This window comes from Rhinopithecus roxellana, chromosome 7 (assembly GCF_007565055.1).
Source record: "Rhinopithecus roxellana isolate Shanxi Qingling chromosome 7, ASM756505v1, whole genome shotgun sequence".
Classification (NCBI taxonomy): Eukaryota; Metazoa; Chordata; class Mammalia; order Primates; family Cercopithecidae; genus Rhinopithecus; species Rhinopithecus roxellana.
In genome coordinates, this window is record NC_044555.1 from 101,416,220 (window position 1) to 101,471,011 (window position 54,792).

General features: G+C 43.6%; 2 protein-coding genes across 7 annotated transcripts; both read left to right on the forward strand.

Annotated features, from left to right (window-relative positions):
• Window positions 1-7,373: 7,373 nt before the first annotated feature.
• GPRASP2 (G protein-coupled receptor associated sorting protein 2) lies at window positions 7,374-12,750 on the forward strand. 2 transcript variants are annotated; one of them, XM_030933441.1, is made up of 5 exons: window positions 7,374-7,578; window positions 8,139-8,229; window positions 8,794-8,861; window positions 9,205-9,282; window positions 9,553-12,750. In XM_030933441.1, the coding sequence occupies exon 5, from the start codon at window positions 9,887-9,889 to the stop codon at window positions 12,401-12,403; it is 2,517 nt and encodes an 838-aa protein (XP_030789301.1). In that variant the 5' UTR covers window positions 7,374-7,578; window positions 8,139-8,229; window positions 8,794-8,861; window positions 9,205-9,282; window positions 9,553-9,886; the 3' UTR covers window positions 12,404-12,750. The 2 variants fall into 2 exon arrangements, with proteins under 2 accessions (XP_030789301.1, XP_030789302.1); XM_030933442.1 differs by having other exon boundaries at window positions 7,396-7,578; window positions 8,100-8,229.
• BHLHB9 (basic helix-loop-helix family member b9) lies at window positions 9,233-50,883 on the forward strand. Of its 5 annotated transcripts, XM_030933445.1 has the most exons (6): window positions 9,233-9,282; window positions 9,553-9,613; window positions 15,548-15,839; window positions 15,971-16,105; window positions 45,154-45,250; window positions 46,035-50,883. In XM_030933445.1, exon 6 carries the CDS (start codon window positions 46,332-46,334, stop codon window positions 47,973-47,975), a length of 1,644 nt encoding a protein of 547 aa, XP_030789305.1. In that variant the 5' UTR covers window positions 9,233-9,282; window positions 9,553-9,613; window positions 15,548-15,839; window positions 15,971-16,105; window positions 45,154-45,250; window positions 46,035-46,331; the 3' UTR covers window positions 47,976-50,883. The 5 variants fall into 5 exon arrangements, with proteins under 5 accessions (XP_030789305.1, XP_030789307.1, XP_030789306.1 ...); XM_030933447.1 differs by lacking the exon at window positions 45,154-45,250; XM_030933446.1 differs by lacking the exon at window positions 45,154-45,250 and having other exon boundaries at window positions 15,548-15,835.
• Window positions 50,884-54,792: the final 3,909 nt, after the last annotated feature.

The following is a 54,792-nucleotide window of genomic DNA, read 5'->3' on the forward strand; positions in this document are numbered from 1 at the left end:
CATTGTGGAGTGACTAAATCAAGCTAATACATCTATTGCATCTCATGAGTTTGTCATAAATTAACAAATCCTCTATACTCATATATTTAGGTTATATCTATTTTTTCCTATTATAAACAATTCTGTAAGGAATGTCTCTGTGGGAAATTTCTAGTACTAAATGATACATTTCACTTGTGTATTTTTTATTTGTGTCAGCCAAGTTATAGTTCTTGCCCTGTTTCACCCGGTAAGATTACCTGGGTGAATTCTAGGATATTGAGAAAAGATATTGAAAATCTGAAGATTATATAGGCGCTTGTGTTTGCTGATGCTTGGATCAATTCTGTTTTTCTGTTTTATCTACACTTTGAGTGCACTCTCTCCAAGGTGTTTTTCTTTTCTAAAGTTAGCCCATAGATGAAGGAATAGCACAGGATTAATATTCTTTTAGCTAAATTGATTTGCACATCCTTAAGGTATTTCCTTAGGGAAAAATTCTAGAAGTAGAATTCCTGGCTCAAAAAATCTCTGTTAAAGAACTCTTAGTTGTATTTAAAAAATTACAATCACCTTCTGTCACTTTCTCTGTAGTGGCACAGAAACGCTTATCCAGTGATCAATTCAAGTACCTGAACATCAAAGAGGAATAGAGTTTAAACGGCCTTGAGAGACTTGTGAAAAATAGCTGTCAAGACTTCTTTAAGTAGCATAGATAAAAAGTCAAAAATTTTAGTGTCAGCTGCAATATATAAAGAGCTTAGAAGTCATCACTCCCAAATTTAAATAAGAAAAACCTGAATAAACTGAAAACAAATGGCCGTTTTTTTGTTTTTTTTGTTTTTTTTTTTTTTTGTTTTGTTTTTTGGACCTATCAGAGAACTAAGATCATAAGCCGAACCAATACCATAAAATCTGGAGAAACAGTACATTCAGAGTCAAAGCTGAAATTGGCTTACATGGGATAGAATTTACCGGAGCCATAAACTGGTAGGGACACTTAAATGTTAAGTTGATGAACTGCTTGACACTGACTGTGGAGCAGCAGGAGAGTGAGAAATTCTGGGAGTCATAGTCTTATAGGGGGTTTTTATGGATTTAACCTTCAGGAAACTCACTCAGTTCTTATGGTGAAGAACCAAGAATTATCCCCTTGTGAATCTGGCAGAGGGAGAGGAAATACAACCATTTTTAAGTACACCCAGAGCATTCTCCATACAACTGACTACTCTTAAGAGAGACAAACTACTGGAGCCTTCTCCCACCTGGGCTCAGGCATTTCACCAATTCCAACTCCACAAGGCAAAAATTGTTAATATCAGAAATAAAGGAAGGCCTATCACTACTCTCCTGTTGACATTAAAAAGATAATAAAAGAATATTATGAACAACTTTATCCAAAACTTTGATAGCCTAGCTGGAATGGAACTATGCCTTGAAAAACAATCTACCAAAACAAACCCAGGGAGAAATAGATAATCTGCCTAAGCCTATAACCATTAAAGAAATGGTATCATAGCAAAGACATGGAATCAACCCAAAAACCCATCAGTGATAAACTAGATAAAGAAAATGTGGTACATATACACCATGGAATACTATGCAGCCATAAAAAGGAATGAGATCATGTCCTTTGCATGGACATGGATGGAGGTAGAAGCCATTATCGTCAGCAAACTAACACAGGAACAGAAAACCAGACACTGCATGTCCTCACTTATAAGTAGGAGCTGAACAGTGAGAACACATGGACACAGGAAGGAGAATAACACACACTGGGGCCTGTTGAAGAGGGTGGGGGGAGGGAGAGCATCAGGATAAATAGCTAATGCATGTGGGGTTTAATACGTAGGTGATGGGTTGATAGATGCGGCAAACGACCATGGCACAAGTTTACCTATGTAAAAAACCTGCACATCCTGCACATGTATCCTGGAACTTAAAATAAAATTTAATTTAAAAAAAAAGAAACTGAATCAATGCATAATACACTTCCAAATGAGAAAGCACCAGGCCCAGATGGGTTCACTGGTGAATTCTACCAAACACATAAGGAAGAAATTATAGCAATTCCATATAGTCTCTCATAGAAAATAGAACCCAAGGGAATACTTTCTTAAAAAATGCTATGAGGTCAGCATTACCTTAATACCAAGACCAGGTAAAAAAGTTACAAGAAAGTAAAACAGACCAATATCCCTTACACAGATAAATGTAAAAATTCTCAACAAATATTAGCCCATCAAATCCAACAATGTATAAAAAGAATTATATGCCACAACCTAGTAGAATTTATTTCCAGGTATGCAAGAATGTTTCAACATTCAAAAATCAATTAATATAATCCATCACATCAAAAGGCTAAAGAGGAAAAATGACATTATTACATCAATAGAGCAGCAAAAGTATTTGGCAAAATCTAACACCCATTAATGATTTTAAAAAGAGAAACTCTCAGAAAACTAGGGATAGTGGTGTTGTGGGCTAAATGTGTATGTCCCACACCAAATGTGTATATTGAAGTTCCAACAACCAATGTGATGGCATATGGAGGTGGGACCTTTTGCAGTTAATCAGGTTTAGATTATCTGATGAAGATGGAACTCTCAAAATGGGATCAGTGCTCTTATAAAGAGACACCAGAGAGCTTGATCTCTCTCTCTCTCCCCCCATCCCCCCACCACATGCACACACTGAGGAATAACCATGTGAGAACACAATGAGAAGGTGAATGAATGAATGAATGAATGAATAGGAAATCAATGGAAAAACTCAATGAAAACAAAAGCTAGGAAAACAAGCTAGGAAGTGAGACCTCACCAGCAACCAAATCTGCTGGCACCTTCATCTTAGACTTCCTAGCCTTCACGGCTGTGAGAAATGAATGTCTATTATTTAAGCCACTCAGTATATGGCATTTTGTTATAGCAACCTGAACTAAGAGAGAGAGATCTCTTTATACTTAATAAAGAACATCTACAAAAACTTTACAGCTAACATCATAAGGGTAAGAAACTAGATACTTCCCTGCAAAGATCAGGAACAAACCAAAGATGTCCCTTCTCACTAATCCTATTCAACATTGTACTGGAAGTCCTAGCTAATGCAGTAAAACAATAAACTCAAAAGATACACAGATGTGGAAGGAAGAAATAAACTTACCTTTGTTCACAAATGACATTATTATTATTACTTTGAGACAGAGTCTAGCTCTGTATTTTTAGTAGAGATGGCTGGTCTCGAACTTCTTGGCCTCAAGTGATCCTCCCACCTCCCAAAGTGCTGGGATTACCACCGCACCTGGCCCACAAATGACATTATTGTCTACATAGAAAATCCTTCAAAATTGCCCTTATATGCTCTCAACAAACTAGTATTTCACGCATGAGAAATGAAAAAAGTGCCCCCAAAGACCATTGAACCTCTCATTGTGAAACAGAAGCTCATGAGTTTTAAATAGATAAGTCAGGAGGGGCCTCTGAACAGTTTGTTCTCCAAGCAGCCGAGCACACCTTCACTAAGGAGAACTACATTCTAGGATTTAGCATTGTTCTTAAATTACCTATCTCAGATCCAAAAGTTCAACTTGCTGAAGCTTCGATGTGTTTATGCCTAAAACTTCACTGTACTCTATATTGTCAAACTACACTCGCACAGAAAGCCTTTTGCTTAGAAAATGGTGTGTGCATTTTTTATAACAAGACTTTGGCTAACTCCTTACCCTATTGGGGTAAGAGAGTAAGAGAAAAAAAGGACTTGATGACAACCAAAAAGGACTAGACCAAAATACTGTGTGTACAATAAAAGTGAGAAGTGTTACAGCATTCCAGAGAGGATTGACATGAAAGCTAGCACAATGAAACCATAAGCATTCTGCAACTAAATTGACAAGAGAAGAAAGAAAGTGTGGGAACATAATAAGAAAATGAGATCAAGAGGTATACTGAGGCTGGACAAAAACGCATATATCCTATAGATATTGATGACTCATTAAGGATTTTACATGTGAAGGAATAATATGAAATTATTTAGAAATAGATCACTGTAGAGATGTCCAATAGAACTTTCTATGATGATGAAAATATTCTATATTTGTGGTGTCCAGAATTGCCCCACTACCCACAATAGTCATCAAGTGACTATCAAATACTTGAATCCAAAAATATATAATAAAATATAAAAATATAGATTATAAACAATGGGATTTGTTGCACAATTATGGGTTGGCTTAACATTTGAAAATCAAGGTAATTACCAGAATGAAGAAGAAAACTGATATGATAATTTCAATAGATGCAAAAAATTTTGACAAATTTCAGCACCTATCCATTATGGAAAAAAAAGTCAGAAAACTAAGGAGGAAGAAAAATAAAACAAGGGAACTCCCTCAATAAATATTGAAAAGGAAGAACACTGTTGGAGGATGTATTTACCTGACTCCAATGCTTGCCAAGAAGCTACAAAAATTAAGAATGTTTGGCACTGGCATAAGGGTCAATAAATAGATCAATGGAATAGCCTAGGAACTGGCCAACACTTATAAAATTTTTAGATTTTTCTACAAAGGAACCAAGCAGTCCAAATGGGGAAAGTCTTTTTAACAAATGATGCTTGGACTACTGGATATGTATATGGAAGAAAAACCTTGACTCCTGCCTCACACAACACACAAAAAATAAATTTGAGACAGATCATAGATTTAACTATAGAAGTTAAGCCTGGCCGGGCGCGGTGGCTCAAGCCTGTAATCCCAGCACTTTGGGAGGCCGAGACGGGCGGATCACGAGGTCAGGAGATCGAGACCATCCTGGCTAATACGGTGAAACCCCGTCTCTACTAAAAAATACAAAAAACCAGCCGGGCGACAAGGCAGGCGCCTGTGGTCCCAGCTACTCGGGAGGCTGAGGCAGGAGAATGGCGTGAACCCGGGAGGCGGAGCTTGCAGTGAGCTGAGATCCGGCCACTGCACTCCAGCCTGGGCGGCAGAGCAAGACTCCGTCTCAAAAAAAAAAAAAAAAAAAAAAAAAAAAAAAAAAAAAAAAAAGAATTTCTTCATGTCTGGGACTGTAGGTAAAGGTTTCTAAGAGAGTGTACATAAAATAAACTAGAACTTGGGGGAAAATCAGCAAAGAAAGGCTGAAAAACTATTTCAAATTAAAGTAAACCAAAGAGACACACCACATTCAGTGTGTACACACATATTTGATTCTGGGCCAGGAAAGAAAATGACTATGAAGGAACTTTTGGAACCAACTGGCAGAGTGTGAAGAGTTTATAATTTAGATAATAGTGTAGTAATAAGTTGTATCAGGCCAGGCACAGTGGCTCACACCTGTAATCCCAGCACCTGGGCAACAAGAGTGATACTCCCTCTCAAAAACAACAAAGGAAGAAGAAGAAGAAGAAGGAGAAGAAGGGGAAGATGGGGAAGAAGAAGAAGAAGAAAGAAGAAGAAGAAGAAAGAAGAAGAAGAAGAAGAAGGAGAAGGAGGGGGGAGGGGAGGGGGAGGGGGAGGAGGAGAGGAAGGAAGAAGAGGAGGAGGAGGAGGAGAAGAATAATAGGGTTCCCTTTTCTATGCCTGGGAAGTATCAGTGGTTTCAGCAAAACGGAACTTTCTCCAAGATTACCTATAAGGGACATAAAAAAAATCATTCTCCTTTAGAAAGCAAAGAAGAGGGAATTGATGTTTGTAGTGGTGAGGCATGAGCTCCAAAGTAGATCTTCCCAGAGACTGATCCACAGGTAAAGAAAGTCAAGGGGAATAGACTTCGTCAGGATGGTGAGTGTATTAGGTTCATACTGCTGCTTTAACCAATTACCACACACAGAAAGGCTTAAAATAATACAAATTTATTATTATCTTACAGTCCTGGAGGCTGGAAATCTGCAAGGAGTTTCATTACACTAAAATCAAGATGTTGCCAGAGCAGCTATCCCTCTGGGATTTCTAGGGAAGAATCTGTTTGTCTTTTCCAGGTTCTGGAGACAGCCTGTATTTCTTGGATCTTGGCTTCCTTCCATCTTCAAAGCCAACAATGGCCAGTGTAGACTTTCTCATGGTGCTTCAATCTAATATTGAGTCCCTGCCTCCCTCTTCCACATCTAAAGTACCCTTGCAATTACATTGGCCAAGATAATCTTAAATTAAATTCAGCTGATTAGCAATCTTAATGCTCCTTTGCCAGGTAATATAAAATAGTACATGTTCTGGAGAACAGGACATGGACATCTTTAGGCGACCATTACCTGTCAAACACAATGAGGGTAGCATCTAAATGAGTTTTCAAATGGACAGCAGTAACGACATCAACTTCGTATTTAACCACATTGTCTGTCCCATGCAGGAAGCAGGGAAAGGAGGGGCTCAAGATTAAAGGACGGATGTGGGGGCGATTCAAAAGGAGCCAGGTTGCTTTGTCTCGGTGAGGGGGTTGCATGGTGGGATCCTCTCCTGAGAATGACTGCTGAAACAGCAGGTAGTTGTGGCAGGTGGCTGAGATCCAAGCTGGTGCGAATACCAGCCACATTTCCACACTGCCAAATGTCATGGCAAGAGAAGACTTGACAGGGAACTGAAGAGGAGCCAGGACCATCCCTACCTGGTGCCATCAAAGAGAGAGGACTGTTATGACCTCCTGCGGGTCCTGACAGGGAGAGGTCCTCTTTTGGGGGCAACTGTGGGGACGGTGCAATGCCAACGTGAGCCACCATTTGAAATGAGAAAGAGCGGTGTGGCAGAAAGAAATGAGTCTGGTGCAGACCAGTGGTTGGTTTCCTAGGGTTAGAGGTCTAGGTCTACCTTCTTTTAGAAGAGGGGCAGTGTTGAGGCCTTGATGGGAGCCCCCTGCCCCGGAGTTCACTTAAGAGCAGGTGTACCTTCCTCCCCTGCGTGGCTCCACGAAGCTGGGAAAGAAACGCACAGGACGACCACCCTAGAGCCCCAGGCCTGTATTGCCTGAAATCGCTTCTCCCCTCCCACACTACAGTGCTGACACTCCCTTTCCCATTAGCGTCCAGGAAGGAGGGTGACGGGACTGGGGAGAGACAGAGGGCACACACCCAGCAGTCCTTGTGAAGTGGGCTCTTGGGGCGGGGGTGCAGACATATCACTGGGCGGTTTGGTATCCATCCGCTGTTCCCTCCAGCGCGGCTCTTCCAGAACTCGCGATCCTGTCCTCTGCCCGGGCCCCTAGCCGCCCGCCGGTCCCATATATTATAGCAGCGCCAGAAATATGGTAGTGGTCGCCACATTAGGGTCCGCGGGGGCCTCCTGAGGCACCCTGGTGCCAATCCGCACACCCAGGCTGGGGCTCATCCTGGCCCCGCCCACCTCGGGGTCGGAACTACGGTGGGCCTGGGAGGGGGCGTCGAGCACTTTCGCGCCGTATCCCTCCGCCCCCCTTCCCGACACCCTCGCGGCGAGCGGTTCTTGCCGCATCCTGCGCAGCCCCTGCCTACTTTGGTGCAGAGGCGTGGGGGGCGGGACGCGTCTTTGCCATTCGGATCGCGGGGAAAGCGGTGGCTCCAAGTGAGGAGCCGCCAGAGGAGAGCTGAGGAGAGGAGGGGGAGGCCGACGACCTAGGCCCTGGGCCTCTGAAGGCAAGTGCGCGTGCTTGAGGTGGGGGTCCGGGTTGCGGGGGTGGTCCGGCAGGGTGGAACAGCAGGCAGCCTGCCCCGCGGACCCTGACAGCTTGGCAACGAGGAGACGATCCGGTGGGAGCCAGGCGCTTGAGAGAGGTGCGCAGTGCGCGAGACCCCTGGCGATGGGGAGGCGGTGACCAGAGCGGGCCGGGCCGGGCCAAGGGCTGAGGGGCTGGCTTTAGAGGCACTGTCAGATCCTTTGGAGGAGAACCGCGCTGACCGCTTCCCAGCCAGCTTTGCAGGCGCCCGCGCCCCGCCCTCGACCGTGTCTGTGCCCGGAGAGGGCTGTGGGGGAGGCTCCTGCGGGAGAAATGGCGGAGCAGGAGCCGTTGTGGGGGGCGCCCGGAGAAGCTGGCGGGGGTCGGCGTCCCGGCTCTGTACCCAGTCCGCGGGAGGTGGGCCGCGTTTGCTACTCCGGGCCCCGATTCCCAAAAGGGGCTTGTGAGGCTCCATGTCCTGGGTGCCTTCCCTTCCCACAGGCTCCAGGTTGATGTCAAAGTCTTCTGTCTGCGCGGTAGGTCTGGCGTATTCTGACAGGACACAGTGAGCATCTGTAGAGGAGAGGCTTGAGATAAAGGAAGAGCACGAATATTGCCTGGATTTCTGGAGGTGTGTGGGGATAGGGGTTGGGCGCTAAACACTGACTGGGGACCCAAATCGGGGTAGGGGACTGTGACCAGAGCAAGTCCGGCATCCAGGAGCACCTCATAATCTTCCCCTCTCTAATGGCTCTTCCCCCATCTTCCATCCCCACCTACCTCCCCCACTGTCCTAAACTGGGGGCATGAAAGGGTGGGCTTTGGAAGTGGGGGTGATGAGGGAGACATACTGACAAGTACCAATTCACAACCTGTTTTCTAGAATATGCGGCGCCCTTCCCCCATTTTATGCTGCGCAGAGCAAGGGGATGTGGCGCACCTAGTGGTGAATGCTCAGAATTGGAGAAGGGAGTAATGGGAAGAGTATGACGTCAGGAGAAGGAGTTGTTATCTCTGGAACCTTGAAGCACGGCCCAAATAAAACGAGAATATTCCACCAGCAAAACCCCGAATGTTGAAAGACAGATACCAATAATACGGGGATTCTTATCCTTGGCGTTGGTCTGTCTACCAAGTGCTCTTCTGCCACCCCTCATATCCTGACTGTCTTACTTTTTCATGTGTTTGTCCATAGGCCTACTTTAAGGCTAGCCAGTTCTGCAAGAAAGGCAAGGAGGAGGAGACTGGCTCACAACTCTGGAGGTTGGTGAGAAGGGGGAGGGGGCAATGTAGGGGACAGTTGGAGAGAGAGAGCATGGCAGGTGGCAGATCCACTTCCACCTGTAGTAGAAGTGGCAGACCCACTTCTGTTCTGCCGGGTTTGCACAGTGCCAGCATCCTTTTTGTTTCTTGCAGGAGACACGAGATAGGTGTAGGTTGGGTTGTGACTCAGAAAAAACCAGAGAGCAGGGACTAGGATACAGGAAACCATAGATACGTTGAACCCTTGAATGGGAAGAGAGATATTTGTCACAGGGGCCAGAGTGCCCGCCTACCTACCAAGCACTCACACTCCATTCTGTCATGTATGTTTACTTGTCTGTAGGACCCCCTTCTGTCAGCTGTGGGGCTTGACACCACTTGAACAAGAAAAGGAGGGGGAAACTGCACCACATCAGTGAAGGTTGGTATGAGAGCGGGTATACTTTTGGGTGGGGTGGTGGAGACCAGCATGGGTCCAGGAGTGATTAGGGTCCAATCTGGGGGCTTCTCGGCCCCTCCCATTGCCAACACACTTTCCCACCGTTGTTGGACCTGTTTTGTAGCAGGCAGCTGGTCCAGAGAGACTTTCTCAAAGCCCAGCTGTCCCACCTAGCATTCAACATCAGTCGCACTGCATATGTCTCATACAATTGGAAGAGACTCAAAGCCTCATTTCATTCTCTCTCCCTAGATCTACCTCCAGTGGCTGCTCTGCTGGTGGTGGAGTTGCTGCTGACGACCACCCTCAACAGGTCTGCACCCATCCAGGAAATACCTGTCTTCCTTTAGCTTGATTGTGCCTGTTCTACACTCAATCTGTATTATTGAATTATTGACTGAGACTGTGTTTGGGAAGGAGGCTAATTGACTACTGGACTGGATATTGACTCTAACTTTTGTTTCCAAGCTTATATCCTCAATCACCTAAAGATCAGAGTGTGAAGAAACAAACCTGTGACAGATCTGTAGTTAAGGTTTAGACTAGGGGAGGAGTGTATTACTGGACTTCCTTTGTAACTTGTACCATGACTGGGGCAGAGATTGAGCCTAGTGTCCAGGCCAAGCCTGAAAAGAAGGCTGGGGAAGAGGTTATCGCTGGGGCTGAGAGAGAGAATGATGTCCCTTTGGTGGTCAGACCCAAGGTTAGGACCCAGGCAACTACTGGGGCAAGGCCCAAAACTGAGACCAAGTCTGTGCCTGGGGCAAGGCCCAAAACTGATGCCCAAGCAATGTCTGGGGCAAGGCCCAAAACTGAGGCCCAAGTAATGGGTGGTGCAAGACCCAAAACGGAGGCTCAAGGAATGGCAGGAGCTAGACCCAAAACTGATGCCAGGGCAGTAGGTGGTGCTCGTCCTAAAACTGATGCCAAGGCAATCCCTGGAACAAGGCCCAAGGATGAAGCTCAGGCATGGTCCCAGAGTGAATTTGGGACTGAAGCAGTGTCACAGGCAGAAGGGGTGTCCCAGACTAATGCCGTTGCCTGGCCAATGGCCACTGCTGAGTCTGGATCAGTTAATAAATCTAAGGGCCTGTCTATGGATAGAGAACTAGTCGATGTGGATGCTGAAACCTTTCCTGGCACCCAGGGTCAGAAAGGAATCCAGCCCTGGTTTAGACCAGGGGAGGAGACTAATATGGGGTCTTGGTGCTATTCCAGGCCCAGGGCCAGAGAGGAGGCCTCTAATGAGTCTGGGTTCTGGTCAGCAGATGAGACCTCTACAGTGTCTTCTTTCTGGGCTGGAGAAGAGACAAGTATCAGATCATGGCCCAGAGAAGAGTCCAATACCAGGTCCAGGCACAGGGCTAAACATCAGACTAATCCCAGGTCCAGGCCCAGATCCAAGCAAGAAGCCTATGTTGATTCCTGGTCTGGATCTGAGGATGAGGCCGGCAACCTATTCTCCTTCTGGGCTGGAGAAAATACCAGTAACTTGTTCAGGCCCAGAGTCAGGGAGGAGGCAAATATCAGGTCCAAGCTCAGGACAAATAGAGAAGATTGTTTTGAATCTGAGTCTGAAGATGAGTTCTATAAGCAGTCCTGGGTGTTGCCTGGAGAAGAGGCCAATAGTAGATTCAGGTGCAGAGACAAAGAAGATCCTAATACCGCCTTGAAACCCAGGGCCCAGAAAGATGTTGACGGTGATAGGGTCAAACAAGAACCCAGGTTTGAGGAGGAAGTCATTGTTGGGTCCTGGTTCTGGGCAGAAAAAGAGGCCAGTTTGGAGGGTGGAGCTTCAGCAATCTGTGAATCTGAGCCAGGAACTGAGGAGGGGGCCATTGGCGGATCCACGTATTGGGCTGAGGAAAAGTCCGGTTTGGGGGCTGTGGCCAGAGAAGAGGCCAAGCCAGAGTCTGAAGAAGAGGCCATATTTGGGTCCTGGTTCTGGGACAGAGATGAGGCCTGCTTTGACCTAAATCCCTGTCCTGTGTACAAGGTCAGTGATAGGTTCAGAGACGCAGCTGAGGAACTTAATGCATCCTCCAGGCCCCAAACCTGGGAAGAGGTCACTGTTGAATTCAAACCTGGTCTTTTTCATAGGGTTGGCTTCCGATCCACAAGCCCCTTTAGAATTCCTGAAGAGGCTTCTGAAATGCTTGAGGCAAAGCCCAAGAACATGGAACTTAGCCCAGAAGGGGAAGAGCAGGAATCTTTGCTTCAGCCTAATCAGCCTAGTCCTGAGTTCACATTTCAGTATGATCCTTCCTACCGGTCAGTCCGGGAAATTCGAGAGCATCTTAGGGCCAGGGAGAGTGCAGAGTCTGAGGGTTGGTCCTGCAGCTGCATACAATGTGAGCTGAAAATTGGTTCTGAAGAGTTTGAAGAACTCCTTTTATTAATGGACAAAATTCGGGATCCTTTTATTCATGAAATATCTAAAATTGCAATGGGTATGAGAAGTGCTTCTCAGTTTACCCGAGATTTCATTCGAGATTCAGGTGTTGTCTCACTTATTGAAACCTTACTTAATTACCCATCCTCTAGAGTTAGGACAAGTTTTTTGGAAAATATGATTCACATGGCTCCACCTTATCCAAATCTAAACATGATTGAGACATTCATATGTCAAGTGTGTGAGGAAACCCTTGCACATAGTGTGGATTCCCTTGAGCAGCTAACTGGAATAAGGATGCTTAGACACCTCACTATGACTATTGACTATCACACACTGATTGCCAACTATATGTCCGGGTTTCTCTCCTTATTAACCACAGCCAATGCGAGAACAAAGTTTCACATTCTGAAAATGCTGTTGAATTTGTCTGAAAATCCTGCTGTGGCAAAAAAACTATTCAGTGCCAAAGCTCTTTCAATATTTGTGGGTCTCTTTAACATAGAAGAGACAAATGATAATATTCAAATTGTTATTAAAATGTTTCAGAATATCAGTAACATTATAAAAAGTGGAAAGATGTCCTTAATTGACGATGATTTCAGTCTTGAGCCGCTTATTTCTGCATTTCGTGAATTTGAGGAGTTAGCTAAGCAACTACAAGCCCAAATAGACAATCAAAATGATCCTGAGGTGGGACAACAAAGTTAATATGATTAACCACCTGCCGCTGATCAGCCTTATGTTCCCAAAGAGCCCTGAGTAGTGCTTTGGTGTTCACAGTCTGTTTTTTTGTTGTAACTTATATTTTTTAATGCTTATGTTAACTTTGTCAAACTCTTGTTTTGAGCTGGATCATTTTGTGGATGCCAAATGAATATCAAAACTGAAAACACATTTGTTGATATTTGTCTTGCTGTCCAGATTGCGATATTTTTCAGTATTAAGCTTTCAGTGAACTGTGTCACCTAAGTAAGCTACCCTGCTATTTGTTGTTTAAATATATGGTTCTCTATTTGAGTCTGTGTTTTCAATAAAGTTCTATGTTTAAATTGGCATAAGTGACCCTTCTTTAGTTTAAGAACCATGTATAGATACATCATGTGCACTTACAAACATAGGTAATTATTAGTATGAGAAACGTGCTCATTAGAAAATTCTGTTCTTGAGCTAAGAAGGGAGCGATTATTGTGGGCTCTGATACTTGAGGAATGCTTCCGAGAAGAGAGACCCATTTAAATTGGTCGGGATAGAACAAATTTGTCAGGATAGGAAAGCAAGACAAGTTGCTCACCTGCTTGCCCAATTATGAGCCTTCCCAACAAGCAACCTAAAATTAATACTTCTTATAGGACCCATTTAAATTACCATCTTAGCCCTGGGACTTGCCTAAGGGTAAGAAAACACAAATCATTAGATTGCTCTTGGAAGTGGGCAGTGGTGGTTTGAAGAAAAGTGTGTAATTGAATAATCTGTTTCGGTAGCATGGATGAACCCAGTCTGCCTGAAACAAGTAAAAGGAGTTTGATGAGAAATGCAGTTAGAAAGTTGAGAAGAGGCCAGTTTGGGGAACAGAATAAGCCAAATCTGCATATTTAACAATTCAAAGTAAGGTGTTACTTCAATGCCACCTAAACGCTGAAAGAGTAGGATAGCACAATTAAATGGAATGGGGAATATGATTTCCTTTATATGCCTAGACAAAGGAAAGTGTTAAGGAAATACCATACAGCCATTGAAATGATTATGTATGGATAGGTTTATTGACACAAAAGGACATTATTTTATATTTGCTAAAACAGAGAATGTGACATGTATGGAAAATTAGATTCCATTTTTAAAACATCTGTAAATGTACACAATTCCTATGCAATTTCAATATGAATTTCTAAACATTTCACAGTCTGGAATAAAATATATACCATGTTAAATGCTTAGAGACAGGCGTTGGGGAGATACAAACATTAATAAGACAAATTAAAATATTAATATGCTTACATTTTGTGTCTTGAGTTATAGATGAGCATGCTGGAAAGGACACAATTATATAAATGAATAAACTATAAGTGTTAAAATACGGTTAGAGATAATATCATTTAGCAAAGTTGTAAATGAATGAGCTATCAGAAAGACTAGCTTTTTATAAAATGTTTTAAAGACAAAAATTAAAATTGGCCGGGCACAGTGGCTCACACCTGTAATCCCAGCCCTTTGGGAGGCCGAAACGGGAGGACTGCTTGAGCTCAGGAGTCCAAGGCCAGCCTGGGCAACATATTGACACCTTGTGTCTACTAAAAATACAAAAAGTTAGCCCAGCATGGTGGCACGTGCTTGTAGTCCTAGCTACCCAGGAGGCTGAGGTGGGAGAATCACTTGAGCCTAACAAGTTGAGGCTGCAGTGAGTCATGATCACACCACTGCACTCCAGCATGGGTGATGTGAGTGAGACCTTGTCTCAAAAAAAAATAAAGTAAAATTACCAAGGGTGGGCCAGGCACGGTGGCTCATGCCTGTAATCCTAGCACTTTGGGAGGCTGAGGTGGGCAGATCACTTGAGGTCAGGAGTTCGAGACCAGCCTGGCCAACATAGCGAAATGCTGTCTCTACTAAAAATACAAAAACTTAGCTGGGCATGGTGGTGTGCACCTGTAATCCCAGCTACTGGGGAGGCTGAGGCAGGAGAGTCGCTTGAGCCTGGGGGGCAGAGGTTGCAGTGAGCTGAGGTCGCACCACTGCACTCCAGCCTGGGTGAGAGAGCAGAACTCCGTCTCAAAAAAAAAAAAAAAAAATTACCAAGGGTGTTAAGTTTAATATTAGTCTGTTCATGGTACAAAAATGGCACCTTTTTCACATAATTATTACCGTAAAAAACATAACATTTCCTTTTGAGGTGACAACAGAGTTCTGGAGCTAGACAGTGGTGATGGTTGTACAACATTGATAATGTACTGGGTTGTATACTTTAAAATGCTTAAAATGGCAAATCTTATGTGTATTTTGCCACGATAATTTAAAAAATGACAACACCATACCTTCAGTCAGAAGAATTGGAAAAGACAGGGATATATGTTGGTTTGGAGAGGAAATTCAGACTTAGGAGAAATATCAAATGTTTTATTTTTAGACATGACAAAATATTTTTTTTGGTCTCAGAATGCTCTAAATTTTCAAAGGTAAAATTACAACGCATGTAAATGTAAAAAGAATATGTGAAAGATTTTTCAACACAATTAATGAACAACTGCTAGGATTAAGAAAACAGTTGAAGGGTATATGTGTATATACAATATACACAACATGAAGATACAAACAAAACATTGAATTTTATAAACACATAGGAAATTAAATGTTAGAATAACACTGCCAGGTTAAATACAAAACTAGTTAATATCTTACAGGGCAATAAATTGTAATATTTAAGGTTATCTATTGTACTGGACATAAATCATGTACATATCTATTGAATAAAATATCTACATGTTAACCTCAGTGTCTACAGAGTTGAAAAATAGGTAAGTCAATAGACATCCCAGCACTGCCCTGAAATGACATCCAGTAACTAATGGTGACTTTACCTAAGTTTTGTAGAATTTTTCTGACAGTGCAACATGCTTTTTTTCCCCACCTGATCCTAGTTTGGTAAGGTACATGGAAGTGACAGTTTTGCCTCCCTTTGCAAACCGTAAGTTTTAACAGGGATCATCCTAGTGGTGCAAATTGGAGTTTGAATTTTGTTTTGCTTACCACCATGTTTCAAGACAGATCCTGTGTGTGTTTTAGTATGTCGCTTGAGTCGTATACAAAATATTAAAAATCACTTCATTTCCCAAATCCTCATCGAATGTTCCTCGCCAGCCAAGTGGTCCTCCCGAGCAAAGCCCAGCCTTCCTTCCAGCTGTCTGGCCAAGGAGCTTCAGTGTCTTCTAGCAAGCACCCCAGAGGCAGAAGACTGTCATCCGTGGTACGGGACTGCGGCGAACAAGCTGACTGCGTAGTCACGTGGGGCTGACGGTGGGTCATGTGACCAGGCTCCGGCTTTGGCTTGCCGAGAGGAGTGTTTTCTTACACCCAGAAAGGACCTGAAAGGCGGAAGACACCTGTGCTCCGCAGAGCAGAACGTGGGAGGAAGGGCGGCATATTAAGGTAGGTAGGTGTCTTTCCATGCTGCATCAGCCTGAAAACTAATTTCTCAGGCGACCGGAACTACAGCATTTGTTGGTAAAGGAAACAATCCCTCAGCCAACCGCGAGCGTCTTAGCTGGTCTGTCTTTTGTTCAGGAGCTCAGGAAGCAGAGAGTCTACCTGCCTGACGCATTCGTGGAAAGGAGCAGCGGTTGCTATTGGAGGAAGTGGGTGCAAGGACGGCAGATGCCATCCCTAGGAGGTGGTGACTGAGACTAGATGCGGGTGCAGGTAATGCCTCGGATCCGCCTGCTCCCTCCTGCCTTTTGAACACCCTTGTCCCCTAATCCCAAGGCTCCCAGCCCAGTGAGTGCCCTGTGTTTGTATGTGTGGGTGGGGGAGGTGGACATATGGATGGAGTTGGCTTCAGGGAAGCCCAGAGCGGGGAAATGGTGAAGTGACAATTCGTGAACACCTGTGGTGCTGGATCAGGAAAGGCAGGAGTGGGGATGGGAACCATGGGCTATGCATCCGCACTCATTCTACTCTCTGTCTTCTTACTGGCAGTATTCAGAAAGTGGGGATGGCTGATACCAGCTCAAAACTGGCAGAGGGTGGAGGAGGGCAGGAGAAGGGAACACATACATCTGCCTTTTCCTCCAAGGCTCCAGCTGACTGGGATGCAAGAGAGGAATGAACCTCAATCCTGGCAGTTCTAGGAAAAGGAGGAGAAGACATAGACTCGAGGAGAGGAAACCTAGATGCTGTGGGTCTTTCACCTAGGATTTCTCATTAGGATATTCCAAGCTTCTCGACCCCCAACGGGATTCCTGGATCTCAGCCCCATGCAGCAGAATCTCATTCCCATTGAGGGACACAAAGTGGGTTGCTGCTCCATGTGATACTCTCCCTGCTCTCTTGGGCCTCAGAGGAGGTCTTTCTGGGGAGCACCTACAGCAACTGCTTCATGGATAGTTTCCTAAGTTCCCCTCTGCATACCCTTTGCCCTCTTGTGTTGTGATCTCTGCTTATTCCTTAGGATGTGTTTCTTTGGTCCCATCCCAGGTAGCAACCCCATGGTAAGTCCTTGTCCTGTTTCACATTGAGTATCCTTCTTTCCCCCTGCCCCATGCATCCACTGGGTACCAAGTGAAAGAAAGTGGTTCCTCTACCCACAATACTTCTGGCACAGAATGTGTGGATTTTTCACACCAAGCAATTCTCCTATTCTTTGAGGACACCAGTTAGGTCTCCTACAATTTAATTCAATTCTGACACTACCCAGAGTTAGTGCAGACTTCTCTGGTTCAGGGCTCGTTCCCATAAGACTGCCCTCCCCTACTTCAGACAGCAATCACAAGTAATGGATCTCCACCTTACCCACACTTCTGTCTGACTTAGCTCCCAGTTGGGAGTTCCCGCAACCCCCTCCTCAGGTTCAGTAATTTGCTATTGGGGCCCACTGAACTCAGGGAAACACTACTTCCTATTACTGGTTCATAAAGAATATAAATTAAAAGTGAGATGAAGAGGTACATTATGGCAAGGTCCAGAAGGGTCCCAAATGCAGAAGCTGCCATTCATGTGGATTTGGGGTACACTACCTTCCCAGAATATGAGTGAGTTCACCAACTTGGAACCTCTCAGACATTTGGGGTTTTTATAGAGGTTTCATTACATAGGCGTGATTGATGAAATCATTGACCATTGGTGATTAGCTCAATCTTCAGCCCCTCTCTTCTCCTTGGAGGTCAAGGGGTGAGGCTAAAAGTTCCAACCCTCTAATCATGCCTTGATCTTTCTGGTGACCATCCATATCTTGAAGCTATCTAGTAGCCCTCACCCACCAGTCATCTCGGAGCATAAAAAAAGACACCTATCACTCCAGAGATTCCAAGGGTCTTATTGTCAAGAGCTTGAGACTAAAGCCACATGTAACAAAAGATGCTTCCGTTATCCCTATCAGGAAATAGCAAGGGTTCTAGGAGCTCTATGCCAGGAATATGGGACAAAGATTTATGGTTACCAAAGGCTGGAAAGGGTATTGGGGATGGGGTATAAAAAGGAGTTGGTTAATGGGTACAAAAACACAGTTAGAAGGAATATGATCTAGTATTCAGTAGCTCAATAGGGTGCCTATAGTTAACAATAATTATTATATATTTCAGTGTAATTAGAAGAATAGATTTGGAGTGTTCTCAGTGCAACAAAATGATAAATATTTGAGGTGATATATATCTCAATTACATTACACATTGTATGTTTATATCAAAATATAATTTATACTCCATAAATATGTACAAATATTACATATCCATATAAATTAAAAATTTTAAAAAATTTAAAAAATAACTCATTTCAAATTTCAATCAAAATAAAAAAGATCAAATGCTTATTTCTTCATATATCACAATACATACAAAGTCAGTGTAAGAAAGTGTTGCTAAGAAGAAATTACTTTTTCTAATCCCACTCCTATTCTTATGTTTATACCAAGTTTATACAGTTGAAACTATGTTGTTCTACTACTTTAGGCCCTCCTGTTTAGACTTAAAATCTAGGATAGATACAAGGCATGTGGGGCAAAATCATAGGTAGAGATTAGTCCCCTACATCCTCGTCTCTTACCCTCTCCTATTATTTTCTTCTCTTTACTCTCCAGAATTCTGATAATATAAATACTGGGGCCAGCATTCAGCTTATGGTTTACGACTCAAGCTGTCTTGTCTCTTGTCTCTGTGTGTTTTTTCGAGTATGTCAACAAAGACTTCAAGTATGGTGTAGTATAATAGAGAATATAGCTGATCTTTAGCCCTAGTTTCAGACACAGAGCTTCAGAAAACCTTGGGATTTCCTGTGTGACAGAAGTATCTTTGTTATGCTAATGAAGTGACTTATGGTGGGCCCCTAGATAGCTTCAGGATGGGGACTGGTCACCAGAAGGACCAACCATATGATTAAAGGGTTGGAACTTTGGGCCAGCTCAACCTTCAGGGAAGGTAGTGGGGCTAGGTATTAAGTTCAGTCACATAACCAATAGTTTAATCAATCTTGCCTATGTAATAAAACCTCAGTGAAAACTTTGAACTTCAGGGCTAAGTGGAGCTTCTTGGTTGGTGAACATATTGTTTTCTAGGTAGGGTGATATTTCCTGACTCCACAAGGAGAGAGTATGGAAGCTTTGTGTCCAGGATCCTTTCAGACCTTGTCCTGTGTGTATCCTTAAATGAAACTGTAATAATAAGAATAGCACTTTTCATGAGTTCTGTGAGTTGTTTCAGTTAGTTATGAAACCTCATAATGTCATGGGAACTCCTGAATTTATAAGTGGTCAGTCAGAAGTATGGGTGGCTTCCTGAGAATTGGGGCTGGTATCTGATCTAAAGCGGGGGCAGTATTGTTGGGGATTGTGCCCTTAAACCTGTAGAGTCCAATGCTAACTCCAAGTAGGTGGTTTCAAATATTTGATGTCAGAACAACAGTGTAATTTTCCCTAGTTTTAGCAGCCACACCTAGATTAACATATGTAAAGCTTACCTTTGCTGTATATTCTACATCAACAAGTTAAAATAAAGGAGACAGACCCAACAGTGTATTATGGGTGAAAACAGTCTGTTTTTGTGACATGTACCTGTAATTTAGATAATTTTTAAAATTATCTATGTATCTATTTATCGATATCTATCTATGTGTCTGTCTATCTAATCTATCTATCCATCTATCCTGTCATCTTTTTTTTTCTTATCACAGCTCCCTTAGCCTAGAATTCCTGTTGTGGGTATTGCATTTATATTTGGAAAACTTCAAATTGTGACCTGATTAAATACTTCTGTGCCCCAAATGTACTCCAAAGCAGATACTTAAACAGTTTATGCCTGTAGAATTTTTCAATCTCAGCCAAAGAGCAGGGCGACTGGGGTGTGTGTGTGTGTGTGTGTGTGTGTGTGTGTGTGTATCCAAGCAAGATGATGATTGCCTTTGTTCTGACTTGTAGAGGGTAGAATCCTTCCTCAATTCTTTTTCTGGGGTGTAATTGAAATAAAAAATTCATCATTCACTCAGGCCTCTTGTTCTTTCTCCCTTTTTTGATAAATATTATGGGCTACTTTATGTAATAGAGGCTACTTCAGATGTCACCTGGCCTAAAATGTTGTGTGGGGATAATATCAGAGTGAATTTTTCATCTGTCTAGTCTGGACTTTTAGCAGCCACTAATTATCAACTCTGCCCCCAATTTCAAAAGAGCAACCTTCAATGGAATGTAATCTATAAAATACCACCAGATTTTCTATCACGGCTTTCAAGACCTTGCACCCTTTAATACAAGTCTGCCTTTCTATCTCCATCTCTCATAACATTCTTCCAAGTCAAGGCCAGGACTTGAATGAAATAAAGAAAGAAGCTCTCACTCTCGAGTGCCTCACACTACTCCAGGCCTTGCCCCACTTTGCCTGCAGTCAAGCCCCACTGGAAAATCTGTTGTTTTCCAAACTGTACTATGTGCTTTACTACTTGTATGCCTTTCCACATGCTGTCCCTTCAATCTTCAATGTTCTTACCCTTTTTCTCTCTATGGCAAACATCCTTTTGGGCTCAGTTCAAATGCCAGGACCTTTTTGAAGTCTGATACCTCCTCACCCTTATTCCTTGCCCCTTGGTAGGAAGTAATTCCTCCATCATTTGTACTTACACAATATTTTATTTGCCACTTGTTTCTTTCTTTTTTTTTTTTTTTGGTTTTTTTTTTTTTTTTTGAGATGGAGTCTCACTTTGTCACCCAGGCTGGAGTGCGGTGGCACGATCTCGGCTCACTGCAACCACCATCTCCCAAGTTCAAGTGATCCTCCTGCCTCACCCCCCTGGTAGCTGGGATTACAGGCACACACCACCATGCCCAGCTAATTTTTGTATTTTTAGTGGACACAGGGTTTCGCCACGTTGGCCAGGCTGGTCTCGAACTCCTGACCTCAGGTGATCCACCCGCCTTAGCCACCCAAAGTGCTGGGATTACAGGCATGAGCCACTGCGCCCAGCCCACTTGTTTCTTTATACCATGCATCAGAGTCTTTTTTTTTTTTTTAATGAATAACATAGAACTAGTGTTGAGGAACAGGTAGCATAGAGAAAGAAGGTTGGACTCTGGAAGTGTAATTCAAACCCCAGTCTGTCTGACTGCAAAGCCTGAATGTTTACTACTTAATATTGTGTTAATATTAAGATTTGTTGGGTGATTTCTATGTGCCAGGGTACTCTACTAAGGGCTCTAAATATATTCACTTATTTAATCCTCAAAACAAACTTATGAGGTAGGTGCTGCTATTGTTTCCATTCTATATATGAGGAAGCTGAGGCACACATTGGTTAAGTAGCTTAGCCAACCTCACTGAGTCGGTTAGCAGAGGAGGTGACATTCCCACCTTTGTGGTTTGAATCTGGAGCTGATGTGCATTCCTTCTATGCTATGTCTATATTCCTCCAGTGCCAATTATCACTAAAAGCTTCCATAATCATTGTAACTGTTTTTACAATCAGATCTTTTGTTCCTGAAAGCTTGTAGCAAAGTATTTATCATAAAGAAATTAAACCTGAATATTTTTAGACCTCTTGTCCCTTATCCTTTTTTCCCTGTTTATCAGCCTATTCCACCCTTTCCTTCCCTCCCAACCCAATGTCCATCACACTACATTATTTTTACTACTCTCCTACCTCGTCCTCTGGTTCCTGGCTCCACTGTCCTGGAAAAACCCCAACTCTGGATAAATCTCAAGTATCTACGACTTTCTATACTTGTGTTGTTTAGTGCACCTAGGAAAGTTAATCATATTGTTCTAACTGTTGACACTGTAAATGTGTCTTTCTCAGTATCAGTACAGTCCCCTGAATTGAAAGCAAGTAACCTTTGGTATCTTTATAATCTAGATATTTCACAAGAGTGCACCTTCACACAATGATCCTCTGAATTGAAACTAGGTTTCTGTATTATCTCAAGTATTTAATGTACCTCTGGACCTCCTAGATAAGTCAGAGTTTGGCTTCTGCCTGAAGCTTTCCTTTTTAATCTGGAGCAGAAGCCAAACAGTTGTCAGACCTCTAGCAATCATTAGGACAAGTGTTGATAATTTCTGGCTTTTCTTTCCTGGGAAACATGAGTTCTGCCACTGTAGATGTAGGTGCTCACTGATGGACACAAGTCAGGAATTCTTACTCATTGAAGAGCTGTTTTGTGCCTGAGCACATCTCGGATTGTTCCATTTTCATATAACAAGGAATTCAACTAAAACTAACTTAATAAGGAAATTAATTATCCAAAGATTGTAAGTACTGAAGTAGGGCAGCCTTGATGGTTGTTTAATTCAGTGAAGGACTCAGCTTTTCTCCATCTCTTTCTTCTGCCATTCACAATATCAACTTCCGTCCTTTTTTTTTTTTTTTTTTTTTTTTTTTTTTGAGACGGAGTCTTGCTCTGCCGCCCAGGCTGGAGTGCAGTGGCCGGCTCTCAGCTCACTGCAAGCTCCGCCTCCCGGGTTCACGCCATTCTCCTGTCTCAGCCTCCCGAGTAGCTGGGACTACAGGTGCCCGCCTCGTCGCCCGGCTGGTTTTTTTTGTATTTTTTAGTAGAGACGGGGTTTCACCATATTAGCCAGGATGGTCTCGATCTCCTGACCTCGTGATCCGCCCGTCTCGGCCTCCCAAAGTGCTGGGATTACAGGCTTGAGCCACCGCGCCCGGCCTCACAATATCAACTTCCGTCCTAAGGCTGATAGCTTGATGGCTACAACAATTTCAGGAGGTAAGCAACTTCCTGAGGAAGAAGAAAAGACAATCTTTTCTGATGAGTTTTTCTTATGAATGAGGACACTTTCCTCAGAAGTCCATCTGTAACCTTCCCCTAATGTCTCATTGAGTGGAATTTGATCAATGCCTCTTCCTAAACAAGAGAGTACCAAGCAGATAGATTATCCCTTGACCAAAGAGACTCACTCCTGGAAATGGAATTAGCCTCTCTGTGACATGTGACTAAAAGGAGGAGAGAGTTAGTAACCTGCAGTGGCAACTATGCAAAAATGGCATCCTTTTAGTAAAGGGTTATGGTAAGCCACGCAGAATATACAAAGCACTGAGGCTACAGCACAAAAAGCACAGTGACACTGACTTAGCAATTATGACCTTTAAAAACCATGTACTTCTCATCTATTCTTTCCTGCTTTCTCTAACCCACCTCATGATAGGAATAGATCAGAAATTTTAAAAGTACTAGAAAGACCTGATATATGCATGTGGTACAGGATATCAAATAGTTTTCTCAGTATACACAATAATCCTATAAAGTAGTTAATGCCAGCTCCCTTTTAAGGATGAAGAAACTGGGTCATAAAGACGTTAAGTACCTTTGCTAAAGTTACACAAATAGTGACAAAGTCTGTATTCAGACTTTGGACTGTCTGGCTCTGAAATCTGGATACTCCCAACTCGTCTATACAAACTTCCTTTAGAATGTACTCCCAGGACTCAGAAACTGGTTACTCTAGTCTGAGCAAGCACTTAACAATCATTAGGCAGTTAATGTAAGCTATAGATTCTGACAGTATCATGCACTGCCTCTTGATGGTGGTGGTAGTGGTAGTGACATAGACAACTTTTCTTTCCTAGCATTAAGTTACAGTTCCTCAGACTTCATTACCAAGAATGTATATTTTTTTAATTTTTAAAGTTTTTTTTGTAGAAACAAGGTCTCACTGTATTGCCCAGACCAGTCTTGAATTCCTGGGCTCAAGCGACCCTCCCACCTTGGCCTCCCAAAGTGCTGGAATCACAGGCATGAGCCATTGTGCATGGCCATTACCAGGAATTTTGATTCAGGAGCTCAAAATTCTAATTTGCACTGCAACTTACAAATTTTGGGGCTGAGATGTCAGGTTCAGGGAGCCCTATAAATTTCCTGTACCTGGGAGTGAAAAGAGCTAATATTTATGGAGCAGCTGGGTTTTCCAGGGCAACCTAATTCCCAGGTGTGATGTTCAGCAGAAAAGAAGCAGACAAAAGCAATGTGCACTGCAGTTTGTTTTTTTGTTTTTTTTTAAATAGAGATGGGGTCTTGCTATGTTGTCTAGGCTGCTATTGAGCTCCCGTACTTAAGCGATCCTCCAGCCTTGGACTCCCAAAGTGCTGAGATTACAGGTGTGAGCCACCACACCCAGCCCATTTAAAATTTTTTATTTTTTATTTTGCACTGCTGTTTAGCTTCCCTGTTAAAACCCATAGCCAGATTTCCAGTTTCAGTTCCAACATATAAGAACTTGTAAGTCATTGCTCCTGTACTTACAAGCAGAAAAAAATCTGAACAAACAGAATCAACAATATTTCTTAGATTTTTCAAAGAACTGAGGCATAGGGCAATTGACTACCCCAAATTCTGAAGGCAAATCCAGAGAGTCACAACCTATTTCTTCTTGTGGTAAAAGAAGAAGAGCACGTAAAAGCACGTAAATGTAATATTGATGAATTGCTGGAGACTGACTGTGGAATAATATGAGAGTGAGAAACCCCTGAGGATCTGCAGTCAGGGAGGTCCCCACACTTTTGTAGGCATTACTTCCAAGAACCCCACCATATTCTTACAGTGAAGAACCCAAGATTATCTCCTCATGGCCCCTGCAGTGGGAAGAGAACTATACTTTTGTGAAATACACCCAGAGCCGCCTTCATTTTTTTTTAAAGCCTATTCTGCAGTGGAAAAGACTTTATCAGAGCCTTATCTCAGCTGAGGGAAAGGCCTTTCTCCAATTTCAGCCCCCTTTAGATTTCTAGTCTCATGTAAGGGAGAGAAAGGAGCTAAAATAAAACTCTTATGAAAATCAAAGCCCAGGGACACAGGCCCACAAAAGACTGAAACAAGGTCTCACTGTTTCAATTAATCATAATATTATAGAACACTTCCTTTCTGCTGCACTTCACCACTATGCTAACAAGGCTCTAGTGTAATAATAGTGTATAACAGTGAATAACAGCTAAAAGAGCTGCAAAATGTAAACTCTCCTTGAGAAGAATATTTAGGGAAATGCTAGAAATAAAAAAATACTGTAACAGAGTCCAGGCACAGAGGCTTATGCCTGTAATCCCAACACTTTGGGAGGCTGAGGTGGGTGGATCACCTGAGGTCAGAAGTTCAAGACCAGCCTGGCCAACATGGAGAAACCCTGTCTCTACTAAAAGTACAAAAATTAGCTGGACATGGTGGCAGGTGCCTGTAATCTCAGCTACTCAGGAGGCTGAGGCAAGAGAATCGCTTGAACCCCGGAGGCGGAGGTTGCAGTGAGCCGAGATCGTGCCACTGCACTCCAGCAAATGAAGAATGCCTTTGATGGGATTATCAGTAGACTGCACACAGTTGAGGAAAGACTCAGTAAGCTTGAGTAGCAGTCCCCAACCTTTTTGGCACCAGGGGCAGGTTTCGTGGAAGACAATTTTTCCACAGACTGGGGGTGAGGGGCATGGTTTCCGGATGATTGAAGTGCATTACATGTATTATGCACTTTATTTCTATTATTATTACATTGTAATAGATAACGAAATAATTGTACAACTCACCATAATGTAGAATCACTGGGAGCCTGGAGCTTGTTTTTGTAAAGCTAGATGGTCCCATCTTGGGGTGATGGGAGGCAGTGACAGATCATCAGGCATTAGATTCTCATAAGGAGCATGCAACCTAGATCCTTCGCATGTGCAGTTCACAATATGGTTTGTGCTCCTATGAGAATCTAATGCCATAGCTGATCTTCCAGAAGGCGGAGCTCAGGTGGTAATGCAAGTGATGGGGAGTGGCTGTATATACAGATGAAGGTTTACTGGCTAGCCCACCACTCACCTCCTGCTGTGTGACCCAGTTCCTAACAGGCCATGGACCGGTCCTGGTCCGTGGCCTGGGGGCTGGGGACTCCTGAGCTTCAGGATAGGTCAATAGTGTAAACCAAAAAGTATGTAAGACATGTCTCAATTGATTTAGAAGTTTATTTTGCCAAGGTGAAGGACATTCCCAGAAGAAAAGAGCATGGAATCACAGAAACAGTCTGTGGTCTGTGCCTTTATCCAAAGATAATTTTGAGGGCTTCAATATTTAAATAGGAACAGCAGGCTAGAGGGGAAAGAGGGAGGGTACAGTAATCCACATGATGCAAAGGAAAAAGAGCAGAAATGGGAATAGTCAATTCTGTATTCCTCTGGCTCACAGTAAATTAGCACTTTACATAAGATAAGGGAAAATATGTAGTATCTACCTGTGGAGATGTTTAACCTTTTATCTGTAGCTATCTGCTTAGGAACAAAAAGAAAGGTATTTTATTGCATGACTCAGCTTTCAGCTTAATATTTTCCTTTTGGCATAGTGAATTGGGGTCCTGGGTTTTTATTTTCTTTTCACAATAGAAACTTCCAAATTGAAATGAAAAAAAGAACTGAACATTGAAGCACTGTGGGATGATTTCAAAAGGTATAACATATGCATAGTTGGAATACTAGAAAGAAAACAGTGAATTTGGAGCAGAAGAAATATTTCAAATAATAACAGCTGAGAATTTTCTAAAATCAGTGACAAACATCAAACCACAGATCCAGGAATTTTAGAAAATACCAAGCAGGATAAATACCAAAAAAATCCACACCGGGGTGTTACCAGTGGAAGGTATCCAAGTTACTGACAGTGAATCCATACAGGTTTGCAGCAAACTAATTCTTGCCTGCTCAGAAGAAAGAATTCGACTAAGGGGCAGAAAGCAGAAAAAGAGACTGAGGCAAATTTTAGAGCAGGAGTGGAAGTTTATTTAAAAAGGCTTCAGGGGCCGAGCGTGGTGGCTCACCCCTGTAATCCCAGCACTTTGGGAGGCCGAGGCAGGCAGATCACAAGGTCAGGAGTTTGAGACCAGCCTGACCAACATGGTGAAACCCTGTCTCTACTAAAAATAAAAATAAATAAAAATAAAAAACAGCTGGGCATGGTGGCGCATGCCTGCAATCCTAGCTACTCAGGAGGCTGAGGCAGGAGAATCACTTGAACCCGGGAAGCAGAGGTTGCAATAAGCCGAGATCATGCCACTGCACTCCAGCCTGGGCAACAGAGCGAGACTCCGACTCAAAAAAAAAAAATAAAAAATAAAAAATAAAGGCTTCAGAACAGGAAAGAAAGGGAAGTACGCTTGGAAGAGTCCCAAGCGGGCAACTTGAAGGAAAAGCGCACTGTTTAACTTTGATCCTAGGATTTTATAGGCTGGCCCCTTTCCCATGATTCTTCTGTTAGTGTGGGCTGCCCGCATGCGAGGTGCCCTCCTTACCCTTGGGAAGTGAGCATGCACAGTGTGTTTAGAAACTTGTATGCATGCCCATCTGAGGCTTTCTTCCCTTTTCCAGTGGAGTGCCCCCAGAAGGTCATACTCTGTCATTCTCTCTCTTAATGCATATGCCTGGGAAATTGCTTCTCCCTGGTGTCTGCATTCAATTAACACTTTAGTACAATAGGTGTGGACTATCAGGAAATGGCCTCTCCCTCATGCCAGCTGCCAACTTATTACTTTTAAAGAGGCAATGGGATAATTGCAGAACCATCACCTGACATTCCTAGTGGGTGGGGGGAGAGCCCTCTCTTGCCCTGCTCATGCCTAACTACCTGTAACATTCCCCGCTCAAGAGCCCAAGACCCCAAGACTCCAAATCTTTGGGGAAGAATGGAAAAAAGTCAGTCTTCTGTAACTGCTTTCAACTGACAAATGGACAGTGGTGGTTCAGTGGGTCTTGGCATTTTGCTAGCTGTCAGGGCAGGAAGGTCATTCCATGGGTTGGTGAAAGCAGTATCTAGCCAGGTCCGAGGGAGTCGGGGCAGGATTTTTCCTCCTTCCTGTCCCACTGATGAGCAGTCTTGGGGTCCCCTGTAGAAGGGTGTCTCTTGAATATTGAGAGGATGATATCCTTCACTGAAGATCATCTGGAGCTTGATGACCCATCCTTTTTGTTTATTCTGAGCTGCATCAAGAGATCACTAGTTGGTTTACAGGAATAAGCAGGGTTAGTCCAAAATGCAGACAAAAACTTAAAAACAACTGATGAGACTAGATTCTAATAGTAGGTATATAATAATTTTTGAAAAATATTTTTCTCTCTCCAGTCCTCATGTTTTTTTGTTTTTTTTTTTTTTTTTAATTATGATAGGACTGATTTGTTTGGAAAGTAAACTTTAGTCTTATTATACTTAGCCTGATTATTTGTATAAAGCCCAGCAAGAATAATTATTTTTTCACATAGGCTTTTAAAATTTGCCTTGATGGAACTCTGTTCCATAAGTAATCTCAGACAAGACTTTTTAAAGCTGAGCTCACCCATGGGTTTGTACCTTCAAATACTTATGGGTTGAGTAAATTTCTCTTTTTTTGAGGTTCTAAAATAACTTGGGGCTCCTAGGCTTGTCAGAAAATGACATTCTTTACATACCACAGGTCAGGAACACTGTACAGGGACTGTGTAGACAAGGTATGAGGCCAGTTTTCCCAAACGGCTTTTATTGGCTCTATAAGTCAAGCTTGATTCCTTAGATGAAGACATGTCATTCCAGTCAAAGACTTGGTAAAACAACCAGTTTCTCCCATTGCCCTGTTGCAAAAGAAAGCATTCTTATTGCACTTACGCAAATAACTATATTGCCATAAGTTAAGAATACTCACAAATTGGCTGGGTGCAGTGGCACATGCCTGTAATCCCAGCAATTTGGGAGGCCGAGGTGGGCGCATCACCTGAGGTCAGGAGTTCGAGACTAGCCTGACCAATATGGTGAAACCCCGTCTCTACTAAAAATACAAAAAAAAATAGCTGGCTATGGTGGCAGGCACCTGTAATCCCAGCTACTCGGGAGGCTGAGACAGGAGAATTGCTTGAACTTGGGAGGCAGAGGTTGCAGTGAGCCGAGATCACACCACTGCACTCCAGCCTGGGTAACAAAGAGCGAAACTCCATCTCAAAAAAAAAAAAAAAAAAAAAACCTCACAAATTGTTTTCAAATTCTGGAAAAATCAGGTAGAGAGAAAGGAATAGGCTCCAAATTTTCTTCACAGGAGTATTCTTTACTCAATTGTTAAAAGCTGTAAATAACTCAAAAGTTTTCTTTAATCTGAAAAACAAAGGATCAGCAACATTTTAAGCAAAATGTTAAAAAAAAAAAAAGGATGACTTTAGTCTTTTACTAGTTTTGTCCATTCAGTTAACCCCTGTTCTGCTTGATATTCATGGAACATTTCAGCTCTCCATGAAAGTCCTGAAAAATATTTTTTCCTTTATTTTAATGTCACTTTCACTCGCGTCCCTGTGAAAAGACCACCAAACAGGCTTTGTGTGAGCAATAAGGCTGTTTATTTCACCTGGGTACAAGCGGGCTGAGTCCGAAAAGAGAGTCAGTGAAGGGAGATGGGGTGGAGCCATTTTATAGGATTTGGGTAGGTAAAGGAAAATTACAGTCAAAGGGGGTTGTTCTCTGGCTGGCAGGGGCGGGGGTTACAAGGTGCTCAGTGGGGGAGCTTTTGAGCCAGGATGAGCCAGGAGAAGGAATTTCACAAGGTAATGTCATCAGTTCAGGCAGGGACTGGCCATTTTCACTTCTTTTGTGGTGGAATGTCATCAGTTAAGGCAGGAACAGGCCATTTTCACTTCTTTTGTGATTCTTCAGTTGCTTCAGGCCATCTGGATGTATCCCTGCAGGTCACAGGGGATTTGATGGCTTAGCTTGGGCTCAGAGGCCTGACATTCCTATCTTCTTATATTAATAAGAAAAATAAAACAAAATAGTGGTAAAGTGTTGGGGCAGCAAAAATTTTGGGGGGTGGTATGGAGAGATAATGGGCGATGTTTCGCAGGGCTGCTTCTAGCAGGATTAGGGGCGATGTGGGAACCTAGAGTGGGAAAGATTAAGCTGAAGGAAGATTTTGTGGTAAGGGGTGATATTGTGGGGTTGTTAGAAGGAGCATTTATCGTATAGAATGATTGGTGATGGCCTGGATGCGGTTTTGTATGAACTGAGAGACTAAATGGAAGACACAAGGTCCAAACAAGAGAAGGAGTAAAACAGATATTAAAGGACTAAGAATTGGGAGGACCCAGGACATCCAATTAGAGAGTGCTCAAGGGGGTTCAGCATAATTACTTGCTTGGTTGGCAAGTTTAAGCTCTATCCTTGAGTTTTTTTATGTTGTCATATACCAGGCCAGATTGATTCATGTAAAAACAACACTCTTCATTTAAAAATATACAGAGTCCCCTCCCCCCGCCTTTTTGTTGTTGTTGTTGTTGTTGTTGTTGTTTGTTTGTTTTTTTAAGCAATAAGTCGAGGCCTCCATGATTTTGGAGGAAAGAGAAATGCAAAGCCAGCAATTGTTTGTTAAAGAAGGATTAGAAACGGCTAGGAGAGAGTGACTGAGATTGATAGTGTGGTGGAGATAGCTGGGGAGAGGTAGAGGGTGACATAAGAAAGGGAACGAGAATAAGAGTAAGCATAAAAGTAAAGAATAGGACTTCGTTAGGGTGAAAGTACTGGAGTGTACTTTGTCACTGAAGATCTTCTATCCACTTAAAGAGAGACTTAAGGGTAGCAGTTTGAGGTAAAACCAGGCACTGTAGCCGGACAAGCTGCAGACAAAACTCCTCAGACACTGAGTTAAAGAAGGAAGGGGTTTATTTGGCCGGGGGCATCAACAAGACTCCTGTCTCAAGAGCCGAGCTCCCCAAGTGAGCAATTCCTGTCCCTTTTAAGGGCTCACAACTCTAAGGGGGTGCGTGTGAGGGGGTCGTGATTGATTGAACAAGCAGGGGGTACGTAACTGGGGGCTGCATGCACTGGTAATTAGATTAGAACAAAACAAGATAGGGATTTTCGCAGTGCATTTCTATACAATGTCTGTAATCTATAGATAACATAACCGATTAGGTCAGGGGTAGATCTTTAACTACCAGGCCCAGGGTGCAGCGCCAGGCTGTCTGACTATGGATTTCATTTCTGCCTTTTAGTTTTTACCTCTTCTTTCTTTGGAGGCAGAAATTGGGCATAAGACGATATGAGGGGTGGTCTCCTCCCTTAGCCCCACTGAATACCAAGAACCTGAGAAACTGCTTGGGTGATTTGACTAATAAAGGCCAGTCTGTTATCGGACTGTATAGAGGTAGGAAGGCCAAACTGAGGAATTATGTCTGACACTGTAGGGACCAGCCTTACAGGGTCTATGGGTTTTTCTCCCCATGTGCAGAGATGAGAGATCGCAGAAATAAAGACAAAGAGATAAAAGAAAAGACAGCTGGGCCTGGGGGACCACTAACACCAAGACGCGGAGACTGGTAGTGACCCTGAATGCCAGGCTGCGCTGTTATTTATTGGATACAAGACAAGGGGGCAGGCTAAGGAGTGTGAGCCATCTCCAATGATGGGTAAGGTCACATGGGTCACGTGTCCACTGGACAGGGGGCCCTTCCCTGTTTGGCAGCCGAGAGAGAGAGAGAGGAGACAGCTTATGCCATTATTTCTGCATATCAGAGAATTTTAGTACTTTCACTAATTTTTCTACTGTTATCTAGAAGGCAGAGCCAGGTGTACAGGATAGAACATGAAAGTGGAACAGGGCCGGGCGCGGTGGCTCAAGCCTGTAATCCCAGCACTTTGGGAGGCCGAGACGGGTGGATCACGAGGTCAGGAGATCGAGACCATCCTGGCTAACACGGTGAAACCCCGTCTCTACTAAAAAAATACAAAAAACTAGCCGGGCGAGGTGGCGGGCGCCTGTAGTCCCAGCTACTCGGGAGGCTGAGGCGGGAGAATGGCATAAACCCGGGAGGCAGAGCTTGCAGTGAGCTGAGATCCGGCCACTGCACTCCAGCCTGGGCGACAAAGCGAGACTCCGTCTCAAAAAAAAAAAAAGAAAGTGGACCAGGAGCATGACCGCTGAAGCACAACATTACAGGGAGACGATTAGGCCTCTGGGTAACTGCAGGTGGGCCTGACATCAGTCAGGCCCTCCACAAGAGGTGGTGGAGTAGAGTCTTCTCTAAACTACCCCGGGGAAAGGGAGACTCCCTTTCCCGGTCTGCTAAGTAGAGGGTGCTTCTCCTTGGCACTGATGCTACCGCTAGACCACGGTCTGCATTGTAACGGGCGTCTTCCAGACGCTGGCATTACCGCTAGACCAAGGAGCCCTCTGGTGGCCATGTCCAGGCGTGACAGGGGGCTCACACTCTTGTCTTCTGGTCACTTCTCACTATGTCCCCTCAGCTCCTATCTCTGTATGGCCTGGTTTTTCCTAGGTTATGATTATAGAGCAAGGATTATTATAATATTTGAATAAAGAGTAATTACTACAAACTAATGATTAGTGATACTTCTATATAATCATATCTGTGATCTGTATCTAGTATAACTCTTGTTATTTTATATGTTTTATTACACTGGAACAGCTCATGCACTCGGTCTTTTGCGTTGGCACCTGGGTGGCTTGCAGCCCACAGACAGAAGGGAAGAAATGACCACAGTGGCCTTCTCAGACCCTGTGGGAAAGGCCTCTACCCATCCAGTGAAAGTGTCTACCCAGACCAAGAGGTATTTTAGTTTCCTGACTCAAGGCATGTGAGGAATTCACCAGTCCTGGGCTGGGGCAAATCCCCAAGCTTGATGTGTAGGGAAGGGAGGGGGCCTGAACAATCCCTGAGGAGTAGTAGAATAGCAGATGGAACACTGAGACGTGATTTCCTTGAGGATAGATTTCCACGATGGAAAGGAAATAAGAGGTCCTAAGAGATGGGCTAGTGGCTTGTAACGTACATGGAAGAGGTTATGAAATGACAACAGAATAGAATGGGCCTGTGAGGCTGGACGGAGATATTTTCCTTGGTGTAAGAACCATTTGCTTTGTGTGGGAAGAGATTGATAGGTGGAAGTTTCAGCGGGCGAGTAGGTGGGAGTGGCCAGATGAAAAGGAGAAAAACTACCCTAAAGGATAGAAGTTGGAATGCTAGCTGCTTTTTTAGCTACCTTATCAGCATAAGCATTGTCCTGAGCAATGGGATCTGATGCCTTTTGATGGCCCTTGCAGTGAATGACTCCAGCTTCCTTTGGAAGTAAAGCAGCTTTGAGCAGAGTTTTTATTAAAGAGGCATTAATGATGGAGGACCCTTGCATAGTGAGGAAATTTCTTTCTGTCCATATTACAGTATGGTGGTGCAGGATATGGAAGGCATATTTAGAGTCAGTATAAATATTTTTTTTTTTTTTTTTTTTTTGAGACGGAGTCTTGCTCTGCCGCCCAGGCTGGAGTGCAGTGGCCGGCTCTCAGCTCACTGCAAGCTCCGCCTCCCGGGTTCACGCCATTCTCCTGTCTCAGCCTCCCGAGTAGCTGGGACTACAGGCGCCCGCCTCGTCGCCCGGCTAGTTTTTTGTATTTTTTAGTAGAGACGGGGTTTCATCGTATTAGCCAGGATGGTCTCGATCTCCTGACCTCATGATCCGCCCATCTCGGCCTCCCAAAGTGCTGGGATTACAGGCTTGAGCCACGGCGCCCGGCCGGTGAGTCAGTATAAATATTGATGCGTAGTGCTTTTGCAAGAGTGAGGGCTCGAGTTAAGGCTATGAGTTCGGCTTGTTGAGAGGTAGTGGAGGGGGGCAGAAACTATGTGCATCACTTGTGAGGAAGAAAATAGATTTTGGAAGTTATGAGAACTGTAGAGAGTGAGTTGAGCATAGTTTGTGATTTTGAGGGCCTCTAAAAGTATTAAAGCAGTGGCAGCCACTGCATGCAGACATGAGGGCTAGGCTAAAACAGTAAGGTCAAGTTGTTTGGACAGAAAGGCTACAAGGCATGGTCCCGGGTCTTGTGTAAGAATTCTGACTGCACAAACCATGCCTAGAAAGGAAAGGAGTTGTTGTTTTGTAGAAGGGATTGGGGTTTGGGAGATTAGCCGGACACAATCAACAGGGAAAGCACGTGTGTTTTTATGAAGAATTATGTCGAGATAGGTAATGGATGAGGAAGAAATTTGGGCTTGACTGAAGAAATGGGAGCTGTCTGTGAAGGCTTGAGCCCAGATAATTTGCTGAATCTGATGGGTGTCAGGGTCAGTCTAAGTGAAAGCGAAGAGAGGCTGGGATGAAGGGTGCAAAGGAATAGTAAAGAAAGCATGTTTGAGATCCAGAACAGAGTAATGGGTTGTGGAGGGAGGTATTGAGGACAGGAGAGTATATGGGTTTGGCACTACAGGGTCAACAGACAAAACAATTTCGTTGATAAGGTGCAGATCCTGAACTAACCTGTAAGGCTTGTCCGGTTTTTGGACAGGTAAAATGGAATTGTAAGGAGAATTTATAGGCTTTAAAAGGCCATGCTGTAACAGGCGAGTGATAACACACTTTACTCCTTTTAAAGCCTGCTGTGGGATGGGATATTGGCATTGAGTGGGGTACGGGTGATTAGGTTTTAATGAGATGGTAAGGGGTGCATGATCGGTCGCCAAGGAGGGAGTAGAGGTATCCCATACTTGTGGGTTAAGGTAGGGGGATACGAGGGGGGGGATGCGAAGGAGGCTTTGAACTGGAGAAAAGGGCAGCAATGAGGTGTGGCTGTAGCCTAGGAATAGTCAGGGAAGCAGATAATTTGGTTAAAATGTCTCGGCTTAATAAGGGAACTGGGCAGGTGGGGATAATTAAAAAAGAGTGCATCAAAGAATGTTGTCCAAGTTGGCACCAGAGTGTGGAAGTTTTAAGGGGTTTAGAAGCCTGGCCGTCAATACCCACAACAATTATGGAGGCAAGGGAAACAGGCCCTTGAAAAGAAGGTAATGTGGAGTGGGTAGCCTCTGCATTGACTAAGAAGGGGACGGACTTACCCTCTGCTGTAAGAGTTACCTAAAGCATCTGTGATGGTCCAGGAGGCTTCCATGGTGATGGGGCAGCGTCAGTCTTCAGCTGCTAAGCCGAGAAAATCTGGGAAGAAGTCAGTCAGAGAGCCTTGGACTAGAGTTCCAGGGGCTCTGGGAATGGCTGCCGGGCAACTTGGGCAGTCCAGTTTCCAGGGGGTCCCGCACAGATGGGACACGGCTTAGGAGGAATCCCAGGCTGCAGGCATTCCTTGGCCCAGTGGCCAGATTTCCAGCACTTGTAGCAAGTTCCTCGGGGAGGAGGTTCTGGAGGAATCCCTGGCAGCCGCGGTTCAGGCATTTGGAGTTCTTGTGTGCTGGAGATGTGGCTGGGTTTTGTCTCACAGTGGAGGCAAGTAATTTTAACTTTTTTATTATTATTATTATTGTACATCTTGAAGGCGAGGTTAATTAAGTCCTGTTATGGGGTTTGAGGGCCGGAATTTAATTTTTGGAGCTTTACTTAAAGTTGGGAGCTGAATGGGTAATAAAATGTATATTGAGAATAAGACAGCCTTTTGACATTTTAGGGTCTAGGGCTGTAAAGTGTCTCAGGGTTGCTGCCAAACGGGCCATGAACTGGGCTGGGTTTTTCATCTTTACCTTGGGTAGTTCTTTCAGTTTGTCATAATTAACAGCTTTGTAAGCCTTTTTAAGCCCTTCAACTAGGCAGGAAACCATGTAATCTCGCCTAGCTATACCTGGGGAATCTGCCTGATAGTTCCACTGGGGATCCTCTCGGGGAACTGCTCTAATGCCTTCCTGGAGGTCTGGCTCGTGGAGCCGGCAGTTGTCAGTGTGAGATTGGGCTAGAGAAAAAACTCCTGTTCATCTGGGGAGAGGGTAGAAGTCAGGTTGACATTTAAGTCACTCCAGGCTAAATTGTAGGACAGAGTTAGATATCTGAGTTCCTGTACCTATTTAGTGGGATCTGATGAGAAAGAGCCTAAATGCTGACTGATCTGAGAGAGGTCTGATAGAGAAAAAGGCACATGTACCCAGACTGTGCCTTCAGCTCCAGCCACATCTCTAACAGGAAATTGTTGGGCAGGTGGGGGAGAGCTAGTCACAGAACTAAACTGTAAGCTGGCCTGGGTGTGAGGAGGGGAGGTGATAGAAGGATTATAGGGTGGAGGAGCGGAGGCTGAGGAAGAATTGAGACCTGACTCTGCCTGGCGATGAGCAGTCTGGGGAGGAGGGGAGAGGTCAGACGGGTCTGTAGAAAAGGAAGATTGGAAAGACTCAGCGATGCTTGGGGTTAGGACTGAGGGTATAGGCGGGAGGGAGAGAAGGAGGATTTGGGAGGAATCACATTGGGAACAGAAACTAGGGAAGGAACGAAGTGTGAAAAATGCCTGGATGTAAGGCACCTCAGACCATTTGCCCATTTTTCGACAAAAATTATTTAGGTCTTGTAGAATGGAGAAATCGAAAGTGCTGTTTTTCTGGCCATTTAGAGCCATTGTCAAGTTTGTATTGGGGCCAAGCGGTGTTGCAGAAGAAAATAAGGCGTTTAGGTTTTAGGTCAGGTGTGAGTTGAAGAGGTTTTAAGTTTTTGAGAACACAGGCTAAGGGAGAAGAGGGAGGAATGGAGGTGGAAGGTTGCCCATAGTGAAGGAGGCAAGCCCAGAGAAAAGAGAGAGTAGAGACACAGAGAGAAGGGGTGGGGGGTGCTTGCCCCCCAGGAAAGTGGAGAAGGGGTAGAGACATGGAGAGAAGGGGTCGGGGGTGCTTGCCTCCCAGAAAAGCGGTGCTTGCCTCTGAGGGTGAAGGACCAAGGCAGGCGCCCCCGCGTGGTCAGACACCTCTGAAACGTGGGTGAATAATCAGGCAGGCGTCCCTGCACGACAGTCTTCCTGAGTCCGTGATCTGCGCCGGAGTTTTGGGTTCACGGATAAAAACGCATCTCCTTTGTCTTTACCGGAAAAGGAAAGGAACTGAAATTAAGAGAAGGTAGAGATTGAAGTGTGGTGCCAAGATTGAAAGGACAAAGAGGTTGAGGGATAGTGAGAGAGGTTGGAAAAAGAGAGTGAAGAGAGGCCGCTTACCGGATTTAAAATTGGTGAGATGTTCCTTGGGCTGGTAGGTCTGAGGACCCGAGGTTGTAGGTGGATGTTTCTCACGGAGCGAAGAGCAGGAGGACGGGGGATTGATCTCCCAAGGGAGGTCCCCTGATCCGAGTCATGGCACCAAATTTCACTCGCGTCCCTGTGAAGAGACCACCAAATAGGCTTTGTGTGAGCAACAAGGCTGTTTATTTCACCTGGGTACAAGCGGGCTGAGTCCGAAAAGAGAGTCAGTGAAGGGAGATGGGGTGGAGCCGTTTTATAGGATTTGGGTAGGTAAAGGAAAGTTACAGTCAAAGGGGGTTGTTCTCTGGCTGGCAGGGGCGGGGGTTACAAGGTGCTCAGTGGGGGAGCTTTTGAGCCAGGATGAGCCAGGAGAAGGAATTTCACAAGGTAATGTCATCAGTTCAGGCAGGGACTGGCCATTTTCACTTCTTTTGTGGTGGAATGTCATCAGTTAAGGCAGGAACAGGCCATTTTCACTTCTTTTGTGATTCTTCAGTTACTTCAGGCCATCTGGATGTATCCCTGCAGGTCACAGGGGATTTGATGGCTTAGCTTGGGCTCAGAGGCCTGACAGTCACAATCGCCAAAGTTACCAGAAACTTGCATTCAGGAACACCTGTCCGTTCTATAGCTGATTATAAAACACCATTTAAAGAGGATCAAAACAAGACAACAAGCCGGGCACGGTGGTTCACGCCTGAAATCCCAGCACTTTGGGAGGCCGAGGCAGGCGGATCACAAGGTCAGGAGTTTGAGACCAGCCTGGCCAATATGGTGAAATCCTGTCTCTACTAAAAATACAAAAATTAGCCGGGCATGGTGGCAGATGCCTGTAGTCCCAGCTACTTGGGAGACTGAGGCAGCAGAATCACTTGAACCCGGGAGACAGAGGTTGCAGTGAGCCGAGATTGGGCTAATGCACTCCAGCCTGGGCAACAGAGTGAGACTCTGTCTCAAAAAAAGAAAAAAAAAAGGCAACAATTATCTGTGGATGACGAAAAGTCCTAGGGCAGCCACAGTTAAAGACACATTGACAGCTGCATACTGAAGAATGCATTCATAGCAGAACTGATCACAAGAAAAAGAAAGAGAAGGAAGGAGAAAGGAAAGAAAGAGAAAAAGAAAGAAAGAAGAAAGAAAGAAAGAGAGAGAGAGAGAGAGAGAAAGAAAGAAAGAAAGAAAGAAAGAAAGAAAGAAAGAAAGAAAGAAAGAAAGGGAAAAGGAAGGAAGGGAGGGAGAGGGAGGGGGAGGGGGAGGGGAGGGGAGGGAAGGGAAGGGAAGAAAGAAACTGCACACGGGGGGTTGGATGCCTCCAACCAAAGAAGGCAAGGGATAGATATCTCTTAACATCTGAGTCACATGGAAAGAAAGAAAGAAGGGAAGAAAAAAGGGAAGAAAGAAGGGAAGGGAAGGGAAGGGACAAGGGACTATACACAGGGGTCAGATGCCTCCAACCAAAGAAGGCAAGGCATAGATATCTCTTAACATCTGAGTCACATGGCCAATATGTTACCGGTGGCAAATAACCGAGTCTCATGGTACCTAATATGTTAAGGGTGACAAGTGTCTGAGTTACCATTAGTGAATCTGTATGGGTCTTCAGCAGCCTCAATTCTTGCCTCCTCAGAAGAAAGAATTTGACTGAGGAGCATAAGGCAGAAAAAGAGACCAAGGCAAGTTTCCGAGCAAGAGTGGAAGTTTATTTTAAAAGACTTTAGAACAGGAAAGAAAGGAAAGCATGCTTGAAAGAGACCCAAGCGAGCGACTTGAAGGACAACTGCACTGTTTAATCTTGATCCTAGGACTTTATAGGCTGGCCCCTTTCCCATGATGCTTCCATTAGTGTGGGCTGCCCACATGCGAGGTGCCCTCCTTACCCTTAGGAAGTGAGCATGCACAGTGTATTTAGAAAGTTGTATGCATGCCCATCTGAGGCTTTCTTTCCTTTTCCAGTGGAGTGCTCCCAGAAGGTCATACTCTGCTATTTTGTCTCTTAATGCATATGCCTGGGAAGTTGTTTCACCCTCGTGCCTGCATTCAGTTAACACTTTAGTGCAATAGGTGTGGGCCATTAGGAAATGGCCTCTCCATAGCACTAACTGCCAATTTTTCCATTTTAGAGAGGCAATGCGATAATTGCTAAATCATCTTCTGACAGTCCTAGTAGGGTGGGGGTAGAGCCCTCTTCTGCCCCAATCATGCCTGTCTAACTACCTGTAACATAGGCATATCATATCCAAACTGAAGAAAGACAAAGAGAAAATACTGAAAAAACAAAAAACAAAAAACAAAAAAAAACCCCAAATCCCTTACCTATAGAGGAACAAGGATAAGAATTACAGTGCAGAAATCATGCAAGTAAAGAAGAGAGTGGGCTGTAATATTTAAAATATTGAAAGAAATACTACCAACCTAGACCTCTGTGATCAGTAAAATTATCCTTAAACATGAAGGAGAAATAATTTCTCAGACAAACAAGAACTGAGGATATTCATCACCAGCAGACGTGCCCTGCAGGAGATGTTAAAAAGAAGTTCTTCAGGAAAAAGGTACAATAATATAGGTCAGAAATTTATAGAAAGAAAGGGCATTGGAGAAGGAATAAATGAAGGCATGCTTGCTATTGCCCTCATCATTCTTGTCCATCTCAGTGTGCTAATGAAACCACCTTTGCAAAAATTATAGCTGATGAAATTATGATAGTGAAAGAGATCAGACCTAACCAACTCCATCTTGCTTCTAAACTTTAAGCTGTCCTTGTTCATTCCTGGGTTTAGGCCAAACTAACCTTGGGAATGAATTTAGTTTATAGTTTAACTCTGAAACAAAATTGATAATAGCCCTTTCCCAGTCGGGGGCGGGGTGTGGGAGGCCTTCTTGCCTGGGGACCAGTCTGCCTTCATAGGGCTAACAAATTAGCTACAAGATTAAAAATTATGGTTTAGGGGCCATACAGCCTCCAGCTGCGAGTCTGAACCTCCCCAAATTGCTCCTGGGAATAACATCACTGTTGAAACACCTAAGATCAGTACTTGAGATATTTTGCAGACCCTGCCTTCCTTGTTGGAAGCAAGTAAAACTCCAAAAAAATAAAGGAGTTGTACAGCAAACTAAACTTTAGTTCTCGACCAAATTTTGGGAGATCAGGGATTCTCTGGGGAGGGGCTTCCAGGCCTCTGCAAGTTGTCCTATTGGTTTGAGCGATAAACCAAGCTGGTACCAAGCACCCGTAGGAGATTCGTCAAGGTCAGGGGCACCTCCACTCAGAATCCCTTTGTGGCTACCAAAATATATACCCCAAACATCTGAGACAGGTCTCAGTCAGTTGAGGAAGTTTATTTTGTCAAGGTTAGGGATGCTTCTGTGACACAGCCTCAGGAGGTCTTGACAACATGTGCCCATTGTGGTCGGGGCAGTGAGACATCAATTAATACATGTAAGATGCACATGGGTTCTGTCCAGAAAGGCAGGACACCTCCAGGAGGGGAGAGGGCTTCCAGGTCAAAGGTAGATAAGAGACAAATGATTGTATTCTTTTGAGTTTCTGATTAGCCTCTGCAAAGGAGGCAATCAGATATGCATTTATATCAGTGAGCAGAGGGGTGACTTTGAGCTCTGTCTGTCCTTTTCCACAAGGAATTTCCTTGTGGATAAATGGTGCGGGATGTATGTAGCTTTTTTTTTTTTTTTTTAGTCTTAGTAACTATCTTTTTTAGGAATAGAATGGGAGGCAGATTTGCCCTAAGCAGTTCCCAGCTTGACTTTTCCCTTTGACTCAGCGATTTTAGGATGCTGAGATTTATTTTCCTTTCACAATAGTTATATACTTATAATGCACACTTTCCATAAACCATATGTATTATTGTACAACTTGCATTTTCACTTTGTATTTTGAGTTATTTCCATTTTGGTATATAGAGAGCCACTTCTTTTTGATATCATAGTAGGGTAGAATAGTACTTTATAAAATAAATTTATCATACTTACTTTAATCCTTTCACTATTGATGGTCATTTATGTAACCACGCGATGGGTTCTTCCTGCCAGCTGCACAAACAAAATTAATTCAAGGAGACCACGGCATTGCGATAAAGAAAGAGTTTAATTGATGCGGTGCTGGCCACACCAAATGGGAGATGGAGTCCTGTCTTAACTCAGTCTCCTGAAGAATTTGGGGGCTACGGTTTTCCAAAGGTAGTTTGGGGGCATGGGAGTGGCTAGGCAATGGGTGGTTGGTGCTGATTGGTTGGGGGTGCAATCATAGGGGTGTGGGAAATGGTCCTCCTATGTGCTGAGTCACTTCTGGATGGGGCCTCAGGAGCAGTTGGTGGGTCAAGGTGGAGCCAGACATGCAAGAAATCTGAAAAGATACCTCAAAAGGGCAATTTTAGATTCTACGATAGTGATGTTATCTGCAGAAATAATTCGGGAAGCTGCATATCTTGTAACCTCGGAATAATGGCTGTCAATCCTTTATGTCTACACCTTAGCAGGACTCAGGCTGCTCCATCCTCCTAGCCTGGTGGTTTCTTATTAGCTTTACAAAGACAGTTGGTTACTTTTTGGGGAATGGCTATTATCATTTAAACTGTAAAGTAAATGTCTCCCAAAGTTAGCTTATACGCCCAGGAATAATTAAGGGCAACTTGAAGGCCAAAGGCAAGACAGGTGTTAGCCAGATCAGATCTCCTTCACTGCCCTAATTTTCTCATTGTTATAATTTTTTGTAAAGGTGGTTTCATTTACATTATTTACAATTAATTGCTTAATTGCTTAAAAGAATTTATGCATTTTAATATTCTTGCATATATTAAAGCATTATACTGGAGAAAGAAAACTCACATCAGAATCTGCAGGCCTATGTCCTTCATATTTAAGATAATGTGTTAAAGTTTTAATGCTATTAAGCTTAAAGGACAAAGCTAATAAGAACACACAAATGTTAAGAATCATATCGTAAAGTGATTCATCAAAAAGTAGTGTGACATCCAATTGAAACTCCTGTCTCTCTTAGTATGACTAATATCTCCTAAGTCACATATATTGGTGTGTCAGATTGAGGCATCCACAAAGGGAATACAAATGACCAGGAAAAATGATCATATTTTTCTGCCTTTTTGTGCTCTATATTTTAAAATGTAGGTGTTGGTACTATTTCTAATATGTGTGTGCTTCAGGAGTTGCTTCACAATCTGTCTTCCTCTCTTGCTCCCTTCCAACACTGAAAAACCATACAAGAGCAGCTGCGGGTGGCATACTCTGGGCTAAGCCCTGGGGTTACAGGCAACAAAGATAAAGACACACTTACGAATTAGCATTGATTTGCAGCCCACAGAAGGTAACAGGGAATTGTCATGACTCAGTAGCCCCTCACCTCCTTCAACCTTTGACTGACTATACCGTCTACAATGTGCTGAGAATACAGTGGTGAACAATACCAAAAGGGTACTTTCATTCAGGCAACTTCCAGTCTAACAAATTCCCCACCACTTGGGAGAGTAAAAAAAGGTATATGTTCAGAAGAAAAGGGCACATGCATGCATTAGGCAGGATGCAGGTCTGGGCCAAAAGGAGGAGTTGAGGAGCTCAGCTGGGATCTGGGATTTGCCTTGAGGAAGTGCGCGAATAGCGGTCCCCTCTCCTGACAGAACAGTGGAGAGGCGCCAAGACCATCCCTACGTGGTGCCATCAAAGAGAGAGGGCTGTTATGACCTCCTGCGGGTCCTGACAGGGAAAGGCCCTCTTTGGGGGGCAACTGTGGGGACGGCGCAATGCCAACGTGAGCCACCATTTGAAATGACAAAAACCGTTGTGGCAGAAAGAAATGAGTCTGTACAGACCAGTGGTTGGTTTCCTAGAGACAGAAGTCTAGGTCTACCTTCTTTTAGAAGAGGGGCAGTGGTGAGGCCTTGATGGGAGCCCCCTGCCCCAGAATTCACTTAAGAGCAGGGGTACCTTCCTCCCCTGCGTGGCTCCACGAAGCTGGGAAATAAACGCACAAGAGGACCACCCTACAGGCCCAGGCCTTTCTGGCCTGAAATCGCCTCTCCCCTCCCAGACTGCAGTGCTGACACCCCCTTTCCCATTAACATCCAGGAAGGAGGGTGAGAGGGCTGGGGAGAGGGAGGGGGCAGACACCCAGCAGTCCCTGGTTGGGGAGTTGGGGCGGGGGTGCAGACACACTAGGGGGAGGTTTGGTATCCATCCGCTGCTCCCTCCAGCGCGGCTCTTCCCAACCTCCTGATCCGGTCCCCTGCCCGGGCCCCCAGCCGCCCGCCGGTCCCATATATTACAGCAACGTCAGAAATGTGGTGGTGGTCGCCACGTTAGGGTCCGCGGGGGCCTCCTGAGGCACCCTGGTGCCAACCCGCAGGCCCAGGCTGGGGCTCGTCGTGGCCCCGCCCACCTCGTGGTTGGAACTAAGGTGGGCCGGGGGGGAGGGGGGGGGGCGTCGAGGACTTCGCGCCGTATCCCTCCGCTCCCCTTCCCGACACCCTCGCGGCAAGCGGTTCTTCCCGCATCCTGCGCAGCCCCTGCCCAGTTTGGTGCAGAGGCGTAGGGGGCGGGACTCGTCTTTTCCATTCGGATCGCGGGGAAAGCGGTGAGAATCCAAGTGAGGAGCCGCCAGAGGAGAGCTGAGGAGAGGAGAGGGAGGTCGACGACCTGGGCCCTGGGCCGCTGAAGGCAAGTTGGGGTGCGTGAGATTGGGGTGGTCCGCCAGGGTGGACCGGCTGGCAGCCTGCCCCGCCGACCCTGACAGCCTGGCAAGGAGGAGACGATCCGGTCGGAGCCGGGCGCCGGAGAGAGGTGCGCAGTGCCCGAGACCCCTGGCGATGGGAGGCGGTGACCGGTGAGGGCTGGGCCAGGCCAGGCCAAGGGCTGAGGGGCTGGCTTGAGAGGCACCGTTAGATCGTCTGGAGGAGAACCGCTCTGACAGCTTCCCAACCAGCTTTGCAGGCGCCGGCGCTCCGCCTTCGAAGGTCTGTGCCCGGAAAGGGCTGTGGGGGAGGCTCCTTCGGGAGAAATGGCGGAGGGGGAGCCATTGTAGTGGGCGCCTGGGAAGGCTGGTGGGAGCCGGCGTCCCAGCTCTGTGCCCAGCCCGCGTGAGGTGGGCCGCATTCACTACTCCGGGCCCTGATTCCGGAAAGGGCCTGTGGGACCCTTTTCCTAGGTGCTGTCCCTTCCCACAGGCTCCAGGTGGTTGTCAAAGTCTCCTGTCTGCGGGGTAGGTCTGGTGGGTTCTCCAAAACTAGAACTTTGAGTGGGTGGATTATGAAGACACTAAAATGAAATGTTTATCCGCCTTTTAATACCGCACTGTTTTATTGCCTTACATATTTAGATCCCCACACCCAGTTTTGTGCAAACAAATAGATAGGGTGTGGACTTGGTCGAATTTCACAACAGTGGTCCATGTAAATAACAGGGTAGTATTTTTCCACCTTTCTTGTTCAGGATCTGTTTTCTCAACATGCTGATCCACTTTAAGTAATGTAATGATGCGTGAGAATGAGGGTTCCAAGTAGAGGGGAAATCTTTTTGAAGGGTCAATTTAAAACATTTGAAGTCAATCTGCTTCTTCAATTTCTGGTTCTGTAAACCAAAACTCCATCTCCAGCCATTCCTCACAGACCGTCTCATTTTGGTACAGAAATAGTCCCACAGAAGAATTCATGGCATTTCTGATGGTGGATATCTGAGGAGCTATGAGAGTTAGGAGACTTCATTTACTTAGTTTCTGATTCTCAAAAAGGAGGTGTTAGAATCCGAATTCTGGGAATCTGTCCATTAACCTGCTATTTTTCTACCATTGTTAACATAGTCTCTTGGGGTTATTTTTTTTGCTAGTTGCTCGCCTTCTTTTTGTAGGGTGTGACTCTTCTCTAGCTAGAGGACTCTTTGTTGGGAAGGATAGCATCTCCTGAGAACCCCTGCTGTATGAGCAGGCTGACATGGGTGGTGAATAAAGTAAGATCTAGGTATGCATGGGGAAGGGGAGGGACATGCACAGATGGTATTAAAATAACAGTCTCCATTATCTTCCCTGCCTGCCTCCTAAGTACGATTGCCTGTGTTCCACTACCTATTTCTGCACCTCATATTTTTTTTTTCAGGAAAGGAGGTATAACTTCTGTTGGGAAAATGACTGACTTCAAAGTTGGCAGGAGGTGTAATCAGGCTGCAGGTCTTGGGGTGATTAGGGAATCATTGAGGAGGAGCAGACAGGTGGGAGACATTTAACATAGCCTTGAATATTCAAAAGCATATGTTATAACCCTTGTTATGGGCATTAGATCATCTTAGTCTCTTCTGTTTTCTTTCCTCTGCCTTCCTTTCTATCCTTAGGTCTGTTCCTTTCTAGGTTCCTGTAGAGATCTGTATGTAGCTGTTCACTTGGAAGTTAATTAAGAAAGAGAACAAAAACTGTTCATTTGGATTCAAGGTAGGTTTATGTGTGAACACCCCTGTTGATTGGGGTTATGGAGAGGCTGTTGCCAAGTGGGTTAGACCAGATGATATCTTGGAGCCACTGTCTTCCAGCTTTCTAGTCACTTCTGACCTCACATTTGTGTACAAGTGATGGGGTGGGGTGAGCCAGGATTATGCTGATGAGGTAATTGGTAGATACTGGGGCAGGAAATGGGAAGAGAAGCCACGAGGAGTACTAGGAGGCCAGAAGTGTTATATAACCAAAGCCCTAGATTTGGGAAGGCAGAAATTGAGCTTAGAGATTACAGTGTAGGTCTGTCAACCAAATACTCAGAATTCCAATCCCACCTGTATTTTTGTCCATAGGCCTGCCCATGAGTTAACTGTAGGGCATATCAACACTGGAAACAGGGAAGGAGGAAAAATTGCACTAGATCAGTGCAGGTTGGTGTGAGTGCTGCCTGAATACATCTATGAGGTCTAGTGGTATGTATTTTAGTGGTGGACCTACTAGCATGGGTCCAAAGAGACTGGGCACTCCTTTAGCCTTTCTCACTCTCAGCAAGCTTACCTGCCATCTTTGTTCCTGTTTGGTGCAGAGTAAAAGAATGACAGTGCTTGGGCAGGACATTGTTGAGCATTAGTGGCAGTGTGCAAGGTATAAAATGAAGCAGCAGAGTTTTTTATTAATTCACTTCTACACAATTCATTTCTACTCTATGTCCTTCTGTGTGGCTGTTTGCATAGAGAAGCACAGTTGGACAAGACTCAAAGCCAGTTTCTTTCTTCAACCTCAGGTCCATCTCCACTGGTGGCTGTAGTGGCTTTGGATTGTTGGAAGACCATCACCTTCAGCAGGTCTGCACTTGGGAACAATCATTCTCCCCCAGCCCGAGCGTGCCTCTGCCCTCTGTATCATTGACAGAGGCTATATGTTTGGAAAGAGAACTTTGTGACTGCAGAACTGACAGTTGACTCTAACTCTTGCTACTAAGTTTTTCCATTACCCAGTGAAAGAGTGTTAAGACTTCGACCTAGGACACATTGAGAACCAAGGCCAAGACTGGACAGGGCCATATAACTGGGCTTCAACCATGACTGGGACTAAGAATAAGACAAGAGCCCAGGCCAAAACTGAAAAAAAGCCTATTACACAAGCTAAAGCTGGAGCAGAGAGGGAGGCTACTGGTGTTGTTAGGCCTGTAGCCAAGACCAGGGCCAAAGCCAAAGCCAAGACAGGGTCTAAGACAGATGCAGTAGCAGAGATGAAGGCAGTGTCTAAGAACAAGGTTGTTGCTGAGGTGAAGGAAGGATCTCTGTCAGAGCCTAAGACTCTGGGCAGAGCCATGGGAGATTTCAGTCCCAAGGCTGGGAATGAGTCCACCAGCTCCACATGTAAAAATGAGGCTGGTATTGATGCCTGGTTCTGGGCTGGGGAAGAGGCCACTATCAATTCCTGGTTCTGGAATGGAGAAGAGGCAGGTAATAGTTCCAGCACTAAGAATGATAAACCTGAAATTGGTGCCCAGGTCTGTGCTGAGGAGTTGGAGCCTGCGGCTGGGGCCGATTGCAAACCCAGGTCAGGGGCTGAGGAGGAGGAGGAAGAGAATGTTATTGGGAACTGGTTTTGGGAAGGAGATGATACCAGTTTTGACCCTAATCCTAAACCCGTGAGCAGGATAGTTAAGCCTCAGCCTGTGTATGAAATTAATGAAAAAAATAGGCCCAAGGACTGGTCTGAGGTAACTATCTGGCCCAACGCCCCTGCTGTAACTCCAGCAGTGTTAGGATTTAGATCCCAGGCACCATCTGAGGCAAGCCCTCCTTCATATATTGTTCTGGCTTCAGCTGAAGAAAATGCCTGTTCTTTGCCTGGGGCAACAGCTTGCCGCCCTTCTAGGAACACTCGCTCATGCTCACAGCCTATCCCTGAGTGTCGTTTTGATTCTGACCCCTGCATCCAGACCATAGATGAGATTAGACGTCAAATCAGGATCAGGGAGGTAAATGGGATTAAGCCATTTGCTTGTCCTTGCAAAATGGAATGCTATATGGATTCTGAGGAATTTGAAAAACTTGTTAGCTTACTTAAGTCAACTACTGATCCTCTTATTCATAAAATAGCACGGATTGCAATGGGTGTCCATAATGTTCACCCGTTTGCCCAAGAGTTTATTAACGAAGTGGGTGTAGTGACACTTATTGAAAGCTTGCTCAGTTTTCCTTCCCCTGAAATGAGAAAAAAGACTGTAATTACTCTGAATCCTCCTTCTGGTGATGAAAGACAACGCAAAATTGAATTACATGTTAAGCATATGTGTAAAGAAACCGTGTCATTTCCTTTGAACTCACCGGGACAGCAATCTGGATTAAAGATACTAGGACAACTGACTACTGATTTTGTCCATCACTACATTGTTGCCAATTACTTTTCAGAGCTTTTCCATTTGCTGTCCTCAGGAAATTGCAAAACCAGAAATCTTGTTTTGAAACTACTTTTAAATATGTCTGAAAATCCAACTGCAGCCAGAGACATGATCAATATGAAGGCATTGGCAGCATTAAAACTCATCTTTAACCAGAAAGAGGCAAAAGCCAATCTTGTTAGTGGTGTGGCCATATTTATTAACATAAAGGAGCATATCAGAAAAGGCTCAATTGTAGTTGTTGATCACTTGAGTTATAGTACACTCATGGCCATTTTCAGGGAAGTTAAAGGGATTATTGAAACAATGTAAAATGAGCCAGAGATAGAATGTTTTGAGCCATCTCCAAACTCTAGCAGGCTGTACATTACAGTGTACACATTATACACTGCATCTTTAACACAAAGTCACCTGTGACAGGCTCTAGGTTTGAGCTAGACTATTTTGGCGGTATCAAATGAATATTATACCTTGGGCTGAAAATGTTTGATTTTTATCTTGTCTAGATTGGCATATTTTTAACATTTTACTTAAGATAGCGAACCAGTTTGTTTTAAGTAAGCTAACTTTTTCATTAGTATCTGCTTAGATACATCTGTGGCTTAAAATGGCAAAAAAGAAAATATCCTTGAGTTTGTAATCCAGTTACAGAAGTAAGGCATACACATACACAAAGATAACAGTACCTAGAGAGAGAGAGAGTGTGTGTGTGTGTGTGTCTCTGTGTGTGCACGTGCACACTCATGGCCGAATGTGCGCACTCTACATAAAGGAGGCAGGGGTTGCTATAGGATATTTAATGTAAGATAAACTACTATTTTTCTCCTCTTCCAGCTGTATCAGATACTCATTCCACAACACAGAAATGACTCAGAATCTCAGACAAAATGTATTATTTGTTCAATTTTAATTTTGCCACTACATTCATAACTCTTAAATTGTTAGGCTGTTTCATTTACATAAAAGTTATCTCACAAAAGAGAAGGCAGGAAACATTTTGTGAGTGCCTATTCTATGTCAAACACTGTGTTGGCACCATATTTTACAAGTTTTTTTCCTCTTCTCATAGTGAACTTGTGAGCTAGTTACTTGTATTTTTATTAGAACTCATTATTCTGGGTACCCTCCAATGAGAATTAGGTTAAATACCTTTTCCTAGATTCCCACAGCAGGCAGGTGGCGTAGCTGTTTTGTCTGACACCAGAACCTATCTCACCACACTGCTTTACAGTCCCCTTGAAGGGCATTTTGAGGTGGGGGGCCTTCAAAGCTCAGAGACTGGTTTTAATGGTTTAATTTTCCAATAGATCATGTGTATGCCAGGTGTTACGATTCTTAACTTCCTTCAAATTCATGTGTCTATTAGACATTTGGCTACATCTGGCTGGAGGTCAGGAGAAAATTCTGAGGTGAATAGATGGATTTTATCTGGCAGTGTCAAAAATAGTAGGAGCCCAAAACTTTGTTCAATGAGTAAGATGTAGATTTGGAGTCATCAGCAAGGGAAACTTGTTAGGTGTCCTTTGTATCTTTTTCTATCCATTTGTATTTTTTATTTCCCAAAGAGCTGAAATCATTTTATACCCTGAATTTAAAAGGTAATTGCTTTTTTCCTCCTTGCGAAATCATACCTTAATTTTTTTTCTTTTTTACCATTTATGATTTATTCTCCTGTGTGTCATATGAAAGGCCAAGGGGCTTTATCTTTTACTAGTAGGCAAGCCTGGGCATTTCTGCATTTGTACCAGCTAACACTACAAGATAAACTTAATTAGAGAAATTTAGACCCAGAATTGCAGCCTCAACAACACAAAACAGGAAAGCTAGAAGAGGTTGCTGTGTCAACCTACAAGATAGTGATTCTTGGAAGTTGGTATGGACCAGAAAGCATTCCCAGGACATTTAGGCAATGGCTGAGTTCTCTAAGACTCATGGTGGGAGTTATAATCCCTGGTCTTAGCTGATGTGAAAGTTTCTATGTGTGAAAATATGGAGTTATATGTTTTGAGATTTTCTGCCAGTTAAGAAACTAAAACAAGATCATACTGTAAATGTTTGTAACTTGCTTCCCCCAGTTGTATACTGTAAACATCTTTGCATGTCAATAAATATGCCTCTACAACATATTTTTGAATCACTTAATATTTTTCTATGTTAACGGTTGGTATATAGTGTTGTAATCCTTTATTGCATATTCTCATACAATATACACATTCTTTTGCAAAAATAGGAATACAGTGTTGAGACTTGCCTTTTCCTCTTAACAGTTATCTTTTCAATTTAGTGTTATATAGATCTGTCACATGCTTTTTAATCTAATAACTTGACGGAAATATAATTGCCATACATTAAGCTGCATGTTGAAAGTATACAGTGTGATCAGTCTTGGAATGTATATACACATAAAACCATAACCACAATCAAAATTGTAAACATATTCATCACCCAACAAAGCTACTTTTTTTTTTGAGACAGAGTCTTGCTCTGTCACCGAGGCTGGAGTACAGTGGTGCAGTCTCGGCCCACTCAACCTCTGCCTCCCAGGTTCAAGTGATTCTCGTACCTTAGCCTCCTGAGCAGCTGGGACTACAGGTGCATGCCACCATATCTGGCTAATTGTGTGTGTGTGTGTGTGTGTGTTTAGTAGAGGCAGGGTTTCACTATGTTGGCCAGGCTGGTCTTGAACTCCTGGTCTCAAGTGATCCACCCGCCTTGGTCTCCCTGAGTGTCAGGATTACAGGCGTGAGCCACTATGCCCAGCCTCCCCCAAAACTTCTTAATGCCCCTTTGTAATCCCTCCCTCCTCTCTCTCCCTGTGCCCCAACCCAGGCAACCATGGGTCACTTTCTGACAAAATAGAATTGTTTTGATTTTCTGTAATTGTGTATAAATGGATTCATACAGCATGCACTCTTTGTTCGGGAGAGGATCTGGCTTATTTCACTTAGTGTAATTATTTGAGATTCATCCGTATCATGTGTCTCACTATTTCATTGCTTTTTATTGCCAAGTAGTATTCCACCATATGGCTTTACTACAGTTTATTTATCCATTCACCTGTTGATGGACATTTGGGCTGTTCAGAGTTTGGCCAGTATAAGTAAAGCAGCTATGAGCATTTGTGTACAAGTGTTTTTATGAACATAGGCTTTCATTTCTTTGGAATGACATCTAACAATATTGAATCATCTGACCCATAAATAAAATCTCTCTCCACTTATTTAAGTCTCCTTTATTGCTCTAAGGAACATTGTGTAGTTTTCATGCAACATGCCTTTTTAGCAGCTGCGTATATTCTTTTATATGGTTGTATCACATGTTATTTAATCCGTTGCCTGGTGATGAACACTTACAGGATTTGGGAAGCATGAGTAATTCTATGATTTTGTATTTAAATAAATCTTACTCTATAGGTGAGGAAGACCAAAGTTGTAATTGGTAAAGAAGCAGCAGTCACTAATATTAGCCAGATTGGGGGGGGGGCGGTATTTCATCATTTTTATAATTGGGACAGTGATTTTCTGTGTTAGTACATGATTAGAGTAGTCTTGCTTTTGTCTTGATACATGACATTCATAGAGTAGCAGACCAGGCTACTCTTAGATGTCAGGCTGCTTTTCTTCTTGTCATGGATATTTACAAATATTTATGTATATTGCCTAGTTGACCTTCAGAATGAATCTCACCAGCCTCATCTCGTGGAGAATGAATGTCTGGTTCTTCATATACTTGCCAACACTTGGTATCACTGTTTTTAAGTTTTGCTACTCTCATAGACAAAATCATCTCATTGTTATTTTTATAACAACATTTTAAAGGTTACGTAATACTACATATTATGGATGTGACAATTGAATTGCACCTTTATATTCCATTGGGTTAATTGTAGGTATGTGAAGATGGACCCCATTACTTAGTGGGTGGAGGAGAATGGAGTATATATACGTCTGTGTCACTTTGCCTATTTTGTTTATGCCTCCTCATTGCTGTCCTTCCCACGGGATCTGGAGGCCCTTGCAATTATCACCAACTGACAGCTAGAAAAGCTGTATCACTTTATACCTTGGGAACTAGATTTAAAACAAGAATGAAAAGTTTAGCTGTGCTGACATTCTGTTACAGAGTTCAGACCCTGAACTCTGTTATGGACCAACACTCAGGCAACAGCCATAGTGACTAGACTAGCAAGTGATATGTACACACAACTACAGCTCAAAACAAAATGGGGCTTATTAATGAGACAAGCACAAATGCTTTCCAGTTACAGTTTTATGAACATAACATAATTGTGTTTCTATTTCTTCAGTTTAAAGAGTTGGTCATTTTATAAAATCAGCTTCAGAGAAGTATCATAATTAATTGTGAGTTGATAAAAGTCTTCAAGAGCACAATGCAAATTTTGCTTTAAGATTTTAGCTTATCTCTGGATACCTGCTTTCAGCTCGACAATGTGCTGTCTCGTGTCAGCAGCTCTTCTGAAAGGAGCTGTGGCCACCTCTCTCCTAAAGGTGCCATGTCCCTCTCAATGGTAGTTGCTAGGGTTTCCCTGAAGGAGAGGAGAACTCCAGAAACTTGCAAACTGGAACAGCTATTTGTTTTATATGTTGAACAACTCATTTAGCAAACAAAACTAGGCTGTTCTCAAGTTGTGATACCCAAAATAAAGCAAAATATAAAAGACTTGGATAGAAATATTTTTCTTCTCCAGAAGATGTTAATATTCCATGCAGGAGGAAGAGACTGGCTACTCCCCAAGGCCCAGTTAGGTCCTTTGTGGAAAGCTCTAAAATGTTAGGAACAAACAAAATGCCTAGTATGTTAGCAATGAACAGGAAAGAAGAGTAATGCAGAAAGCAATAATGTGTTTCCAGGTGCTCTGCTTTGAATTAGGAAAGAGTGCTATTCCCTCTCCTTGTTGACAACAAAATGTCATTTTAATGGGAAATTGAACTGGAGAAAGTGTGCTTCACTAGGCCCATGCTTTATTATGTAGCTTTTATGTGTAGCTGTGCTATTGTGGTTTAAGGATACCAAGAATTAATCTTTTATCAGAACCATCTTGATTCTACAAAATATGATAATGTGATATGAGTTAAATTGCACTTCTTAACAAACATCAAATACTTTTTTTTTTTTTTTTTTTTTTGAGACGGAATCTTGCTCTGTGGCCCAGGCTGGAGTGCAATGGCATGATTCCGGCTCACTGCAACCTCCGCCTCCTGGGTTCAAGTGATTCTCCTGCCTCGGCCTTCTGAGTAGTTGGGATTACAGATGCCCACCACCATGCCCAGCTAATTTTTGTATTTTTAGTAGATAACGGGGTTTTGCCATGTTGGTCAGCCTGGTCTCAAACTCCTGACCTTAAGTGATCCACCCACCAAAGCCTCCCAAAGTGCTGGAATTACAGAAGTGAGCCACCGTGCCCGGCCTACATGAATACTTTTATAATGGCCTTCTGGAAAGCCATACACTTATGCTGCAATTGTTCAAAACATTGAAATTGCCTTCAGAACCAGTTTCTATTAATTTTATATTTATGATTAACACATTATAATTGTGTATATTTATGGGTACAGTATGATGTTCCAATGCATGTGTACATTGTATAAGGATCAAATCAGGATAATTACTATATCCATCACTATAACCGCCTTCAGAACCAGTTTGTGAGTTATACAAGGACACCAGGATCATCACTTTATAGCCGTGGCTATATATTCAATATTTTTGTACTCAAGATAAGTGCTTTTCCATCTTCATCATGTCCTAACACACACAGAAAAAGATTATTTGTATGGGATAAACAGACACATCTGTTCCCCCTTAAAGGCATCAGCCTCAAGGACCCCAGCTGCCCCATTCCCACCTGCAACTACTGTGAGCACTGAGGAAGCAGTATCTTCAGCACACCTGTAACCTATTTCTAGCATGTGATTGGAATACTCCAGGTCCATGGTTTTCAATCTGCCTTTCCTGGAGTCTTAGGATTCCCAGAAATGCTTCAAAAGGCACTACAGAGGCTCAGGGGAGGCTGAGTGGGTTGGATCTATGTGCTTCCCACTACTCTCAATCAAAGCAACTTAGCTTTGGGATTATGTGTAAGAGTGTGTTTGGAAAAAATTCCGCCTGTTAAAAAATTGCTGTGACCACTTCTATAAATATCCATTCATCCATCCGTCTTTAAAAAGAATCTGCGTCTAATGGTTGAGTTGCCCTTCTGCATATTCCTAACACTGACAGAATTACTATCTACTGATTTTTTTAGTTGATGGAAATCTATTCATGTTACTCAAAAGATTCCCATGTTCAGGTATCACATAATTTATTAAAAGCTCTAGCTAATACCTTCAACTAAAGTTTGTAAACTTACATAAATTCTATTTTTGAACAAGTGTGTCACAAACATGGCAGGCAGGCAAGAGTAAATAGTAGTTTTGAATACAAGTCCCAAATGTATCATTTTTTTGGTTTTGATGCCAGAGTTCTCAACTTCCTCGGCAGTATTTTCTGTCTGCCAAAAGCATAGGCCTCCACTGTAAACACGTCAATTTGTGCAAAGGTTCCCCTAGGAAACATTTCTAGAATTTGAATTTCTAAGTCTGAATAGAACATTTTTCATCAGTGGTGAAGGTGTAGAACAGTGATTCTTAACCCTGGTTGCATTAGAATCACCTGGAGAGCTTTTAGAACCTAGTAATGCCCAGGATCCGCTCCCAAAGATGCTTATTTAATTGGTCTGGAGAGGAACTTGGGCCTTGATAATTTTTAAAACGTTCCCTAGGTAATACTAATGAGCAGTCGAATTTGAAAACTGCTGTTGTAGAGAATCATGCAATCTCATAAACTGCTAGAGGTAAAGGAGAATAATTTGGTGTAACCTCTTCTAATGGTCATTTGCCAATATCTATTAAAATGTTCATATTTTTGAATGAGAAATAAATTAATAGATATTTATCCTACAGAAAAAATACGTAAAAGTGGGCACAAATATTGTATAAATACGTTAATTGTACCAATGTTTGTATTTTTGAAACTAGAAATATTCAGTATATCCACAAATAGGAGATTAAATAGCTTACAGTAGTTCTATAGTATGGGATATTCTGCATTAAAGGAATCAAAGAGATCT

Bases quoted from the DNA above. Each gene is read 5' to 3' on its own strand.
- GPRASP2 (XM_030933441.1), top strand. From the start codon at position 9,887: ATGACTGGGGCAGAGATTGAGCCTAGTGTCCAGGCCAAGCCTGAAAAG.
- BHLHB9 (XM_030933445.1), top strand. From the start codon at position 46,332: ATGACTGGGACTAAGAATAAGACAAGAGCCCAGGCCAAAACTGAAAAA.